The sequence below is a fragment of the Anarhichas minor genome, unplaced genomic scaffold, assembly GCF_050575085.1.
Source record: "Anarhichas minor isolate MPS153535 unplaced genomic scaffold, ASM5057508v1 ptg000096l, whole genome shotgun sequence".
In the NCBI taxonomy this organism is placed as follows: domain Eukaryota; kingdom Metazoa; phylum Chordata; class Actinopteri; order Perciformes; family Anarhichadidae; genus Anarhichas; species Anarhichas minor.
Window position 1 is genome coordinate 83059 of NW_027466542.1, and position 63917 is coordinate 146975.

The following is a 63917-nucleotide window of genomic DNA, read 5'->3' on the forward strand; positions in this document are numbered from 1 at the left end:
ACAGGTGGGGGGTGCGAAGCTGGGAGATGAAGGAGACGGAGGGCCTCTTGTTTACTGAAAGGAGTCATTAAAATATTTTCTCTTTGTCTCTTTATTGGCATTTTGTTATGATCTGTTAACACCGGTGTTCATCATTCACCTTATTTGTGTAGAAAAGGGACCGCATCCATTGTGCATCACGGGGCCCGATGCTGTGATCACATTAGCCTTCTCGCTGCTGTCCTGTCTAGAAAGAAGCGCGCGCTGCGACAGCTTCTGCTGTTTTATTAATGACAACTCATGGCTTTAAAGCGCAATCACCTCGTCTATAGGATGGGCCATTAGCCTTTTGTTTCATACCTCTTTCTTCTTCGCTCCATCTTTGTGAAAGGAGAGGTAAACAAATCCGTCTGACTGGAGCCCTTGGAGAGAGAGGAAGCCGAGAGGGTTTGTCATGATGACAGCTGTTTTGGATCAGTGAGAACTCCTCAGTCGCTTTGCGTTTAACGAATAAGACTGGCAATATATTTTTCTTATTGTCAAAAAAATCCCACGAGGAGATCAATACTTTCTGACTTCCTGTCTGTGGCTCTCAGCCTCATGCCATTGGTTTGAAGACCACATTCTTTAAATATCGATCGTGTGTCATTTTGGGCTATTTGTGACGCTCGGAAAGATGTCTTCACTGTTTTACAGCTTTTGTAATAATTGTGAATTGGAAAAAGAGTATTTGGACCATGTGGTCATGTGATCCTTTAATACCAAGTGTGGCCACAAAGCCAAAATCGCCTCACAGCCCATGTGCTGTTCTGGGGGCTTATCGGCAAGATGGTGCTTTTAGGACTGATTCAATGTAAACTACGGTTCCCATGGACATTGTAATGAGAAAATTGTGCTCAGTGTTATTTGAAAAACAATGGAGCTCTATGACAGAGAGGAATATGTCAGGTTTCGATACAAAGACGATACTTATTGACACATTCATAGTTGCTTCTTTGTTGACCATAACAAATATGCAAAATATCACCAGTTATATCCTTTATAGCTTCGAAAGGCCACCGTTTAGAAGGTAATGGTTAAAAAACGTCTTTAATTGTAAATGGAGTCTGGCCTGGCGGCACAAACTCACACAAATGGGATACAGCTATTTTATAAAAGGCTTGTGCACCATGGTGTCAGTGTGTTATGCCCAGGCTCACCTGTGTTTCCCTCTCTCCTGTTCCTGCTGTGTGCCTCTAATCAATGAGATAAACCCCCCTACGACTTGTGCCCTACATCAGCGCTCAACCGCGTGTCTGCAGAACTTGCTATAAACGCTCTGTAAGCACTTTACCGGAAACGCTTGTTCTTTTGGTCTTTTTCTGCTTTCATGTTGTTTTGTTTTTCTCCCCCCCCCCCCCCCCTCACTCATCTCCCATCCCCTCACTCCCCTCTTCCTTAAAAAAAAACCTGCATTCTGACACTCATTAAAAGAGAAAAGAGGGGGAAAACATCAAGAGATGGAAGCGAGGCACTCTCATGCTTGCCTCTCTCCAACCTGCGGTCACGTACAGCCGTCACGGAGCGGGGTGCGCTTGTTATTTAGATCAGACTCCCTCTGTTTTTCTACTCACCAGCCATCTCATATAAAGACGATCAATTATGGATCAAATGAGGGGCTTCTTTCTAATTCGACTCCCTTCGTGCAGTCTGTCCTCCCTCCCTGCACTCCAGAGTGTGAAAACACCAGAGGCAGGGCGTCCACCGGGTCACAGGAAGTGTCCGTCTGCGCACATGCAGCAGCAGCTCGAGTGTTCAGGGTCTGTGACGCACTACAACGCTGGTGACAAGCAGAGATGGGCAAAAATACATCAAACTGTATTTTGATACAAAATACAAAATACCCCTCAAATAAATGTATTAAAATAAAATACAAAATACTGGTGCCAGAAAATGTAACAAAATACAAAACATGTATTTTGTATTTAAAATATAGGAAATACTTTTTTCTGGATTTTCCGTTTTCTCACAATTTGGTATAGCAGAGCATTCAGGTTTGGGCTATATAATATAATATAATTATATATAATGTACACAAAGCTCTGGTGAACCCCACAAAAAAAGGAAGAACAGTCACAGACATGTCAGTGTAACTAAGCACATCTGTGCTTGTTGATGGTCCTTCTTGAACATCATCTTGCTGAGACATGTCCACCTGGCCAACTGTAAAATGTGTGAAATAATAAAACTAAGAATACTTTCATAATATGCCTTTTAAATAAAATAAATTGGATATTTAATGTTTTTTAGTTGTTTTTTTCACAAATGGACATCTACTGTCATAGCCTGGCTAACTGTGAACTATATTATCTGCCAGTAATTGATATGGCATTATGACATTCACATTGAGAAGACACAGCATAACTTGTAATACAGTGCAAGAGTAGATGGTCAGACGTCTCTTGATAAGGTTATCATGAACATACAAGCTCCCAATCCCCCTCTTCCTATAGCTAGCTACTCCACTGATACGTTAACTTGCTAAACACTGGCTATGCACTAGCCTAGACAGCATGCTAGCGTCATTAGCGATCGCTAGCTTAATATTATAACCATCACCATGTATATACAATAGGCTATGTAGCCAGACCCAGACATAAGTTATACATCAAGCTAGTTGTCATCTGTCACACTCAGATAAAATATTTAACTTGACAGACAATCGTTGAACTTGAAGATCTGAAGACTGAACTCGTGAACTGTTTTTTGATTCGTGGAGAAAGTATTTTGAGTATTTTAAATACAAAATGACTCCACTCTAAAGTATTTTGTTACAAATTACGTTCGATTTTTTATCGGCCCTATCAAATACAAATGACAAAATACTCAAAAGTAATTGAAATACATTTTTCAAATACAAGTAATAGAAATACTGCCCATCTCTGGTGACAAGCAACTACATTTACCCAAGTACTGTGCTGAAGACGTACAGCTTTAAAGTACCAGTAAATCATTTGTATTTTTCCATTATGTGACAAGTATTTTACACCTAGAATGAAATAAATGTGGCTAAATCTTCCATTGTTATTGTCTTCTCCTCCTTTTCTCTTTCTACCCGCCCTTTTTCTTCTTTCCTTCATTGTTTCCTTACTTCTTTCCCATACTTCTTTTCTTCTTTCTCTCCTCCATTTTTTATGTATTTCTATCCTTACACGTCTTTCCTATTCATTTCTTCAATTATTTCCTCAATCACATTTTTTCATCAGTTACCTTGTTGTCCTCACACTTCCCCTCTTTATGTCCTTCTTCCCCTCTTTCTTTTTTCCCTCTGTCCTTACCAACTTACACATTTTCCGCATAACTTTCTTTCATTTGTTGATTTCTTCCTTCTTTCTTTTATCTGTATCTTCTAATTGTCTTTGTACCTTTCCCCTCCTTTTTACTTATTTTCCTCTATCCTTCCTTTCTTCTACCTTCTGCCCTTACGCCTGTTCCTCTAATGCTTCCTTTTCTGCCATCCTTCCTTCTTTCCCTCTTTTCCAATATCCAATATTGTGCAGTTGATTAAAATTTACTTTTCCTTCATTTTGAACACAGAACTTAAATGAGTACAAAAAAAAGAAACATTTCTTTAGGACAAGGTGGAAAATCGGGACTCTGCACTGTGTGATTCTGACTGCGTGTTTGTGTGTGTGTAGGTGTGGGTGTGAGTGTGTCACTTATCTCCCTCTCAGCTCTCCAGCTGTTTCAGTAAAACAGAAGATAACACTATAACGTCATACCTCCCCCTTCCGTCTTTACCTCCCTCCTCCTCTTATCCCCTCCATCACTCTCATTCATAATTTATCCGGAGGCTGATTTTTTGCCGACACAATCCCAGCGTAGCAGTGCAAACACTCTCTCCAGTTTCACTCGGGCTGCGTGCTGCGTGGCCACTTCCTCCTGCAACAGGAAGCAGGTGTCGATAAGTACAGGAAGTGAAAACTGGCACCAGCCTCAGGTGAGTCTGTCCTCTTAGGTGTTAGATATCCCTTACCACCTATCCCTCTGACACACACACACATACACACACTCACACACTGCATGTAAACACTGCTGTACATGTAATCCTGCTCAGGAATAGATAATATATTATATATATCACCTGAGCAGTCTATATTTTTATGTCTTTTATAATTAATTCTTAAGTTTGTTCACTTTTTTATGCCTGCCAGAACTCCAATTTAGTTTTTCCTAATGTTTGACTCAAGAATATAAAAGCATGCTTATTAAGAAAAGGTTTTATGGACATTTTCTTCCTGTTAACATATAACTTTCATGTTCTGAAAAGTGTTTTATTTTGTTGAAGTTTGTGTGTCATAAATAATGAGAAATAATATGAACGCATGTTGTAACAACAAGGACATTTGGCTATAGACCATTTTTTTTCATTGTAAAGAAAACTTGTGTGAAATAGATCTTAATACCAATGAGACTTCCTAAATATGAAGAAGTAGAAGAAGAATTTTTTTTATTTTGGATTAATGTTTTATGTTTCACATGTTTAATATTTAATTTGCATTTTTTTCATAGTTAACTGTGTTTCTGTGAATCATTTTGTGCATCCGTGCGTGAAAATTGTCAAGTTAACTTCAAAGAATATTGCAGCTTTAAAATAAAACACATTCAAAGCAGCAACGATTATCACAAGAATTGAATGTTTGTATCTAAGTCCATGCTGTATGTATTCACAGAGACACAATGCATGCAGCAGAGGAGGCCTGCAGTGACACACAGGTGAGAGTGTCCTCCGCGGTGTTAAATATCCCTTACCTGTGGGCTTCACCGGGGCTGCAGGACACAAATCAATTGTTTCTTTTAACAGGTGGAAGAGGTCTCTGTTAACCCCCAGTGTCATGGGCAAACTGTGAAGCAAGGAGACTGGAGAGCAAGTAAGACTAACTACATATTTTAAAACATTTTTAGTCCACTGAAAACATATTATGTATTGCTGATTACTTTCTAGGGCAGGTTGAGTCTGGGTGTGCATATGAGATAAAACATAAACACATTAATAGCATCTAGCAAATCAACTATAAGCACTTATAGCAACCTGAAAACCACTTGTACAAAAGGTCGCTGATTTAGTTTTTGTTTGCTTCAAAGAGGAATTTTTGGATCTTTAATTAATATATTTCATTTTAAAATAATGGGCATAGCTTGTCCTCTTGTAAGAAAATTTTTATTTTTCTTCTGCCACATAATAAACTATTGCAGACTACATCTCCTGTATGGGCAACAACAGCCGTAACAATGATGCTGTAATCAGTGAGCAGAAATCAATTCTGTTGATATCTTTATTTGATGGTGTTTGGAACAGGTTTATTGTCTTTTTTTAATCTAATTGTACGTATATGATTCCATCAGGTTAGAAGTTACTTTAGCAATGTGCATTAATAGTATTAAATGAATATTAGTATTGTCATTGAAGACATTTACATCCCGTCTTTGGGGACTGAATGTGTTGTTGTAGAGAATAAAGAAAAGAAGGCTCACAGATATAAAAATATATATAAATTATTTTACAGTTTACACAGTGGCACTGTGATTAAACAAGTCAGCCCCATATCATTTGCCTCCATTTAGTGGTATCATAACAGATGATAGTCAGTTTTTCAATTATGCTAATTTTAATAACACTAAACAATGAGATTATGTTCAATTCTGCTGCTTATTTTTCAATGTGAGCTGTTTTGAGTTTAAATGAAAGGTGACCTGAAAGGTGGGTCAAAAAATATAAAAACATCGCTCCAAGTATGAATTCATATTGCAGTTTACTGATTGGCTTCTGGGCACATCACTTCATCAAGCAATTTATATCTGTGATAACTCTGCTGCTCATATTGTGGCCTATTACTTGGAATCTACAGTAGCTCAGCTTTTTGATTGTGTGAACTTGAGGTCAGCCAGTGAGTGAGCTAGGAGAGAGCAGTTCTGACCAATAACAGAGAGGAGACGACCACAAACAAACCCACCTGTTCAGTCACTGATTGTGTTCAGTGATGGAGACTAAAACTGTGTGTTTAGCCTTTCTTTTGGGGAAAATGTGAGCGTTTTTGAACATGCTGAGCTTATGGACTTGAAGTGAATTATGCTGCATTGTTTTGAGAAGCTCGCCATGCATTTCCTTTTTCTTCCTTACCGTTGAATCTTGTTGAATCCGTTGTTACAAGACCAGAATCGAAGTTCACTGTTTCTTGCGCTCACCCCAACGTAGACACACACGCTTACAAAATAGAGAGATGCTTTGTAGTCGACAGTAGTCACAGCTCCTTGGCAGTAACATTGAGCTCAGACACAGTGTCTTGACTTTGACTGTCGCCCTGCAGCAGTCAGAGCAGGATGGTTTCATTCTCAACAGTCGATTGGACACCGACTCCCCATTTCTCCTTGACCTCCCCAACACTCTGACAGGGAAAATGTGTGTGTGTGTGTGTGTGTGTGTGTGTGTGTGTGTGTGTGTGTGTGTGCGTGTGTGTGTGTGTGTGACAGTCAATCCATGTTAAGTTTAAATCAGACAAGATGGATTTTTGTGTTGTGTGATATTCCTCTGTGGCTGCAGCCCCTCCTGGGGGAGAGGAGACTGTGAAAACAGGGCTGGATCCCTGAGAGGGTTGTTAGTGTGCAGGTTCAATTAAAGAGTCGGCTGGAGAGACTCGGAATTGGTGAAGAGTCTAAGTGATTACGAGCTTCCTCCTTAATGAGACGCAAGAGTCCTTGTATTTATTTACAGTAGAGGTCAGACAGTAGTCAGGACTGAGAGAGACGAAAGGACGATGTGAAATGATTTTTTATCAGACAGAGAGTGTATACTGCATGCTTGCAGCTTAATTGTATTGCTCATGTCATTTCATTTTATTCACTTTTTATTTATTATATATTTTATTTGCTTTTGTAGTTCAAATTTTATCAATTGAAAAATGTATTATCCAATATGTAATCAAGAGTCTGTATTTATCAGTCTGTCATTCACTAATCACATAAGTGTACGATATACCTAAACATACTCTATCCCTTAATATCCAAAATATCAAGGACACAACTGATTTGAATGAAGCTAATATTATTGTTCTTGGTAAAACCGGACTCTAAAAATCTATTAGTCATCATCATGCTCTTTTTTTTCTTTCCATTGTGGAAGTTATTCAGGATAAAACATGGAAAACTTTTTCATCCCTAACATCTGTTCCATTTGATATTGGTTCCTAGTCTTCTAGTCCAAACTGCCCAAAGCGCTCATGAGATGAATCTGCTCTCCTCCCGGTGAGCCGGGACAACACTTTACTGCCCAGCTAAACAACAAATGCCATTTTACTGAAAACAGTTCACTAACCATTCTACTCCTATATTCTTTCTATGATCCTGCATATCTCTGCACAGTAAATATTCTCTCAGACTGTGCCCTCCTGAATAAAGTAGTCTCAGTCCGAAATACAGATTTGTATCTCCTCCTCTGACCGGGGCCACTAGTCCTAAAAATAAAAGTCAAACAAGTCCTCAAACTCACAGACCTTAGATGACCCATTCTCTGCTTCCCCAGCCTGCAAAAGCTCTCTCTCTCTCTCTCTCTCTCTCTCTCTCTCTCTCTCTCTCTCTCTCTCTCTCTCTCTCTGGTTGTGGTGGCATTCCCAGGAGACAGTTTTCCGGACGGTTTTCCGTGAGCAGGATGGGATGAACTCCACATCTCTCACCCGTAAAGAGACAGAGCAAAAAGCAGCTGCCTCAGCACCTGCCGGCCCGCAGTGAAAATCAAAATATCAATAAGCTCTTATAGCATTAAGGAAAATGCCTAAATCTGACACTTTCTCTCCCTCCATCGCCTCCTCACTCCCTTTGCCAATATCACTCAACCACTTACACTTGGCATGGGCCCACTGGAGAGTTTTACATGTACATTAAGAGAGGCTTTCTGCCTCTATTTGTCCTCCTCCGCCTCTTCCTCCTCTCCACTATATCTATTAAAGTAAATATACACTGGCCGGCCGGTGACACATAGTCCATCCTCATTCATTTTTGAGCAGGTGATTGACAAGACTTGAGTTATCGCTTAGAGGAAATAGCCACAGAATAGGATTTCCCTGCCAGTCTTATAATAAAGTTAATGTTGTATTACATGAGGGAAATCATAGAAAAACAACCTGGCTTGTTGTTCCTGTAGAATAAGGTGGGAATCAGTCATGTTTAGTTAATCCATAAAGCACCGGCCGACCTCATGAAAAAGTGCCTTGCCGAGGGAAAAAGGACAAAGATATGATACACATAAAAGGGCTGGAAAAGTGGGCCGAATAAGCAAAAAGAGATATCACAGAGCGAGAGGAGTTTAAGTAGGGAATAAGGTGTGGAAGGGAAGAATGGCCTAGGGCAGGAAGTGGATAAAGAGAGGGATGAGGGACAGAGAGAGAGAGGTGGTAAAGCTGAATGATTGCTCTGTGAGAATTATTATTGATGATTCAGGCAGTGTGAATTATTAATGGGGAACGAAAAGCATCTTTGAACGTGTCTCTGACATTCAATACTGACAGAGATCAATGAGCTGGCGTGGACACGAAGAGGAGAGATGAAGAGAGGAAGGAGGAGGCAAGTTAGGAAGAGAGGAAAAATTAAAAGGAAAAAAAGGAGGAGGAGAGAGGAGAGAAAGGTGTGTTTGGACAAGTGGAGTCCTTCAGATGGGGGCTTGTCAGAAAGGCTTAGAAGGGAGGAAGCATGACGAGACGGCCAACTGCGAGGAGTCATGTGACAGTGTTGAAGGTGATTGGCTGTGACATTGTCTTGGGTCTAATGCTCCTCCTCAGACGCAGGAAATAGCAGAGCAGCTCCTCCCTCCCCCCACGTCTTGGAAACTGTCTCTTCTTCCTGTCTGCCACACCGCTTTCCTGCTATGTGTGTGTGTAAGTAAGTAAATATGTGTGTGTGAAACAGTCCTTCCTTGACCGGCGTTATAGAGCGAGGTTTGTCTCACAACATCTCACACACTTGGTAAATAATGGTCCTCTGTAATACCATACATTCAGATACGATCGAGAGACCTTTCATTTACACATATTAGCCACATATATGCGTCTTCATTGGCCATATCTTCAATCTGATTGCAATCCGTCTTAGTTTTTCTGGGCTACATTAGCTTTGCCTTTACTCCAGTACAGGTGGTGATGCAGTTAAAGCTGTTTGGTAGCTGCCAAAAACACCAGAAGAAGAAAAACTAATGCACTTAAGTAGTTCAGTCACATCACTAAGAGCAACTATCATTAAACAAAATTAAATTCGTGGATGAATAAAAATGTTGAACTGCTAGTGAGATAAAAGATTCTTCAAGGAAAAAAATCAACTTCACCTCTTGTTTCTGTGCATCTACTGTACAGTTCGGTAATGTAAAAAACCTCCACTTTGTGTGTGTGTGCCTGTGTGTCTGTGTGTGTGTGTGTGTGTGTGTGTGTGTAGGGGCCAGCGGGTCATGCAGGAAAGACTGATCCTAAAGGACAGACTGCCAGGGCCACTCAGCCGCTCCCCCAAAACACAAACACACACACACACACACACACACACTCATGCCATTCGTTCGGACTGACATGACATGGACATCACCAGGGCTGACACTAAAAGGGGACAGAGCTCAGCTTCTATCGTCACGGTAACAGGCTGATGAGGAGACAGACAAGCTCCAACCGCCACACCTGATCATGTAGCAGGACCGGAGTTTCTCTGAAACAATCAGGAGCTGCGCACCGAGCATTCGCTTTCTCTCACTGTCATACACACATACCGACATGCATTCAGCTTGATGGGCCTACGTGGACTTTGCTTCATGTGTCTTTGTTTGTTTGTGTGTGTGCGTGTGTGTTTGTGTGTTTGTGTCTGTGTGTGTGTGTGTGTGTATGTGTGTGTTTCCAGTGAAATCCGATGGCCATATTCAGCCATTTTCTAAGGTTGAATAAAATATTGCACATAATCAGGAAGTCTGGCACACAAAATTGCACACATGCATGAATGGAGGCAGAGAGGGAGGGTGTAAAGGGCCTATGACGTCTAACATGTTGAACCTTTATCCAATCACAATAAACCATTGTGTAGCCTAATTCTATTGAAATCCATGTCATTTGACAGTCAGCCCGACATCTTACCCACCAAATTATCATAATGACCAGAACAATATGTTTGCACTTCTCAACGGTCGGGCTCCGCCCAGTCTGCCCTGGGAATTCTGGGACGACAGCGCTGACTGGCCCTTCTTCATAGATGTAGCCTCTTATTTTGCTCTCATAGTGCACCAGATTAATGCATTTAAATTTAAAATCTACAACATTTTCAGGAACGTAGACTCCTGAAAATAAGGTTCCTTATACCATGGTTAGTGACTGAAGAGTGGTTGATGGGTCCCGACTGTGGTCCAAGCAGGAGTTGGTATCTACCGACAACATACCAACTCTTTGGTAAAGAAGAGTTTATTGTAATTCTTGAGTGTACACAGAATTGATTTTATGCATTTATTTAAGTTTGGCGCATGGGGTCAAAACACTTTATTTTCTCGTTTAGGACTAAATGATGATGATGTGCATGTATGTAAATGCTACCGTGCGTGACCAAAGAGAACATGTATGACTGAGAGTTCATAGCTGCCACTGTGTTCATATTGACGTGTTTTGTTGAAGTCTGATGTTAAGCTTATATCGCAGCCTGAAAGTGGCTGTTATGCATTTATCTCATTTTGTTTGTGCAGTAGTTTTTCCAGCTCTCCCTCTCTGTTTATCCAGGTTTTGCACAGTTCCCATCACCAGGCAAGCCTGAACGCTGACATGCCTGTTTTTTATGATCTGAGAGCAATGTGAGCAAAATCCAATTTTTTTGCATCCAGATACAGTATGTCATTTAATGCATCCGCGTATGATAAGAACTGCGTTGAGACGGTAACTGTAACCAAAGAATGTAGACTTCACAGACATGTCTATTTGTAGTTGTTGAGTCAGATGAAATGTTTGTATATGTAGTCGTTTGCAGTTGCTAACAAAGGTGTTTTTTTGGTTTTTTTTTGTCATTGACACTCTAATTGTTGGGATGTTGAGTCACTTTATTGTTTGTATAATTAGCTTTTATAACTATGAAATAATATAACAACAGCTGGCTGCTGATCACTAATGCACCACAAGTTAAAAGAGGACTTTGCAGGTGAGCCCAAATGACAATCTGATTGTAATTAAACTAATCTGCAGAAGGAAGCAATGAGATTACTGTGATGAAGTCTGGTGCATGCGTAGCAGCTTATTTGCATGTTTTGTTATTTTTCACTCCTCGTCTACCAAAAGCTTTCTACCTTTTTTAAACCGTATCTTCCTGCAGCGGTAAACACTACTTTTCGGTTCATGGGGAACAAATCTGCATGAAACCAGTTGAATCCCATCTTTTACTTTAAAATCACACACATGTATTGTGTGTGATTTGACAGTTCTTTATGAATACCTATTTGACATTTGCAAATGATGACTCATACATAACGCACATACTTACATAAACTCACAGAAGTACGTATCCCACTGCTGTCCATGACTGGCTATACTTACATGTACATATCCTCAGAGCCTGGTCATGTCGTCACCTCAGCTGATGTTAAAGCAGTAGTTTTTGCTCTACCTTCCTGTGACTGGAAACTATAATACCTCCTGCCCTGGTTCCTCCCTCAGCTCCCCCTGGTCCTGCTCCTCCTGCTGTCTGTCACCTCTGAGCTTTAATACAAAGGGACATGTACGATTGACCTGGCACTAAAGCACTAACAGACTGTCTGGGCCCTTTATACGGCCAGTAAAGGGAGACGGACTATTAACCTCCATCACCTCCTTCCCCCCTCACCCTCGCACCCCTGTCACTCTCCTCTCAGTCCCCCCTTCCACTCCACCATCACTACCTGGAATTAGCAGCGGGTGACGGGGTGGCGTGAGGGTCGGCTTGGGCGAAAGAGAGGGGTTAGGAGCAGGGTCGGTGGCTTTATGTGACATGTCACCCTGGTGGTTTTATAGGCATGTACAGCAGAAATGATCGCTCCGACTCAAAGTACTCAGTTATTGGATTGATACAGCCACTGATACAGGAGTGCAATCATGTTGTAGCCGGTGATATGCGGCGTCTTCAGTGATGAAAACCATAAGGTCACTATATATTGTTTTGGACGCGTGTGTGAAATGGTGGCGATGCTGGAAAACACACAAAAAAACAAATGTGGACTGCTACATCATTTTCACTGTATCTGAAATCCTTCCCTCTTTACTACCTCATGTGCATTGATTAGTTTCCAAAATGTTTGGACTGTTGTCATTTTACATGTGAAACTTCTGACCAGGTGTGTAACGATTTTTTAATTTTTTTAAATGTTGGCGAAGATTTCTTTTATCAGGTTTCATAGTTGAGAATGCAGTTGGACCTGATTAATATAGATATGTAGAAATGCCACTGCCCTAGAAAAATGACAGAATCAGTCGTTTCAGCAAGTGCCCCAAAACAACATGGCTTCCAGTGACAAAGCCCTCTAGCAGCCGGAGTTATTATAGAGCAACAAAGCCATGTTTTATTATTTGTTTGCATGGTTCTCCATCCATTTATTCAGGGTTTTCCTATTAATATGTCGCTTGTGTGTATGTACAGGATAGTATGATTTTGGACAGAGCCTTATTATTCTTGAGACAAATGATCAAAGTCTTATGTTTATACAGTAGTATCTATCACATGTGTTCGCTGTCATCTCACGTCAAACACATATTTGAGACGCGTCGCCATGGCTACTATCCTCTGTGTTTGACTGACTGCCTCCAGTTATGGGGAGACAAATCGTGCCTCATTTGGAAACAATTCTCCTCACGCATCATTTGCCCTGTTCATGGGGCGTTCGCTAAGAGGAACACAGAGAAGTACAATCAACAGAAAAGAGTCATGGAGGCAAACAGGGATCTCAGACAGCAGTCGAGAGTGGCAGAGGAGTCCCCATAAAGCCAAGGTTAATTCCTCTGCCTCTGCATCCATCACTGAACATCTGAGTGAGGGGGGTGAGGGAGGTGATGGCCCACTTTGAGCCATATCTTTATATATATATATATATATATATATATATATATATATATGTGTGTGTGTGTGTGTGTGTGTGTGTGTGTGGAAAGAAAGAGGGGGATGAAGAGAAATACAATTGAGAGAGAGATGGGGGGAGAAGGGTCTGCATCGCCCCATTGTCTCCCCAAGCACCCATAAAGGGCGTAGGAGGCGAGGGATCATAAGCCTCATTTGCCAGGAGTTATGGCTGCCAACAGAAGGCGAGTCGGCGAAGGCAGGCAGGCGGGCTGGACCAATAACAGCTTCGGATGTAGTTGTCACGGTAACCGGCAGGTACCGATGCCGACGGGGTCAGGAGAGATCCTGGGTGGACCACGCAGTGCTGTCTGCATGAGCAGTAGAGACATCACTGTCACTGGTGATCAATGGTCAGCAGCGAGAGAGAGGAGAGGCTGTTAGCCACCCACCAAGAGAGACAGGGAGAGTGACGGGGAGATATTTTACTGAGGAAGTGATGATGACAAGCACAAAAGGAGGTAGATGGGAAGAAGAGGAATTTGGCCAATTTAGGCTTCTTAGCTATTAGAGTGGTCAAGATTTTGTCGGTGGTCTGATGGATTCTCTCGGACAAAACGTAGCCCCCTCATTCATTTCAGTAAGCCCACTGTGTCGGGATAGAGCGAGGACTGTGATGCAGAGGAAAACAAAGAATCATGCGGCTAAAATCTCATCTTCTCGCTTACCCGAACAGTTGGTTTAGGTCTTTTCCGGGATTGAGTCATACTGAATCAGCTTTAAGTTATAACTGATTGTGTGTTGTTTTTGTGTCAGACTGTGATGTTGTCATCCAGTTGGACAAATACACACCTATTAGTTATCCACCTCCTTGTTCCTGCAGACATTTGCAGGTGGATGTTATTAAAACCATGCTATGCTCATTTTGCTCACTCTCTCTCTCTCTCTCTCCTCCTTCTTTTCCTTCTGTCTCTCACCCGCTCTGTATGTCTCATACGGTCATTTGCCTGTTCAAGATGAGATTGTGAGCTATAATGGAGGAGGTGTGGAGTGCTGAGACAAGGAGAAATGGCCCACCATACAGATAGAAGATTTGATGGTTAGTCGATAGCTCTTCCCCTTCGTCAGAGAGAGGAGGAGAGCATGGAGATGGGCATGCATGGACCTTGATATTATATAGGAAATGCATTATTTTTTGAAGATTACCTGAAACGGTCTCAGAAAATCATTTTAGCATGAACTAACCTTGAACATTTCCATACTTATGTAAATGATCTCCATCAGTGGTAATCAATGGATGGAATAGCCTTGAGGGTCTTAAATGTTACTGAGAACATTTTCGATTTAAACGACATTTCGTTGTCAAGTTGGTTATAACGGCCTTGTACGACAAGATGAGGGGTCAAATTGCTTCCAACCTTTTTTTTTTTCCTTTCATAATGATCATTCAAAAAGGGTTTGTTCAATTGAATATGTCTCCTCTATGTTATATTTAAGTACTGTTACTCATTCTTCTTGCAGTCGATCAGTTTGATCCTGGACTGGAGAGTAGAAAGGTTCTTTGTCCTATTACTATCACAGCTAGCCTTTGTTAACCACATTTGCCCGTGTGGTTTGCTGATGTGAAAGCTGTCAGTCTAACTCAACTTGAAGCCCTCAATCTCTTGCGAATCTTGGCACAGACCTTTGACACGGTTTCTGAATTCCAAACTCAGTTTCTTGGTGTGCTGCAGTCTGGATTTACGATTTACATTGTTTCAGATGTTGAAAACATCTTGATACTGAACACATTCAGCCTCGCGACATGTTGGTAAACCAACCTCTGAAAAGGCTATCTCATGTGTGTACAAGTTAGTGAATTCATTTTAGTTGCAGCTGGAGGGATGAAAGATTCTTGTGAGCTGTCAGTCCACATCTGGACTGTGGTGTCATGTTGTTAGGTTTATCTTATGTCTCTCCTGATACGCCTGCTTTCTGGGTGCAAGAAGGACGTATTGACATAAAACACGTGAGGGACAAGCTCCTCACCAACACTGACAGGATGCATGAATGACACCTGACACACGGCTGAACTCAAGAGTGCTGTCTGCTGCTAACAGCTGCCTGAGAGGACTCTGATTGACCAAACCTGACACAAACACAAGTGAACACACACATACACACACCCACACACATGCAAGCATGATGACACAATCAAGGGCAAAGGGTACATGTGGCTCAATAACACAATTGCACAGCTGTGTCGAGCTCAATCTCACACGAATGCCATTTTTGTTGCTACATTTTTGTCCCTAAATAGCTAGCTAGCTAGGAAGATGACGTCTGCATTCTTAATGTTGTCTTCAAAGCTCTGGTTGGTTGATGGTTTCTCCAACAACTGGAAATAACTGTCAACGAGCACAACAACAGTCATTTCTGTGCCTCTGAATACATTGGAATAATGGTGCAATGTGTCAGATGTGGGCAGAATTTTAGTTTATAACATTAACTTACATTATTAACTGAATTTGATAATGGTGTTGTAACCTATAGATGTCAAAAAAGTCTATTTATTGTGTTGCAGAGATATCAACTGAATTGAGCATGCTAACCAGCTAGCCCCGGGCTGCCCTGTCTTGCAATACCACTACAATAACACCACTCAAAAGGCGATAGTGAGTCGCTGTAGCGTCCAGTCTTCCCTCAGTTCAGAGGACGAAGAAGGAGAGCTGCACCGATGGCTTGTCAATAAAACATCCATAGTCCATGTTTGATAGTTTGTTTATTGGATTAGATCTAAGTGGGAGAAATGAGGAAACAACTCGCACCCTCCGCCTCCTCCTCCCCGTCGCTGGGAGGCTGCTTCACTGGGAGTAGACTGTGGCAGCTGCGGAAATGTACCTCCAGTTAGCAGTTAACTTGAATTCAGCCAGTGCAAATTGCAGCACTGGAGGTCTGATCCTCGACACACAGGTTAAACCCAGCGCTGGGCTTTGTGCTGGCTCAATTGGAATTGCTGCAGCTGCTGACTGGGGGTCCGCCTCAGCAGGTGGCTAGACTTAAACACCTTTAAACACTTTTTGACAATACTTGTGTACTATTTACTGAAGTAAAATGTTGTAGTCTGTAGTCTTATTTAGGCGAACTACTCTTTATATTGTGATATTTATTATTTGAATGAAATAAAAGACCTAATGGCAATTCGCTAAATGTTGTTGACGCACAGACTCGCTGCTCACACACATGAACAAAACCTCTCAGCCGAGATCTGATTCCACCCTCGACCAGTCCCACCTCTGAAGGCCAGAGAGCCCACTGTGTTGTGCGTGCAGAGTTGTTAGTAAGGTCCTATGTGAGAATGTGTCTAAAATGCATGTGAATGTGTGCAGTGAGCTGAGTGAATATGCATCGCCGCACCCACTTCAATGCATGAAGCCGATCTGCTGCTCATTTATATTTATCTGCAGCACATATGTATGCGTCCGGACACACAGCTGTTCGAGTGTGTGTAATCAAACACTCACAGTTTTTTTTTTTTTTACTTACAGCAGCGTGTTGTGTTGTTTCAAATGTTTGCAAACAGTTTGAGTGAATGTACTTAGGGTTGATGTTCTGTATGAAGCAGCAGCTCTGCCACTTAGGTGTGTGCGGCTCAAGTGAAACAGACAGTAGCAGTAAGAAGCCGTCAAAGCTTTCAGTGTCAGGCTATTGGGCAGATGATGCACACACACACACACACACACACACACACACACACACACACACTTAGCTCATGTCATTGAGGATATTGACGTGGTGATCATGTGGAATCAAGGATTATCTTAACCTTCGCCCTGCTGCTCCCCAGACTCCACAAACATACAGGAGGCTCCATCTCAGTGAGACCTATGGAGGATCAAATCTGACTTATTAGTAACTATGAACATTCATGAACAAATTGATACAAAGATCAAAGGAATCCGGTTATTCAAATTTAACTTTACAAATGTGTGATAAATGAAATCCACATCCAATTTTGATTTGAACGATCATATATGAATATGAACATATTATGAACAGGTTTTGCTGTTCACAGTTTGTACACATTGTGAGGTATTGTTTTTACAACTATTATTCACATGGGAATGTCTCTGTAATAGTCCTTTACAAACAGTGACCTTCAGGTAAAAAGAAAAAGACAAAGACCAAAGTTACTCAGCAGAAACATCTGTTTTGTTAAGTATTATGTTGCATTAAGACCCGTCTTTTCAAGTAGTTGCGGTACAATGTGGTTTGTTTGTGGTGAGCAAGCAAAGCAGACCAACACAGTAGTTTTGTTGCCCACACCTAACCAGATAGTTTTATTGCAAAGGTAAACTTAAAAACTAAGTAAACCGACGTTGGAAGTGAAATGTGTCCATGTAAGAAATTGTATTTTTCTTGTGAACACGGAATCTTATTTTGAAAAGATACTATGCATGTAATGAGCGGAAACTTGACACACCGTCCCTGAGTCCAAAACTGATGCTAGATTGCACCTAGAGTGTCATAGTTTGAAGCGTAGGGCCACCGACCAAGCTTCAGTATTTCACGAGTTGGAAGTGAAAATGTGTCAGATATTGCTAATTTGCTATTTACACATTTGCAATGTATATATTATACATAGATACATGCATAGATACATACATACATACACATACATACATACATATGTACAAACATACATAAAAACAAACAAACATACATACATACATGCATATATACATACATAAATCCAAACATACATACATACATACATACATATATATATCGCAAGTTATCTTCATTGCGATCTGTAATGGGTCAAACGATTTTAATTCCGAAAATAAATTGTCACATCATGGCCTCCGTACTTTTTCCTCTCACCACATACTTACTGAATTCTTTAAGAGAACACATTTATTACTTCACACATAACTGAACCAAAACATGGCATAAATTGGTCCACTTGACTCTTTCCTTGGCTCTTTCTATAACCCTGCTTATTACTCCTCCCTCGCTCCAAACACCCTTACATTATGTCAATCCCTCCCACACTCTCGTCCTGTCCCACCATATCTCCCCCTCCTCATCTCTCTCTCTGTCTCACTCCGCCTCTGACACCCTGATCAATTCCCCATCAAATCCTAATGCTGCGGTTTAACTCAAGTGTGGCATCTTAATTAGAACGATAACTGCACACTGTCAGGGTCATCGACTGCGCCGGCCGCCAACCAATGCTTCTCATCGACAGACTGCCAGCGCTCAGAGAGACTCTGAAAGCAGGGGACAGATAGACAGAGGGGGGACAGAGACAGAGAGAAGGGAACAGACAGACGGAGGGTAGGGGGTGAGTAAAAAGAAGACCGTTTATATGTTTAAAGGAGAGAGAGTGGGGTTTATTTTAGGGAGAGGACAGACTGAAGGTGACTAAAACAGAAGAGGGTGTCTGGAGGGAATAAAACAACCTGAAGATGTTTCATTGTTCCGTCAACCTCGTGTCCTCAGCAGCACATGACCGTCCCTGTCAACCTCTACAGCTTTGGGACTGAATGACGGCCAGCAGAGCCTCATATAATATCTAAATGAATGTGTGTTTTGTTTTTTACGTGAAAGAAAAGCAAATAACAGGGAAGAATTAAGGAATAAAGGAAAGAGTAGCAGAAGGGAAGGAAAGGAAACAAGGAAGAGAAAGAAACTAAATTGGAAAAAAAATGAAGAAAATACAAAATTAATGAAAATAAAAGACAGGGCAGAATTAAGGGTAAAATAAACAAGCAATGCAGGAAAGGAAACAAGGAAGAACATTTAAGGACACAAGGAAATGACAGGAAAGAAGGAAGAAGGAAAGGAAAGAAAATACAGAGAAAGGGGAAGGAAGAAGAGGAGAGGAATTAGGGAAGAGGCGCAAAGGGAAAGGGGAGGGACAAAAGGAGAAAAAAAAGAGCGGGAGTGAAAAAAAGAAGAAAGGAAGGGTATGATATTTGAACCCTGTTGTATTTTTATCACTGTAAAAACACTTCATATCTTTGTTCTTATAAGTCATTTATGAATAAGGCGCACAGGTATTGATAAGAAAGACAGAAATGAAATGTCAACGACAGATGCAGTCACAGGTCCTCCACATACACAGAGACACACACAAACTCACTCACAGGGGATTCCCTCTTGTTCAACCTGTCAAGTGGCGATTTGTCCTCTCTTTCTTTTTTTTCAGAGAGGACAGGAAGAAGAAGCGGAGAGAGAAAGAGAGAAAAAAGAGGGAGACATGAGGAGCGAGTTTCCCTTTTTATGTGACAAATAAAGAAATCAATAAATCATTGTGGGCCTTTGACAGGTTGTGGTGAGGAGGGGCCGTTCGTTCCTCATGGACTATTTATGAAGCTGTCGCCGCCGTCTCCCCCGCTCTTTCTCTCCCCCCCTCTCTCTCTCTCTCTCTCTCTCTCTCTCTCTCTCTCTCTCTCACACACACTCTCTCTCTTTCTCCCTCTGTCTCCGTCTCTGTGTGTCGGCTGGTTGGAGGCTGGTTGGTGAGCAAGAGTACTGTCTAAAATATTTAAATGTTTGCGTGCGCTTCACACCGGAACTGTGGCCCCACGGAGGGGCCTGCGGCTACGTGAGGGGGGAGGAGGAGGAGGAGAGTCAAAGATTCAGTTCATGTTCATGTTCAGATTCATGTTTGGTATTGTGAGACTCATAGTCATAACCGCCAGCGCTCATCCTGATTCATGCAGCTCATACAGATAACGTTGTTTCTTGAACTTGCTGAATCACAATTTTCCTCCTCACTTTCTTTTTGTGTAGTTTCAAAGTCAAACATATGTCGGCCTTCATCTACTGTTACTTGGTTCAGCTCCTCAGCTGGACTATGTGATGTTTATGCCGCATCCACACAATATTGTTCAGACCGCTGAGATCAGCTGAGCTGCAAATAAAAAAAATGTTGTCAGCCTTTGACTTGTAAATCTGATATCAGGTTTTTCACCCACTTGGTGAAAAGACCTACATAAGCATCAACATACATACATGTCAGCAAAGCCACCATCCGCTGCTGTCCGTAAAGTCCAATTTTAACTATTGTGTCTGGTTTCACTTGTTGAAAAATATACACAAATATAACACAATCCTAATATAAAATATTGATCAAGTGACCGCAAGACATGCAGTTCTTCTCGCTCTACTGCGTCTGTTGCTCTGAGCCTCTAATAATGACGCAGCTGGGTTTACATTGGAGTTAGTTAAAAGCTTGGTGTGCCTCATACAGACGCTATAGCGTGCCTTGTGCTTCGTTATCAAGACGCAGAGGGCAACTGCCCAAGAGTCAGGATTTTGTTTTTACGTTTTTTAAGATTTACATCTTCACTAGGAACCAATGGGCTTGGAGCTGAGAGACATGGGAGCCACAGACTGGAAGCCAGACACCAACTAACTTGATTTTGGCATTTTCTTGGATTTGTTGACACTTGTAAAATATAGAATAACTACGGCTTTACCCTTTAAGATAAACTTGTGTGCGTTTGAACAATGCTTTCCTGCGTAATGACAGACCCCGCGTTGGGTTGAAGCTCCTTCTCTCAGAGCTCCGCTGAGTCCCTCTGTGTCTCTAAGGCCTCGAATGGGCATTAGTCGATTAATGAATTAGAGTTTAGATCCAGAGGAGGTCTCTGACAAAGACTACAGTGTCCTTAACCTGCTGTAATCCAGCTATTATATGCAGATTATCCTGATTATGACACCAGTACAGGCTCACCGGGCCCTGAGCTTCAATTACAAAGAAGGGTTGGTTGAAAAATGTGTCAGTTTTTACTTTGGGATAATCCCTAAATGAGAGTCATTACCCTGTAAAACCTGCACTGGATGTGTTCACTGTCTGCCGTGCCACACTTGTATTTTTTTGTCATTTGAATTGAGTCCTGAGATGAGTAGTTGAAAATCAATTTAAGACGTGACATGGGACACAGGGAGATTGCTGTTTTCACAGCCTCAGTTCATAGAGCTTGTTCTGAAGCTGTCCTGGGTCTTTGCCAACATTCATGCTCTGGAGACTCCAACACCAAGTAAGCTTCCCAGCCTTTCCATACTAAAGAGAATGAGTTATTATCGGTGTTTAATATCTGTGGCCACTTCAGCTAGCTGGTTTTGCCATTTTGATATAGCTTTGCTCATCATTGTGTGTTTTTGCTGTAAAATCAATACAGCCTACAAGTTCACTTTTGAAACAAAAATTTGGTTTGTCGTAGGTTCTCTTATATGCAGGATTATTATTATTTTTTTCATTTTTACATATTTTTTTTATTTTCATAGGGCTAATATAAAGCTTTAATACCTAATAGCGCATGCCAAAGTATTATCATAATTATCCCTATTTATCCTAAGCAGGCTTGCAAAGCCGGTCCCTATATGGGCCTTTATACATTTTCCATTTCACTTGATACATTGCTGTTACTGTGGTGTACTTTTGGCTACATTCACTCTGTGGCCCAACGTATGCAGACATCCCCGTCCAGAAACACCTTATGATGCCAATGAAGGGGAACCTTAAAGCTACAGCATGCAATGACATTTCAGACAACAGTGTGCTTCAAGCGATGAGTTTAAAGTTTGTGTTTATCCCTTTTCAACATGACAATGCCTCTGTGCACAAAGCAAGCTCCATTAACAAGTGGTTTTCCCAGTTTGGTGTGGAAGAACTTGACTGGAACCAGACCTCAACTACATCAAACCGTTCTTGTGTCTGAATTGGTGCAAATCCCTGCAGCCATCAGGTTCTAAAAATCAACCAACTCTTCTGGTTTCAGCAGACGAGTTGGTTTATTAGAAGGCTGTTACAGCAGCACATTAATGCCCATGGTGTTGAATTTGGATGTTCAGATGGGTGTAATTGGTGTCCAGTATATTCCCTTTCAAAAGTCATAAAAAGCTTCTGTAAAATATCATGTCTTTCTTTCTTACTTCTGTGTTGTGTAACATCTGAAGCCTAATGTGTGCAGTATGTACAGTATATATATATATATATATATATACTGTATATATGTGTGTGTGTGTGTGTGTGTGTGTGTGTGTGTGAGAGAGTAAGAGAGAGTGCAAATAGATGAAGCAGTCTGAGAGCTTGCGGCGATGCTGAGATTTAGACTCATTCTGTCTACGGCTCCATCAGATAACGAGCTGAATCGGCACGCGCTGAGGATATGCACAGAGTAGGACACTCACACTTTCACACACACACACACACACACACTGACACAGAGAAAGTTAAAGTGAGCATACATCTGACATTCATAGAGATACAGGAGGGAGGCAAGGACTGACACTAGGCGTTATAATGAGCAGGAGTCCCTTTACAGACTCTTCATCCTCATCCCTCCATTGTTTTTTTTTCCTACACTTTGCTCTCCTCTGTTATGGTTCTCTCTCATCCGATCTCCTCTCTCTAATGCAGGGGTGCCCAACATGGGGGTGGGGAGCCCACAAAAGGTCACAAGATAAATGTGAGGGGTCATAAGATGAGTAAATGTGCTCTGTCGAGTTTTCTTCCCAAACCAAACAAACGTTTTGTTCCAAAACACATTGTGTGTATCCACGGGGCCTAAAGCCGAGGTTATACTATACACGTCCGCAAGTACGCAAAGGTTGGCTAGGGGTCCGAATGACATACAATCATCAGGGGGTGTACGTGTACGCTCTGTGCGGACATCCACGTACCGCCCATTTGTTGTGACTGCGCAGACTTGTCTGGACTCACGACCACCACACTAAAAGTTGTAGCGTATAGCGATCAATTACGCATGTGTGGAATCGGTCTTCCAAGCGGACAGTACAAACAGAATGCGTCCGTAGTGTCCGCAGCTGTCCATGTACACGTCTGTTTGGGAGTATATATATATAACACTTGGTAATTCTTTTTTACACATGGGCTACTCTCCATTTCAGCTGGAGGTGTTCAGGTGTTAAAACTGGTGGCAGGTGATGTGTCCTGTGCTGTCATTCTTGCTCGTGACAAGAAATACATTATACATTACATTATGCATACATTTAGCCTTTAAAATCAAATCGTATTGGTGTGTTTATGTTCTCCTGAAAACCAACTTGTAAATGTTCATCATCCGCAACAGTGACATTGGTATTGTTTTCCCCTTGTGAGGCTGTGTGTGTAGGTCATCTTGGCAAATGTGGTCCCGTAGCAGGAACTAACAAAGAGGTCTGTGGACAGACTTTGTCACAGTGATAGCGTCACAACTGTGCAAGATGCAGTCACAAAATAACCACGAGTAAAGTGTTCCCTTTTATTCTGAGCACTTTAAGGACTTTTTGTTAATGTTTGCTTAAAATTTGAGATTGAAAATTCTCCTTTTGTGGTGTGGTGAAGTTTTTTGTTTTTTTTTACTTATTTTAAAAAAGGGAGGATTTGTACTTCATCAAGATCTAAAAAACATTCAAATGAGCACCCATACGCCTTAAAGGTGGTGAGCTGGTTCAAAATCCTCCATATAAACTCTCATCCTCCATCACTGCTCCTCATCCTCTCTCCTTCGTTTTCCTCCTTCTTGCCCCGTCTTGTTTTCTGCCTCTCTGTTAGCGCTGCTGCTGGATCGCTTTCAGAGTCCTGCTGTCAGTGCTAACCACACTGTGACCCCGCTGACCCCTCTTATATCCGCCGCCTTATCTCCACCAACCCACCACAGCACCCTGCACCTCAGCCCTCACCACATACTCTGCTGCTACCTCTCCCCGTGGAGGAGGAGGTGGAGGAGGAGGAGGAGGCGGCGGTGGTTAGTGACGCACTGAGCTTCAGGCCTGTCCCTGCTCATTTCAGGTTAGCCCGTCTGCATTAGCACCAGCCAAAGTGACAGCTGTCAGCGCCACTGAGCGCGCTCCAGATGCTCCCCCTCCATCCGTCCTTGGAGCGTGGCCAGGACGAAGGAGAGGAGAGGTAAGAGGAGGAGAGGGGAGGAAAAAACATAGAGATGTTAGGAAACAAGATTGAGAAGACGAGAATAACGATGAGCAGAAAAAAAACAATGATTTGTAATAAAGGGAGAGAAGGGGAAACAAAAAGAAGAGAAAACTAATTCTAAGGAAAGTAAATCAGAACAGGAGAAAAGAGGAAGAAGGAAGAAAATATGAGAAAGAAGTAAAGAAAAGAGAGAAAAAGAGGAAAGTAGGGAAGAAAGACAAGATAAGACACTGGAGAAAATTTGATTTGAAGGTAGAAGAAAGTCAAGGAAAAAAAGAAGGAAGTGAGGGAAGGAGACAAACAAGGAGATGTGAGGAAAGAAAACGGATATGTTTAAAAAAGAAACAATTAAGGGAGAGGATAGGAGAGAATAAAGGGGAGTGACATAAAAAAAAGGAAAAGGAAAAGAGAAAATAAAAACAAGAGAGATGAAGAGGGTGAGGAGAGAAAAGTAAGATTCAAGCGAGGAGGATGAAGCAGGCAAGGAGAGAAAATAGGAGAAAATAAGGCAAAGAACAAGAGGAAAGAAAGGAGGAGAAGACATGAAAGAGAGGAGGAGAAAGGAAAGGCAGTAGGGCATTGAAGAGAAAATGAGACGTAAAGTAAGTGCTGAAACAAAAGGGGAATAACAAGTGATAACAAAGTGACAGTGAGCCTGTTTTAACCATAATAATGAGCAGGGACGTAGAAGCAAGTCACCTCTAATCAATACTTTGTGTAGCAAAATAACCGTACAGTGTGTTTGTTGTTGTTTTTTTACGACAGTCGTGACCTCTCTGTGGAGCCAGGCTGTTGTTATGTGGACCTGCTGGTCCGCTTTGGCCCCTCTGTGGCCTCAGAGCCCAGGCCGGGTTTTGTATGCGAGCAGCACCGCCTGCTGGCCAGAGGAAGAGCTGCAGACCGGCGGCAGCATCAGCAGTCTGCCGCAGTGCTCTCTCTCTGTCTCTCTCTCTCTCTGTCTCTCTATGTCTCTCTCTCTCTCTCTCTCTCTCTCTCTCTCTGTCTCTCTCTCTCTCTCTCTGTCTGTCTCTCTCTCTCTCTCTCTGTCTCTCTCTCTGCTCGGTGCAGATCGGTGAACATCACATCGCTCCGTTTCCACCAAGCGCGGAGGAACGACGAGAAAACAAAGTGTGTAGGTGAGATAAACGAACTGTGGCTGCCTCTTTACTGTCAGCGTGAGCCTTCACTTTGGGTTCGAATCTTTTTATTTGTTTATGTTGGATCTTCGTGAGTTTGAAAAGATGTGCGGGAGTTTGACAAATGAATCGAAGAGAACATGAATGAAACTTGTTTAGTCTTTGTGGTTTAAAAAAAACACACAAGTGCTGTTTTGCATCAACAACATGTATAGTTTGCATGTAAAATAGTAAACAATTCTGTGTGATCTTGACTTGACTTTAGGCTCACATGTGTGTAAATTCCGGACTATATTTTGTAAAAAACAAATTGTGATATTTTAATAATATTAACTGTATTGATTCATTATGGTTTAACTTGACCACTTTCTAAATGTTAAAACACAACAACTTATAAATATGGTCTATTAGTATGTTATTACAGTGTTTAAGTAGGTCAATAATAATAGTTCTAAAGTAATATAATTTCAATTTTGAAAGCTTTAAATCTAATGAATGAATTGTTTTTAATCCAACTTGACTTGATGTTTAATTTCACTTTTAAAGCGAATAAGTGGATAGTGTCCACGTCCAACCGTAGTCTGGTACAGATCAGGTGCAGGACCAAACTGCACACACAGAATACATTTTTTTGACCTGACAAAGACCTTTATGGTGTAAATGTTGTATCATTTGACAAAGAAATTCAGTGTGCAGCAGGCTACTTCTCTTTTTCCATAATCTCTCTTTTTTCCTCCCCCATCCTCCAGCATCTTTTATTCTTCTCTCTGGTTCTCTGTGTGCTGCTGGTTCAGTGTTTGAATCTTTTTTTTTGCCTAAATGCAAAATGATGAATTAGGTCTGAGCCAGAAATAAAAAGCTCCTGTACTACCAGGCAGAGAGGATCGATAAGTGGAATAAAAATCAAATTTATGTTCTGGGGATTTGAAAATGATTTCAAGATGCAAAGATCGTGTGTGTTTGCAGGATGGTCACTGTGTAATACAGTGTCAGAGGTTGAGTTAATTATCAACATGAAGACCCGAAACCTGGAGATAAAGCTGCAAAATGTTCAGATTTCATTCAACCTTCTACAGCTCATGAAAGTGTTCGGCATGAAGTGAGTGATGCCCGTCACAGGATGCCTTAATAACTCTGTGCATGAATAAATAACACACACATACATACACACACAGATACATACAGAGCTATCGGCTGAGCAGCAGAGTGGGTGTCTTGATTCCTAGACAGACACACTCATGCACTTTTAATGGGATCCCTCTCTAAAACGATGGGATTCCTCTGCCAAGCTCGACCCTTTTTCACTGAGTGTGTATGTGAGTGAGTGCTTAACCGTGTGTGTGTGTGTGTGAGTGTGTGTGAGTGTGCAGGAGGTGTGGAAAAGGGTCATCCACTGGCCCAGGGGTGCGATTTCAGCTTGCCGGAGGGAGGGTAAGTGAGTGGTCCCAAGACCCCGAAAGACCCCAAGGCTTGAAATCAAACCTCATAACACACGTTCCACACTCAGACTGACACCAACGTGGCAGAAGGAGACTGCACGTTCAATTTCACTGAGCTGCTACTCCACAAAGCAAAATAGTTTTTCTCTTGGTGGGAAAATCATGCATTTTGAGCTGTTCCACATTTATTTAACCTCCGAGACTCTTCTTTTCCCGCTCAAATTTCCCTTCATGGTTCCTTGAATTAAGGGAAATCCTTGGTTTTCTACACTGTATATCAACATCACATATTCCATATACTCTGATTCAGCTTCACAGTGATTATACCACTGTGTTTTCATTCTATCAAATAGACAAGATATGTTGTGCATCATTTTATACTAATTGCCCCGAAAGAAGAGGTTAAACCCCACTGATCAGCTGGAGGTTCAGTCATTACAAATGCTTTTGCAGCCATAAACATTGTCCAAACCCACAGGACTTTATTTTGAATCCAAGTATCAAATATCAAATATGTCAGGCTGAATTTTGGGAAAATTTGTATACAATAACGGACATTTTAGCACTTCCTATCATTACATATGAGCTTCATCAGCAGATGGAGTTTGCCCAGCTGTCATGTTGATGTGGATGTGATTTCTATTTTTCTCAGATATAAATTCACAGTTGCAGCAAGCTTTTTGAGTTTAGAAATATTGGGTTTGACCGATTCTAAGGTGAATATGAAGATTTTAGGAGGTTAACCAAAATATGTCAGAAGGCATATATTGAATCTGGATATTAATAGCTGGTTCCTATAGCTGCAGAAAACATTTAATCCTTGCTATTCGGATATATTTTACTTTTTTACCTCCTAAACTCTTGATAACCCCATCTAGGCTTTCTCCAATCCCTGAAAAATCCCCTTGTTTCCACGCAGGAAACACCACACATATATTCTCTATACCTGAAGGGTCCAACTGGAGGTCTCGTGTTGTTTTACACACATTTCACTAAAATTGAGCTCGACATATTTAATGTCTTTGTGGAATCTCTGTACTAGAACTTGAAAAAAAGTTGTTATTTTATAATGGTGGGATATTGTTTTCTTTATATAAACAAACAAGAGCTGTAGGAGCATGTTCTTTATCAAGGAATCTATGATTTACTGTTTTTCCTCCAAATAATCTAATCATTTCATATACATAAAATGCAGAAAATAATACAAAATATTAGTGGAAATATAGAGATATCGAGGTCACGCGTCTAACTTTTCCCAAAAAACACACCCCTTATGCATATTTGAAAAGCTACCAACCAACCTCTGTGCAGTTCTTGTGGTATTATCTGGGACCAGATAATCTTCAATCAATCAATTACATTTAAATCAATTGTCACAAATGCTGTAAATCAATTTTCCATTATATGAGCTGAGTTTGTGATGATGTACTCCGATTCTAAAAGGTTCAATGTGTTTATTTCTGCTCTGTATTTGGTTAACATCCTTTTATTATTTACTAACCAGATTTGCACCAAATATTTCAGCTTCATCTATTGTTGTGAAGCAAAAAAGGTTGCATTGTGTGTGTGTGTGTGTGTGTGTGTGTGTGTGTGTGTGATTTTGTGAGTGTGTGTGTGTGAAATACTTTGGGGGAAGCAGATTAAATAAAAAATGAAATGATAAAGCAGCTGTTCCATATTTATTACATGGAAGGCACTTAAAGGCTGAACACAGGAAATCTGTGCGTGTGTGTCGGCTGTTGCGTTACATGTCTGAGCATGCAGGGGCAGTGTACCAAATGTTTGTGGTTTTTGCTTTTGCTTTATTTATTTATTCATTTATTTATTTGTTCTCTGGTGAGCGGGATTACCTCTGAATTATGGAGCAGTCCCCTTTCTCTCCTTAAGTAAAAAATAACATCTGTCCGGCAAATGGAGAGCTTAGTGTTTTTCTATAATTAATGGTAAAAGCCTCCAGAGCCGCACATAAAATATACATCCTCCATGCAGGACCCCCATGACAAAGAGAGTGAGAGAATGCAGAGAGAGAGAGAGAGAGAGAGAGAGAGACAGAGAGAGAGAGAGAGAGAGAGAGAGAGTGTTGAGGAGGAGGAGGAGGAGGAGGGCAGCTGGTCAGTGAGAGAAAAGAAAGGAAGAACCGAAGCAGAGAGTAGATTAAAGAAAGCTGTCAGTGTCTGGAGATGTGTTCATAGTCACAGGCAAATCTGTAGAATACATTTAGCAAAATAACAACATTAATTCATTCTTGTGAAATTCCCACATAACAGTTTATTCGTTTAGTAGGAATTTGTCTTGATTTTATTTCTTACTGCAACTATTATCTCTGGGTTTAAATATTTAGATTCTCCTTTTTTTAATATTCAGTTTTTAAAGACAAATTTAAAGTCAAATTCTTGCAAAACAATTATTATAGCATGTTAAGTTGACTTTATATCTGTAGATCAGATAGACAGATGAGTAAAGGCATCAATAACAGCAGAATCCAACACATCCTGTGTTACCAACATTAAAGTCACTCTGAGAATTTAAACTGAAATGAAATGATCACAGCGTCAGAGCTGAGGTATAAAAGAGTTCAAATCAATGAAAGGCCAGTGGATCATTTTAAGTAGTGACATCTGTTTGCTATGGAGTCTAACTGAAACTTAAGACTTCCCATTTGTTACTCCCTTTGTGTTTTGATGCACTGGACAGGTACAGCTGACATCCTGAATATCCGGGTCATGACACCTGAATGTTGCTTTTATGAAAAGTAACAACACAGTATTACTATTCAAGTGTTTACAGAGACCAACTAGAACCATGCACTCAGTAGAGTGCAGATCTCTGCCAGGTCAGTCAGGGGGCATATGGGAACAGGGAGTGCAGGACAGGCTGTGTGTGTGTGTGTGTGTGTGTGTGTGTGTGTGTGTGTGTGTGTGTGTGTGTGTGTCCAGCGTGTATGCATGACAGTCGTGAAATATAAGGGAGACAATACACAGGTTACATTACCACAGGACTCTGCTGCTAACAGCTAAGTAGCTCTCTTTACAGGAGTCAGCAGTCAATGAGGTTATAAAACAGTCAATAAAATTGTTTTTTTCAAAAATTGTAAATCACCAAAACAACAAAAGGTCCTTAAGCACATGCACAGCCAATTCTGAGCACAAAAAGAATAAAGCTGATGGGTCCAGTGTGCAAAAATTAGCTGCGGACAAACACATGTACACACTTGTACACAACCGAACGTATAATCTCTGGCGGAGAAAATAGAATTGGTGGATGGAAGCAAAAAAAACAAAGTTATTTGATCATTGAACTGGTACACCAACTTAAATGTGGTAACACTGTGCTAAAACCACCACCTCTTGCAAAATACTTACACCGTTAGTACACTGTTTTCACCAGCAGGTCAACATGTATTATAGGAACAGAAACTCACCCGATACATCTAGCGATGGTGATTGAAAAGGCAGGGTGGTTGTCTCCTGTCATCATGTGAACCTTAATTTAAGTCCATACATTCACACACACACACACACACACACACACACACACACACACACACACACACACACACACACACCACACCATCATTCTGTGCTGATCAACATAATTATGTGATGTCATATAGACTTTAGTACAGCATCCCAGTTACAATCTAGGCCTACATTTAGATATTGTTTGTCCTTTGCAAAAAAAAACCTTACATGATAATTTATGATTCTGCAGTTCCATAATTACAAAAAAAAACTAACATGCAGCTACATCATTGTAATTAGAAACTCACACTGAGCCTACATTGAAAAACAAAACAATAATAAATACAGAAAAACTAAACAAAAAAATGCTGTTCAAAATGTATCTTTGTGTACCACATGCAATGGTATTATCTGTGCTGAGTTGTTGAACAGCTGCCATGTATGCACACATTAACACATGCACATCAGCCACCATCATCATCTGCTGGGACCCAGATGTACGGGGAACAGCTCCCAGCTGCTTCGTTTATTGATTAGTGATTGAAAACGATTGGTTGTGGAAAGTAAACACAGAAGCACTCAGACGGTCATCAGGGAAACACAAAAGTCATAAAATTTACAGCCAGCGTCGTGTCTGTTAGTGCACACACACACACACACACACACACACACACACACACACACACACACACATACAGACAGAGGAAAAGATGAGTACATCAGTAAGTGACTCTGGAGAGTTGGAGCAGATTGTTTACTGTAGCCTACTTATCTGCTCATTTATTTATTTGTCAATCTGAGCAGTGTTTGTGGAGGTAGATTACTGCAGTGATTCACCGTGTTCAGATATCAGTGAGCAGCAGCTTTCATGCATGTGTAAATATTCAGACTGAGTTCTCAATGAAGAGACATACTGACCTCCAGTGGTCTCAACATATCAGGACTACATTCAGCTGCTGTAGATTTAAAGTTGCTAATTATTCACTTCTATGTCATGCATATATTGAAAAATATTCTGAAAATCACTCAAAGTGTCATTAAATATATGAGAGAAAGGCTAAAAGACGTGTGTTTTGTGTGCTTTTGTTCTGGGTCTGTTTTTCCTGTTTCCCTCGGGATAAATAAAGACGGTTTACTTACTATCGTATCTTCGCTCATCAGAACCCTTCAGTCCATTATAGGCTAACTATATTTTGTTTTCATGAGAAAAATAAAACCATTCAAACTGGGGTTACAGTAGGCCTACTAATTATTTGTCGCTTTCGTCGGAACCAATGTTTTGAAGCCGTTCCCCGCCGGAACAGTATAGATGCTGGACGGAGGCGATGGAAAGATGGCGGCGGCCATTGTACAAATGGCATGTTTGTACCGAGGGATGTTAGCGGTCAGGGCCACCGGCATCAGAACGCTGATCCCCGGGCTGGTCCCGGCGCAGTTCCGGGCCTTCTCGGTGCGGAAGGAGCCAGAACTGGAGGAGAACCCGTACTTCAGCAAGTACCAGGACAAAATCCAGAAGCTGCGCAGGTCAGTAGCTAGCTACCAGCGACTCGGCGTCACACCCGCTATGTCCGAATCTTCTTTAGCTAAATCTAATATTTAAAAGTAATTTGACTATTGACAAGTGTGAATACTAGTTAGACTATCAGAAATAATTTAATCGAAATTATGATGAGATAATGACGTATTTGGTTCACATTTGCAACATAAAGCAGTGTATCTGCTCATTAAATTATAACATTTACATCTGACTCGCCTGTATTCACTTATTACTTCTCTTTTTATGGTTTCACACAAAGTGTAACATGTGCAGAAGCTTGGGGATTAATCGGAACGTCAGTTGTACTATGATAGTTGACCCTATTCACAGGTCTATGAGAGGATGGTTGGGTTATTTTGAGGTCTCACATTTAAAAGCTAACCCTAACCCCGTTATAATAACTAGTTTAATTAGGCTCCTCCCCTTGACATGCACACCTGAGCAGTGAGTAGGTGAACTACTTTTCAATTTTCATTAATGTTATTCCTATGATCTAAGACGGTCCAAATATGTTAGTAAACATGACCAACTCTCTCCCAAATCCAAGTACTAGAGTGCTAAAACTAATTAAGAAATTTGGAACAGCTCCATAGACTGAATTGGGGAAGATGTTATAGATGACACAGAGCATCCAGGGGAGTGTTTAAGTATTGTACATTTTCTGTTTCAGAACTGAGAACAATACTTCTACAACTACTCATTTGGGTGTAAAAAATAACAAAAATATTTTGTTGTAGTTCAACAAAATGAGTCTCCCATTCATTGTCTATGTAGAGGCATACTACTTGACTTAATACCTAAGACTTGATGAGATCACAAGGTAAAAACTAAAAAAGTAAAGTGTTTTTTGGCTTTGAGAGCTCATGTTGACAAATATTGTTTGAACGTTCCGACGCCATAAAAATAGTATTTTGGAATACTTAGTTTAGGTGGTGTTTAAGATACACAAGTGATGGGTTAAAATGGCTTTGCCAATAGTGCTTTTCACTCTAACTAAATCTTTGGATTCTTTCCTTGATGAATCATTAGCGGCTCTAAAGTACCAGTAAACAGTGACACATGTAGGTCAAGTTCCTCGTGTCTGACCAAAAAAAATTCCCAGAGAACACAAAATCATTCCATCTGAGAAGACGTGAACAGAAAAGATTTGGGTTTCTGCTCGATAAACGACTTAAATAATTCAATTGTTTAAAATCAGGAACTTTCTAAGAACTCACCTGTTTGTGTGTACCTGAGATCTGGGAGTCAGCTTCTGAACAGCAACAACCAAAATGAAATGATCACTTTCCTGCTATCTAGGTTTACTAATTGATTTCCCCTTTGGGCTGAATATTTCAGCACCACGGTTTTTGAATATAGATATGAATGCTTTTGAGAATTAGAATTTTCTAATCGAGGAAAGCAACACATTTTGCGTGCTTTTGAACACTTTACCTTGATGCAAAGACAGAAATACACACTGAATAATGAATTTCATAGTATTATCTATCTTAAACCAGATTGAAAATAATTTTACAAGATAATGTATTTTCTCAAAATAATGGTCAGCAGACACATCTTGTTGCTCGGTAAAACATGACTGTTAGTATGACGCTTCACCGCGCTGAGGACTCTTCTCTTAGTTAGTAACTTTAAAGCAGCATGAGGAATGCTGGGAGTCACTAGCTAAAGTAGGAGAATGCAAGGCATCTCGCCTCATGAAGATGAAAGATGATTTAGCCTTTTTGAAAGTTGCTGGTGTTTCACTGATCTGATGTCTGACTTGTTCTCAGCGCCAAACCACAGGAGTACAAGGCCCGACTTGAGAACCGGCACGAGGCCAAGAAGGATGTGCTGGAACATTCGAAGCAGGCGGAGTTCATCGGGCTCATGGAGCAGGAGGTGCAGTACGAACCGGGCTCAGTACAGAGCAGAGAACACCATGACGGTACTCTGGAAGTATCGAACATATTAACGTCAGAAATTTAAAAGCGTGTTTAAGCAGTCGTCTGATAGATTGTGAGATCACCGAATCAATGAAAGTCTTCAAACTTTTACCCCAAAAAGTCGGCAAACTTTTACCTAAAACTTTTCCCCTTGAGCTGGTAACGGCGTGCATAATGTCCTCAGTAGTTGGACAAAACAATACTCCTGTGAGCATGTTTATTATCTACATAATGAAGGATCAGAATACATTTCTTCATATTCCTGTGACGAGTTATGAATGTGATGCCACTTCTGTTGTGGGAATCTTTGCAGTTGGAGAAAAAGGACAAGATGGCTGCCAGCGGCGGAGCGTCAGGAGGTTTCACAAAGAACAAGGTGAGCAGATCGAGCAGCCGTAATCTTACATTGTGTTGCTTCTACGTCACTCTACCTTTATTCTGTTTCTATGGCCATATTCAGGACTCATCCGGGTTACCTTTTATATTTTTAATAATAAATGATACTCAATAAATCTCAAAATAATCACAAAAGCCTTGGCACAACTCATCAAGTCACACATTACGTCCTTAAAAGTATATTTTCTGACTACGGTATTTAACTCATGGTGATGAAACACATTTTCACATGTTGAAAAGCTGAAACCAGCAAACTGTAGGCATTTTTTACCGATCAATTGTTTTGGCACGATTTTCGTAGCTTTTTGTTATTCTTTGGTCCCGTTCTGTGGACTCTTGTCTGCAAACCAAACGTTCCCTCACCAAACACTTTAGTTTTCATTTTGCTCAGCGTTCAAACTGTTCTTTACAGAATAGACCAAATGTAAAATGAAACGTTGACAGTGTGATGATGACGATGATGAAGTTTGTTCTGGTAACAGACTTTGTAATGTGTTGTTCTTCAGACACTGGACTCTATCCTCGACCTGGAGCTGATCGGGGGCATGACGGGCGAGGAGATCTCTGAGGTGAGTGTGTGGAGGTCAGACACTTGAGTCCCGTTGAGTCCTTGTGGTGCACCAGTGAACGCTATCTGAAGCTGACCTTTTTGTTTTCACCGTTTTGTGTTCTTCTCTCAGCTTTGGATGAATTATTATTCGAGCAAAGACACGATCAGCGCCGTCATCCCGGTGAGTGTAACACCAGAGAACATGCTGATACAGCAGTCTCAACATTTCACATTTACTGATGTCATGAACTTTTGAATGTCATGTCTTGATAGATATTTTTCCCATGATGAATTCACGAAATTCGGGTTCTTTTCTTGAACAAGAAGTAATTTCACTTTAGTAACTTGTACCTCTTGTTGCAGACGACCAGTTTATTTTGTGTTTCTGCGTTTTAGTCTTTTTTTGTTAACATAATATTTTACATCCATGGTGGAGAGATTCATCTTGAGCTATGGAACAAGTACCCCAATACCCCCCCCCCCCCACCCCGAATATCATTGTCTTTAAACTTTTGCTTGAAAAATCTTTTCTCCTGGATTTATTAATTCAAATAAATCAAATACATTTTTTTAACCATTCAACATATTTCGATGTGCACATAACAGTTTGACGCAGACTGCTATAACATATTGTGCAGTTGCACAATCATGCTTGTAAATGAATAGAACTCAGTGGGTCTAATAACCGGCCTTCTCTTTATTGCAGACACCGATGTACGAGGTGATGTTGAGCAGATCAAAGTCGTGCCATGCGGTAAGATCACTGCTGCTCACACTGACGCATGTTGATGACAGATTATCAGTCTCTCATTATAACCACAAACAAGGGTTCTTTTGTAAGCTTTCACTTTGTCTGCCACACCAAACAAATATGTTTGAAATCAGCCTCTCTCTCCCTCTCTCTCTCTCTCTGGGTTCCGTCTCGTCAGTTCCTCTACGCTTTGCCTCAGAGGGAGGGCTACGAGTTCTTCTTGGGTCAGTGGTCCGGACACGAGCTCCACTTCACCTCCCTCATCAATGTCCAGGTGAACCACTTCACCCGCTGCCGGGAAAGTCTCGCACTCTTTGGGCTTCTAACAGCACTGCGCTCATGTGCTCACTTCATGTGCAACACAAGATGCTTCTTCATCTGTGCTGTAGCTGGAATGTTCAAACAGTTCTGAACACAAATCATATTTTTCATGTACCTGACAGATACATGATGATTGCAGTGTAGCAAAGTCTTTTCAGACTTTCATCCTTATTTATTATCCGCAGCGGTGTATTGGGGCCGTTGAAGGTATACAAATAATAGTAATTACAGAGCCAGGAGAGGGTAATAATATTCCAAGAAAAACTTAATTTATAGAGATTTTTTTTTTACAATAAACTTGACTATGATCTGAGATTATAAAGTCATAAATTTGCAAGAAAAAAATATCTGAAATATTCAGAAATGAAATCCTAAAAAGGGCCTAATGTGCTGTAGTAAGTATCAGTCTAATATCTCCAATAATCCTCTTCTTTTTTTTCTTTTTTTTTTGCACACTGCACTTTAAGTAGTATTAAGTAGATGTGTCTGTTTATTTATTCTAAAGTCTGGAATACAGTAAAGTTGTAGTAGAGATCAAACGCGTGTCTTGACAGGCTTTTCTTTTTTAGTTTTCCAAATCTCCAGTTACCAAGGTTTATGGTTTGATCAGTGGCCTGCAATAACTCATGAAAACTCTTATAGTTCAGGATTATAGGGGATTTCATCATTAAATCAGCATAATATACAATGTATTTTTGACTCATCATTAAGACTCTTAGCTCACGTTACCTGGAGGTGTTAATTGCAGTTTTTCTCTTCCTGTTGGCGTCCAGATGCAGGGCGAGAACGCTCCCAGTCAGCTGATCCTCTACCACTACCCAGACCTGAAGGATGAGAAGGGTGTGGTCCTCATGACCGCCGAGCTGGACCCCAAGTTCATTGTGAGTCCCTTACCTGTATGGACTCCCATGGCTGAAGCCTATGCACTTATTTATGGACCGTAATGGTGTTTTTTGCCTCATCATTTACAGTCAACATACATAATTCCATATTTTTGTGGAAAGCCGTGTTAGAGCAGCTATAGCAGCAGGTTGATCTTCATGGTTTTGGAGTAACTGACCGTAGTGTAAGACTCAAACATTGGATCCACGTTAACCCGTCTAAACTTCTCCTTCCCAGACCGTCCACCAGGCTCAGTGCTTGGCTAACCAGGTGCAGCTGTTCTACGGCACGCAGAGGCAGGAGACGTACCGAGTGGTAGAGACATTTAATCACCGCCCTGCAGACTTCAAGCACATGTTGGTGATAGCGGAGCTGGAACAGAGCGGTTTGGGGTCGGCGGTGGTCCCCGGGGGGATCGTAGAGACGCCAACCAGCTCACCTACAGTCGGATTCCCAGGAACCGTCATTTAAAGTGATGGAGGGACATGTGCTTCTTTGCTCAGCACGTCCCACGAACATACACCCGTTCTTCATACTGGATAGCAGCGGTTATGATTCAGGCAAAAAAATAATTAATTTAAAAGAGGATCAGTAGCTTCTCATGAACTCTGTCTGGGACTAGATCATCTGCTACACACCTTCATTGTGCATATGTATTCATCAGTTCTATGATAAATAAATCCCACTGGACCAGAAGGACGTTATTTGCATCGTAGCTATCCCTGAAAACCCATTGGACGTTTAATAAATCACCTTACAAACCTTAAAATCTTTGTATCTGCCCCACTTTTCTTCTCGTGCTTGAAAAAAAAAAAAGCCTTTGGTGTGTCTTTTTATACAACGGTCTCAACCCAACACAAGACGGTGTTAAGTACGACAGTTTGCTGCACGTCATTCCCAAAGTGAGTGGAGAGAGAACGCGCAAAGCTGAATGAAAATCACTTCAGTCCCGATCAACATTTACTGTCAGTCGCCTGGCTTTTGAAAAGTAGGACAGGTGTTGGACCGTGTTATAAAATTGTCAGTCAAAAATAGATCTATTTGTGCAGGTGGCATTTGGTGAAAGCAGGCTGTCCGGTGCGTCCTGCGAGTTTATTCTGTAATCTACACTGACCCTATAGTGAGGCAAGGGGGAGAGAAATTTGTCAACTGTCACATAATCTTCTAGAGCGAGGAAGACGTCTCCTTCAATTGCCAATTGTACTCATCGCCAGATACATTGCTGAAATATCACTTCACATGTTTAATTAATTTAGCACCACAAGTAGGAGGTTGTCTCTCAGACGCCATGAGAAGTCCGTCATAGGCTCAATGGCCAACGCAGAGTTTGGATGAGACGGTGAGGTGGGTCTCCATCAAGAGGACGTCTTCATCTGGAGAAACCAGCATTCCTTCATAACCAATACTGTCCCCAAGCTTCACTCAACAGGAGTTTATCAGACAGTGCATCACGGTTAATCCGGCTGAACACTAGAGATGTTTTTTATGGATAAGGTGATATTTGGGCCTGTGCATCTGTCCGCTTTTGTTGATGTTTTAATGCCCTCTAGTGGTCATACATTACACAGCTCCGTCACTGCACTTTGGCTTTAAAATCATTTTGGCTGTACATTTTCAGCAGCTCTCTGATTCGTTGTTGGAGAGTTGACTTGGTACAACAGATGGACCAAAACAGCTTGCGGGTGGAGACCAAATGAATGTGGGAACCTCTTCATGTAGTGCTGGGTGTATACAGGAGGTAGAAAGCTGAGCTGTGTTTCAGTAATATGTACACACAACAGGACTGAATCTTACACAGTAATATCCTAATGAAGCCAACAATGTCTGCAAACCACTACTGCTAGTAACCAATAACTAAAAAGTAGCATTGTGAAGGAATAAATAATCTAATACATTATATTTGTGTGTAATAGACATTTACTATGTGTACTGTCATTTTGAGGTAGAGAGGGCAGAGTCAAACTGATGCAGCTGACAGTAGCTCATTATTCACTTTTATTGTATTTATACATGAAAAAAATACTGTGCAAATCCCCAAATGCAGTCATTAAGGGATGGTCAGATATTCAGTCAAAAAAACGCAAATGAGAGGAAAACATATTCCTCTTCACAACAGTCGTGACAAATATTTACTCAGTCGCACAAATACATCGTTCAGAAAGCTGAAGAGGAAAGAGTGAACCAGCTTTTTCTTCGACTAACCGGAAAGTAACTGTGATCACAACATGAATTTAATGATTATGAGGATTAAAAACATCCTGCTCCTTTGCAATCTTTTTGAAATTGCATCACGGCACAATTACGTTGTGATCATGTGAAAACACAACATGAGAAATCATTATTTGTCTCCTCTGGCTGTATGTACTCATCACAATGGACCATCATGGCACATACATTGTTCAGAAAAGAAAAAAAAGACCATTCGTTTTTCAACAGTAATGTGCTACAATTCCCACATGTCTAGTTATATCAGAATTTTACAAACAGTTCAAACAATGTTAATTAAAAGAAGAAAAAAAACAATCCATGAACATCTTCATCTCTAGTTTTCTAATATTGGCTGACTGTAACATACAGTACAGTGGCTGGACACCATTAAGGACACAATAGATACAAGACGATACAAAAATGCAACGCTTTGGACACCACATGCTATTCCTGCAGAGTCTCCCGGTATCGCATTTCATTTAAAAAAAAAACTCCCAACCTCTCACATGTTCATTATTGAGACATCAAGTCAGAAATACATTAACAGATTTGTCCTTTTCAATATTCAGTGCATGAAAGTACCAAAACTACAAAACAATGGACCAAAACCTCTGAAGTGCCTTTAATCTAAAAATATCAACAAAAACATTTCTCCAAGAACAGACCCATCATAGTAGATGTACAATGTACAATGTACAGGATCAGTAATTAACCGATTCAAATCTGGAGCACTTAAGTGGTTGAACAGGACTGTTACAGTATTCTGTAACCTCACAGACCTCAGAGGAAAAATATAAGACAAGAAATATGGAACTTGCTTTTACAACTTTACACTACACATATGTACGGTAAGGTTAACGTAAAGGATGTAAGAAGAATTAAGTGAAGGAGCTTTCAGTAAGATGTTGCCAGCTGCGTCGCAACATCGGCAAGCTGGGTGCAATAAGACCTAAACGCTACGTTTGCTTTCAAGTGAGAATCCTAATTTGCTCGTCATCACCTGTTTTCTATTTTGTGTTAGTCTCAGTAGCTTGCTGAAAAAACTTCAATGTAGTTCAGTAATATTGGAAATGATTCTTTGACTGTCTGTGGCTTGCTGTCTCAAAATAATTCTAAAGCAGCCTACATCTAACAGTGTCTTTGCGTTCTGTCTCAACGCACCTTTTGTCTCCCAGGCAGCACACAGAGGAGTACAGCATACTCCTCAGACTCTGCAAAATGATCATGGCATCAATAGCCAGGTCTTCACTCTTGAAAGGTAAAATGTATTAAACTACATGTTAGTAGGTGTTCTAACCTGGTATGTTTGCTTCCACATATTTGCTAATCAACGAAGTTGGACATTTGACTGATGTAGCAATAAAAAGAAGCCAGGAACAATGTTACTGGACAAACCGTGTGCTTTTTTTGTTGTTGTTGTTTTTGTCTCCTGCTGATGTTTCCTGGTACAGCGCTATTGTCCCTCTGAATGCGGTCCTGATCGTACCTTGTGCTCCACTGCTGTGATTCCCTGAGTGGCTCCTCTGCAGTCATGTCTCAGTACATGGCCTCAGTGTCTCGGATGCTTCCAAACGACAAACTGAAAGTGCTTCCTAGTCTCTTAGTGACCCCGCCGCCTTCCCTCGTCTTCTTCCTGTTCCAGTTCAACAAGGAGGCGGAGCTCTGACCCTTAGCTCCGCTCAGCAGACGCTGCCGAGTGTTTTCCTTATCGCTGCTGTGGGACAGCAACATGGCCCTCCTCTCCAGCTGCTCACACACACACACACACACACACACACACACACACACACACACAGGTAACGTCTTGGTCACTGCACAGGTAAGCACGCATACATTGAAACAGCAGCCACGGACATCTCAAACACACACACACACACACCCCCCCCCCACGTACTTACCTGTGTATCATGGGAGTGTAATGTGACCACACTGAGCTCCACTCCTCTCTCGCTACAGCTCTTTAGCATTTGAACCACCTCGCCATGTTTGGCCCATTTACAGTCCTCTCCGTCCACTGCTACTATGTAGTCTCCTTCCCTTAGTCCGGCCTCCTATGCGACACACAGACATGAGGAAACGAGTAAAAGTCATGAATTGCGAATTCTGCAACCAATAATCATCCACACCTGCAGATCAACTATTGTTAAAAGTGAATGGTGAAGCTGCTGCTGGACTGGCCCCACCTCTTCACTCAGGGTGCACTGTTAAAAGCCTTACATTAGTTTGTAAAGACATTTATTTGTGTCTCCTTTATATCCTCTAGTGGTCAGAAATGAGTTAGTTGTACATTTTTAATACACATTAATTACTGAAATTGTTGTTATGCTGGTTATAAGGTAGATTTAACATAAGGCTCAACAAATTTAAAAAACAGGAGCAGATTTAATTTAATTAGGTTTTAACAGATTTTTGATTTTTTTTTCTAGCAAAAATAAGAAAATGGTAAGAACGGAGTTGCAAATTATGAATTAATCCCTAAAAAAATAAATAAAACAGTGTATTGCTTTTTCCCCTTAAAAATCAGATGTATACTACAGTACAGTAATACAGTATCTGTGAGTGATATTCTTAACTGTTTCTAACCAGCTCGTGTTTAACAGGCTGTGGAAGACATGAGCAGTTCTGCTGTAACTGATGCACATAAAGCTCAGCAGAGTTTCTCTTACTTCTGCACAGCCTCCAGGCACCACTCCAGCCACCAGGACGGGTGAGTCTCCTCTGAGCGTGAGACCCAGTCCACCCTCTCTCTTCTGCAGACAGATCACACGTACCGGACCCCAGCGAGCCCGTGCACAAAACACAGACAGAGGTCCCTGCAGCACAGAAAAGACTCATCTTCAACTAAGGTTACCAGCAGGTGCTGCGGTTTTTTCTCAATGGCTTTCCTAATATCCGACTGTTCCTATAATGAATGCGTCTTACCAGTCTTTGGAATATATCAGTAACTTTGACTTTAGAGAAGTTGGTTGGAGTGATGTCTGGTTTCTGATGGGTTTGAGCTGTAGAACAACAGAACAAACCACAATCACTTGCTGGTATTTAACCAAAGAATCAGATCATCGACTTCAAAGCGATGCTTACACTGGATCTCTGGGGCCTCTGCGGTTTCATCAAAGTCGTCCTCTCTGTCCAGCTCAGAGTACTTGTCCAAAGAGCGTTTGTGTGTGAGCGACAGCACGTCCTGCAGGATGTCCATCTTCCTCAAGATCTTACACAGACTGTGGACACGCATGGCTTCTTCATGTCTGATTACTGCCCGCCGCAGGTGAGCCTTACCTGCACACATGGTCTTAAAAGATGAGTGAATACTACTTTTACCTAGTGACATACTTGGTAGATAAAATTACCCAAATCTTTGGAAAATAACCCTGATGTTTTCATAAATGTAAACTTAATGACAGAAAGCCTCCGCTGCATCTCTGTCTGTCTCTCTCTCTCTGTTTCACATATTGGCTGGACTCTGCTATATATCTGGACTAAATATACAAATATATATTCCATGAACTCACCAAGCTTTCTTCTTTGTTCAGGGTCTCGTAACACCTGGCTGAGTGGTGGCTCTGCAGGACTGCTGACATAGAACTGGAGGAAAGCCTTCTCTGCTCCCTCGTCACACTCCTCCTCCTCCTCCTCCTCTTCAGCAGACACTAAATTTACACAGAGTACACAAATGATTTTGGGTAAGGATAACCAAAGGACTGAATCCTTAGTGAAAGTCAATGAAATTCATTCAAACCTATACCCTATCATTTCTAAAGGTACTTTGTCTTATTTACACTGCATAGGCAGCTAATACTTGCGCCTTAAGGCACAGTAGTCTTTGCAAAGTATCACCAAGTATCACTGAGCAAAGTCCATACTACAAAAGCCGATCCATATTATCTTTGTCCATTTTTATTTATATTTAATGTAATTTGTTTATCTTCGTTTCAGTTTTAAGTCTGACTCTTTGCACACGGCTTCCGTTTGCCACCTCTTCATTCTCACGAAAGTGCAAGTAAAGACCATTCAAATTGTAACAACTGACTGTGTCTGCACAGTTAACAATAACGTGAACACCCGCTACAAATATTAAATGAAATGTTGTGCTGTAGTTTGGTGTGGCTTACACGTGTGATCGCAGAGTGCAACAGCAGCGTAGTAGTGCGAGAGGGCACGGAAGTGTTCGGATTTGACTTGAACCATGGAGGCCCAAGAAAACGGCACGTAGTCCTTCATCAGAGGCTGAGTCATGGTCTGCTGCACTAACAAATAGACGTCCGACACCTACAGGGGCACGCGAGCAACATAACACCGTGAGAATGAATCGTTGACGGCACAAGCGGCAACGACACAACCAGAGACGCGTTGACTCACCCGTGCAGCCTCTTGTGCCAGGCAGAGTTGCGACGTGAAGCGTGTGTCCTGGGTGGTGAGTGTGACTCGCTCAAACACACACTCCTGCACCTGGGAAACCATCAGACGCACCAGCATGCAGAGCGACGGGCCGCTCATGTCCAAACTGGGAGCGTTGGAGAAATTCTCTTTAAGGTAATTAAATGCACCTAAAAAAATACACATTCAAAATAATTTTGTTAGTTCATTCATCAGTTACTCAATTTAAAAAAGCTTTGATCGAGCAAAGATGTCAAACCTCCGCTGATCTCTGCTTCTGATATTTGAGGATTTGCTGCTTTTCTCTGTTATATCATTAGAAATTCAACATCTTCAGAATTTGATCTTTTGATCAGACAAGAAAATCAGTTTGAAAATGTCACTGTGGCGCTCTTACAATAGCTACCACTATTTAAAAAAATGTTTTTACATTGAATAGAATAAATCTATTAATTGAAGAAGATAAAGGATATATTAGATGATGAGGAAAACAAATACTTGCTGCCCTAGCGGAGTCTAAAAATGTAAATATTTCAGCAGATAACTTTAACAGACTTTGCTGTTTTTCTGTCCCGTAGAAGTGCCGGGTAAGTGTGTGCTGTTTCATTACCTGCAGCTCTCTGAAAGGCATCTATTGCTCGGTCTATGCCAGCTGTTGCAGAGCGGTCTTGCCGTGCGCCAATCTGTGTGTATAGGGCACCGATGTTGAACAACACACTTCCTTTTTCAAAGGCCAATGTACGCTGACACGACGGGACTCCTGTCAGGGAGTCGTACCTAGAGACAGAGAAGGAGTACATGTACTTACTGCATTGCAAAGACTTTGATGGCAACTATACTTTGCCTTTTCGTTCCATTTTTATGGCCTCATATATTATTACCTTTTAAAAAAAAAAAAACTTTTTTATGGCGTACAATACTACGACTTTTCAATTAGATTTTTTTGACACTTTTTAAAGGACATACTATACTATGGCTTTTTTCAGCATACTGTACATCTGAAAAGGAAAAGTCTGGATTAAGTGCATCTGACTTTTAGAGGATCATAGCCCATTGCCGACAAAGCAGCCAGATTTGCCGGACCAAACACCAGCAAACTGCCCCAGGTAGGAGAGCCGAGACGGAAGCTAAGCTAACCCAGCTAGGACCTAAGGCTACTCCACTACCCAGCCTACTCCTGGCTGTCTAATGACCAGTTGCGGAAAAAAGTGATGGATGAAATAAGACTTCAGGCGAACCCAGTAACGGGAGATTGGTGAATGTTGTACCCAAATCACTACAGAGACCTGGCTCCATCGGTGCATCCCAGATCAAGCAGCACTTGACGGGCAGAGCACAGGACAGAGCACAGGACAGAGCACAGGACAGAGCACAGGACAGAGCACAGGACAGAGCACAGGCCTCCCGTGGGACGAGAAGAGGTGCACTCACTTAACGATCTTTTTCCACAAACTATACTATAAATAATAATTGTTTTCGGCATACTATACTATGACTTTATTATGACTTTTTTCATTATGCTATATAGGGGAAGGAGGCACCTGTACTAACAGGGCGGTCTAGCACCATCAATTACATTTATATAACCACAATAACACTAAATCATATTCTTTCCATTTTTTAGGGTGATGACATTGTAAAATATGACGACAGACATCGAATGCCTCAAAAGAAGCTGCAAATCATTGAAAAAACATCATTCAGTACAGCCCTACATTGAACTTTTAAAAAGGTACACTCCGAACAGATAACGTGCGATTAATTGGCGATCAGCTATGGACAATCATGCGATTAATCACGATCAAATATCAATTGACAGCCCTACAACACATACGTACATACAAACCCCCAAAACGAGCACAAAGTAAAGCAGTCCAGGCCTGGCAGAGCCAATCACAATTCTTCACAAAATATAGCTGAGTAACTAAGTAATCAAACGTCCACTTGTCATCTTCTCTCTACACAACCAGGCCTCAGTACTTGTAATGCAGGACTCGTTAACCTCGAGGCTTTTACATTAAAAAGTGCTCATGTCCTACCAGTGGAAGTGCACACCCAGGTTCCTCTGTAGAGGGAAGAAGCGCTGGTCCAGGTAGGACAGCTGGTTGTAGTACTCCATCAGTAGCTCCAGACCGGCCTGGTTACGACTGGGTGTACGCATGGCCTGATTCAAAACAACAACAACACACAGACATACGCACGTAACTTCAAGGACACTGCATGTTTCCGACATGTACATGTCAGACCTTTCATTTCTTTTCCCACAGTTTGGCACTGATTTTCTACAACCATCCTTAAGAAAAAAACTGATTTAATATTGAACAAGATCAAGATTTGTTTTGTACTTAGTTGTACGAGTGCATTTATTAACCTGTCTGAGCTCCATAAGCTCTTTGATCTCCTTGTCGTAGAGAGAGCTGTCCTCTCCATAGTGCTCACAGATGAAGTCCTGTGAGGGGGAGACAGACCGTTACATAATGACGAATCAGTTTCACAGCTGAGCTATTCTCTAATACCCAGACAGACTGCAGAGGATTTGACTGAGCTTTCGGTGCCCCTCAGCAGCCTTTCAAAAAAACAATATAAATCAAAAGAAATGTGAGATTAGACAAGAAATCAATGGCAGTGTCTTTATTATCGCGTCTTCACACTAGTTTGTCTTTGTAAGTGTAAAAAGGAATTTTGATAGTTAAAATAAATCAAGGGGGTGAAATATGAGAAGTCCTCTTCACCTCGATAGAAACTGTGAAGTCCACCTCTTTGGTTTCTTTTAATCCGAGTGGGATCATGGGAACGTTGATGGCCTCACTGTGAAAACAATAAATAATTACAGCATGTGTTCCGTATGTGTGTAATATTACCCAGGTTACACCAACATGTAAACATCATTGTGTAAACACCAACATTATACACAGTGCAGGTTATAGGCTCAGTGAAGGCAGCACTGCCATCTGCTAGTCTTCAAACACAGCAGGCTCACTGCTCAGTGCTTCATCCTGCTAATAGACAAAGCTAAAGCAAAGTATTAACCCTTACGGCCCTAACACCCCCCCCCCCAAAGTCACCCCCTCCCATTCACAATGAACAGAAACACGCACACAGGCCACGCACCCTCTAATCGGGGGATTTATCCTTCCCGTGACCCTGAGGAAAAACATCTCCTGGCTGTGAAGGACTGCGCACACACACACACACACACACACACACACACACACGTACTTCTATACTTCCCTAGCCCCTTCACAGCTTGACTGAAGCTTATTCTAACAAAATATCCTAACTTAAAGAAGTCCTTCCTCTCAAAGCTTACAACATAAATGTGTCCCCACAAAGACAGACGTACACGTAGAGCACATACACACAATGCAGTGTGAATACAAAAATGTAATGAATGTTTGTTTTCACCAATTATAATTCTCAGACTAATGAGTGACCTGGAATTCATGGGACAAATAATAATTGGGACATGGGTTTTAAATAGGCCATGATTTTGTGTGTGTGTGTACATGCGCAGTGTTTCCTATTAATTACCAAGACTGTGGCGGCCCACCATAGTCTATTTAATCCCGCCACAGTTTCACAATTAACCGAAAATATTTGTACACTTCTCAACGGGTGGGCTGGCCCTCAACGGGTGGGCTGGCCCTCGCTGATCGCATTTCGTCCGCAGCGGCAGAAAGAGCCCGGGCTGAAAGCGGCTCCAGTCGTATCAGCTTTAGGGCCTATTGGACCCTCGCTGCTTCCCGGGGCCGTGCTCACTGTGCTCTCTCTCTCCCGGTGTGACCGTCAACCAGGGCGGACAGTTTTCAGGGCGTCGGGGGTCTGCAGCAATGTCGCCAACCCACCCGTCTTGAAACACAGACCCTTTCTTCTTTACCATGCTTTTTTGCGGGTGTGACTTTTTGACGTATCATCCCCATTCATATCCATACAACCAATGTGTTTATGATTAAATTGTTTACTAGAGCACAAATACCTCAAAGCTGCACTATAGTACAGTACTTGAGTAGCCTAATGTAGTTTGACATTCCATCTCTTAAGCCCGATTCGCACAGAACTAGTATTACCCATTACTGTGCTGTGTAGCAAGATGAAACTCCTGAATTTGCACCCAAAAATGCTGTCAACTTAAATTTATAAATGCATTTTTTTTTTTTTTTTAAACGTATGCAGAAAACCTTGCAAAAAATAAATAAAAAAATACGACCACAAATCACAGAGATGCCCATTTGCTAGGGACTGATATTCACATGACCTCTGAATTTAGAGAAATATGGTAGGTACTGTATCTTGCAGTGGAATTTTTAATCGTGTGTGCGTGCGTGCTTTCTACCTGTCTGTCTGGTAGACCTCCATGTTGCTGTTGAGCTCCTCCAGCTCCTCTTTGAGCAGCTGCAGGTTAGAGTTGACAAAGCTGAGCTCCAGAGCCACGGTCTCCTTCACCTTGTTGTTGGTTGTCGCCCTGCAGAATTTAACACAAACACACATCAGTTCTCATCCTTCATTAACCGAACATACAACAACCTGTAAAAGACTTCACGCATTTCCAATGCGAGACAAAGACTTGCTTTGACTCCACTCCGAGTTAACTTGCCAAAGAGCACCAACACCACAGACACTTTCACCTCCTAAAATATATACGTTGTATAATCAAATTGTCCTGTACCAAAGAGCATGTGAAAACCTACTTGGCATTAAACCTGGTTTTGATATTTATCTCCGTTCTTCTTCATCTGATTGACACCTGTTGCTCATATGGATCGCTGTCATTTGAGAATAAAAAGCAGAGTGTGCGAGCTGGAAGTCTGAGGCATCACTAGGTTGCCTAGCGACCTATATTCCAATCATTAAATTTCACTGGCTCAATGGAATGACGAGAAGCAGAAATAGGACCAGACCACTATAAACGTTTGTGATGAACAGACTTAGAAGATGCCTGATATTTTGCATAAGAATGCATCGTTCTGGCAGACTTTTCACTAAATCTATCATTTCAAAAAGGCAAGAAATAAAAATAAAAATACAGATCAAGATTGGTCGGGCAGCCCAAATAAAATGTATTTAACTGATACGGTTTTCTTCTTTTCAGTCTCTTAGTTTGATCTGGTATGAAGTGTGTGCTGAATGAGTCATTGGATGCATCACCAGGTGGAAGATTTGGGGAGGAAAGACAAACATTAAGCTGTCAAAGACGGACTATGACAAACTGAGTAATTGCAAGGTGTGGTTATGGTTTGGGTCATAGAAAAATAATACACCTAAGGGCTGAGGATGAATATGTACACTAGTTATAATATATAACTTCACTCTTTCCTACTCTGTACTGTAACTGATACACAACATTGTATTTTATCGTATAAGGCAGACGTTCCGAAAAATACTTCAGATTTTGTGGATAACATTTTTGCTATCGTTTGAATCTGTCATACCAGTCAGTGACTGGTGGAGAGAGAGCTGTGATTCTTTATCACAAATGATATATGTCCAGTTAGTACACACACACACACACACACACACACACACACACACACACACACACACACACACACACACACACACACACACACACACACACACACACACACACACACACACACACACACACACACACACACACACACACACACACACACGATGAAGCCAAGGGCAATCTGATTAGTCAGCTTTAAATGAGCTGCCAAATATCCCCTTCACACACACCCACTTGCACGCACACCATACTGCAGCGTTTAAGGGGGAAAAAAATAACTGAGTGTATGAGCTGAAAGACAAAATCAAGGTGGATTTTTTTTTGAGTAACTTGTGGTATTTTTCTAAAAAACAAACTAGCTGATAAGAAGACCAGGATTGAACAAGCAACTGTCTCTCATCTAAATTCCCACAGAGAAACACAGCCTGCAGCACAACATGACGTCTTCATCAGCCAATCACAAACCCTGAAGAGTTACAACCTCTCTCTCATTTGTAATTAGCATCCCCCCCTCAAACACCTCCCACCCACAAGCACTCATGCCACAACCCAGTTCCACAACAGTTTCAGAGTGTATGAAGTGAAAGTGAGACGTTTTGTGTGTGTGTGTGTGTGTGTGTGTGTGTGTGTGTGTGTGTGTGTGTTGACTATTCCAGTTGACCGGAAAGGGGGAGGATGGAAAAAAAAAAAGGTCCGACAGCGCCAGACAAATAAGTGGGGGATGAGCTTGCCGGGGCTCCGTTGGGAATCTCTGCATGAGCACAGGACAGGAGGCGGACACAAAGCCGGCTGATTACAGGCCGGCAGGCTGTGTGTGTGTGTGTGTGTGTGGGGGGGGGGGGGGGGGGGGGGGTCCTCTTTGTCTCTGTGACCCGTCGTCCTAACAGAAAGGGCAGGAGCGCTTGTTTTATTTCCCCTAAACTGAGTCATCACCTTTTAGGATAACAGCCTAAATCCAGTCAAAAATGGAGTTGGGGAGAAAAATCCAAAAGAAGAGAAGAAATCACTCACCATTGCAGAATTACTCCAATCTGCCTATTAGCGCTGATTGATCATTAAACACTAAATAAATTAACTAACTTATTTATTTAACTTGTATTAAACCAGACAAAATCCACTGAGAAAAAAAAACATATTTTTCAATGGCCAATTGGCCACGAGGGCAGCAAAGTTAAACGTCAAATGCATGTCTATTTCATACAGACAATAAAAGAAAAACATTGCATTCAGTCTTGCATTGTTGCAAGAACAGTTTGTGGTTAAAACTTGTGATGACTTTTGTTTAAAAATGGCTAACAAGAGGAGGGACTCAAGAATAAGTCTAGCCTGAATATCATTCCAGGACCATAAAGAAACCTTTTTTCAAGACTGCACAGGTGGCACCCTAAAGCACAGCAAATGATTGGACCTAAGATTATAGGTATTGTGTACAAACTTCTACATTTGTACATGAGTAACATGGCCTTTGTACATTAAGTCTGTCTCTAAGCAGTAGTTTAAATCCAAATAGCAGTGCATCACTGCATTTAAACAGCTAGAAAGAGGTCATGTTTGGGGGGTTTTGCTTGAAAAATGACTTTAAATCTGATTATCGAAAAAGTCGTCAATTAATTTGCCGTTGCCAGAACGATCAATGAATCAACGAATCATTTCAGCTGAAGTTGTATACATGTGTTAACTGAATACATTTGGATTTTGGACCATTAGTCAGAAAAAAGAAGCGATTTGAAGAGGCCACCTTGGACTCTGGAAATGTGTGTAGACTAAACGAGATGGAAATAATTCAACGCTGCAGCCCTGCTAACTATCATCAATCTATCCCTGATTTTGTGAAACTTAATTAGTTGCAGCCAAACAAGTCCTGGGATAATATTAATAAGAGGCAACCTGGGTTGTCTTTTAATCAAAGACACTGTTGTTTCCCGTGTTGATCTTATTAAATTCTGACATGGCACCACCAAGGAGGAAGAAAGTAGCTCATTGGTTTAATTAAGTGGCTCCTCCTCCTACTCCCAAGTTGAATCTTAATGAGTAAAGGAGTGTGTTTTCAGAGAGTTTGGCACAGTGGATTAATCGTGCTGTAAATGTTCTCAAAGCTACCACAACACAAGGGTAGACCAAATGTATGCACGTATATTAAATGTTTACTTTCAGCCTCTGTTGTAATCTACCTCAGAGTGGATGACAGACATGCAGAGCCTGAGAGGGAGGAGGCAAAGGCAGCGAGACACGGACAGAAGCTGGAGGGGATAGAAATGATGCTAATGTTCTCGGATAGAATACTTTGATGTTCTGCCACTGGCTTTTTTTTTTTTTCATTTCCCTCATTTCTTCACCAATTAAATTCTTGTGCGCTGTGTGAAAGACACACGTTGGGTGATAAGCCTCGTTAGTGTTCAAGCTGAAAAGTATGCAGTGTTCAATTACTATTGTACAATGAGATATTTGTAGGAAAAAAGGGAGATGAGACACACAAGCAGACAGACACATTGAACACAAACGGAGTCATAAAACTCTGTGTGTGTGTGTGTGTGTGTGTGTGTGTGTGTGCGCGTGTGTGTGTGTGTGCGTTCGTTCGTTCATTCATTCATGAGAGTGATCTCTGACCTTTTCCCATCACAGGACACCACCACAAATGTGACTGAGCCAACATGCTAACAAAGAGCCACCAACACAGAGGAGACAAGAATAGCATTTATCATCACATCTTAGAGAGGAAACGCTGACGGAGGAGAAAGTTTGGCCTTTCAAATAAAAGTAAATGCCATGAGCAATGTGTCCAAAAATAAATACTTTAAAACTAATAAAGCAGGCAAACTAAACAACTAAATGAGTAAGAAATGCCATCACAAACCGCCACTTATTTCCACCATAATTGAACTTAATCACGTGACATTGTCTTGACACTAACTCGGTGATGTATTGAAATACCTTATTTTCATAATCTTCCATGCAGGAAAAGTCCCTTCACAGATGAAACTACTGTGAAACTAACTTTGACTTCACAGAGTATTCTAGAGAGGGAAAAGGACCTCACCTGAACAGGTTCTCAGCTCCGGCTCTCATGCGCATCTCCTTGTTGATCTGCTGGTTGATGCGAGCCCGCCGGTGCTGCAGTTTACTGCGCTGAGTCTGGGCGAAAGGATCACATCCCTGCAGAGGAAATGAAGAAATAGAGCCGTCAAGAACTGATAAATTGACGAAGGATGAATTACAGCAGCAGGTCGGACTATTTTAAGCGTTGAAGATGCAACGTCCGTTTGTACTTCAGGTGCCCGGGTAAGACATCCAAAAAGCCAAGTCTCTTATAGGGAAGTTCACAGTTGCGAATAACCAGTTAGTCTGTTAATTAAAGCCGCCGTTCATCACCTTACCAGAGCCCTTTTCCCACTGGACAAAAAAACCCACTAGTACCCACTAACATCTGGCTTTTGTCTTTTCTGCAAAACGGTACAATCAGCATTAATTCGCAGGACAAATGACTCTGCAGTACGGGTATTTATCGGCTCCAGCTCCAACTGGCAGTGATGGAAACATGACTCCCAGGTGGACACACTCATTTTTGGACAACTGCGCAAATCTATGTGACGCGTTGTTGTGGTGAAAATATAATAAATAAAATCAACAGGGATTTGGACAGTTACTATAATTTTGTTAATGTACAAAACACACAACGTATATGCTCTCCTCAAAGCAAACAGGTTCCAGTCAGACAACAGTAGTTTCACCTCGCTGATCAATGAGATTCACTTCATTCATACCAGACAGAAACTAAATAAATCTCATAAAAGAAACGTCTTTAGTAGTCTTTCCATTGTTCCAACAATCACCAACTCTGTTTTGAGAGTTTGAAGAGAGAGACTGAGTTAGTAACAGATGAAAGAAGTAACCACTGTCACATTTTCACAGCGCGTTTGTGACTTAGAACATGACACAGCAGACGTTCTGAACATAAACAGGAATAAATGACAAGGCCACAACGTGGCCTTAACGCCAACTTTAACCATCAGTGAACTACGGCATTATATTTGTACGGCTCATATGGTGGCAGTACAGTACAGCGCGGACAGAAAGCTGACTGAACGACTTTACTTCACAACAAAACGTCTGTGCAGTGTGCCAAGAGATGATGGGTGTGTCAAAGGGCGTGTCAGAGAAGAGGGAGCTCCTTGTGGATGCTAAACATGGCAATAAGTTGGCACGGTAAGGCAGGAGGAGAACCTTCTTCCCAGAAGGATAATATGTTTAGCAGAATATGTCAGAGCTGTGCATCTGTCTGAAGATTTAAAGGCCTCTTAAGGTCTCGCTTCAACAGGCATTTTGCCAACAATGCCAGAACAGCTGATTGTTACATGTCTGCTCGCTAAAATAGCAGTCCATCATACAGCGCACCACTGTTTCACACTGAAAAGGTAAACAGATGTACAGCAGTATGACAGATGGAGCAGCTGTACTGTAAACATGCTGAACCCTCCCTTTCTTTATCCTTGTGCCTCCTTCCATCGCCTTCTTGCAGACAACTTGTGTACATAGATGTTTTTCATTTTTATCACCCTCCCCCCCCCCCCCCCCCCTTTATCTTTCTCGTTCCCTCTCACCCAGTTAAGGTGTTTGTTTAGCATGCGCACGACAAGTAATCCTCAGAGTGCCTGTGTGGATTAGGACCGTGGCCAAGCTCCCACCTCTGCTGAACCACCAGGAGGGCAGCCGGATGGAGGCTGCTCAACATCAGTGCCGACACGGTCTAAAAACCCGTGTCAAAAAAAAACTTCTACGCCCAGGGGACTTTCTCTAAGCACATTGTTTTTCAGCTGCACAGATATGTAAAATTATAAGTCTTCCACTCGAGCAGCAGAAGGTGAAGTGGCTTGTTTAAGGGCACCATGTGAGTAATCATTCATTTTCCCCATGCAAACCAAAGATTCAATACACTGTGGGAAAATACCATGAATGTTGCCTGTTATACTGCACTTATACAATTAGTGATATGATATCAGTGTTGGAACAAATCAGGTTTCACTGCATAAGTTGTGAGATCTCCTCCTCTGCAGTTTCTCATGCCACTTTAATACAAAAGGAGGTGATCGAAATTATATTTCTGTTGCTAAAAACACAATGTGTGAAATGAGATTTAACATTTCAGCTATAATGTACACTACCAAACACACTTTCTCTGTAACTCTACAGACTTCACTGTCAACATGTTTACTGATCAAATAGTCTCGACAGAAAACAGTTAACGGTGAGGTTTGTGGATTATCCAGAGGAAGCAGGCAAGCGTTTCTTGAAAGACACTTTCCTGTTGTGTTTCGCAAATGCTCCTTTTGATTTTTCTTTTAACTCCACAATCAAAATTGCATTCAACTCCACTGTATCGAGGGGCTGGTGTCTCCAAACTGTAGGCAAATACAGCCGATAATACTAGAGGTACGTGAAAGAATATGTGTTGTTGTCTTTTGTTTTGCTCTTAATAATGGGGGGGGGGGGGGGGGGGGGATTTTATAGACTGCCTAAGGATCCAGGTTAAATGGTGTTTATGTTATTTAACCTAATTATCACTCAAGATATTAAAAGATGGAGGGACTACAGAATGGTATCAGGATTTATAACGTCCAAAGTTTACAGTTAGTTTAAAGTTACTGTTGTTTTCATGGAGCCACCTATAGGACCTATGGGGGATCTCAAGGACCCCATCAGACCCTTTCCTCGTGTTTACCTACCCCGACTGTGTGTGTATTTATATAACGCTACGTGCCTGAGTGTGTGTGTTGTGTGTGTGCGTGTGTCCAGGTGTCTCACCTTTCGGATGCTTCCACTGAGGCTGCCATCTGTGGGTAACGTTAAAGGCAAATCGTCGTCCGAGGTAACGTTACCGTCTGACAGGGACATCTCCAACTCACTGCGGACAGTAACGGTGATGTAAATATCATTTAACTCAAAAGTGTCACTTTTTAGACTTAACCTACTTGATATATATTACCCGGTATGTTAAACACAACTCTAAGCTTTTTAAATATTATTGAATAATCAGTACCACACCAAAAATATTTAACTTAGAGGGTAAATTAAGTTAGCTAACGAGTCACGGTTTCACCACTTGCCTTGTTGCAGGTTCCTCCATCGTGAGGCAACGACAAAGGCGGCCAAAAGGTCCCTACATTTCTTCCAACGTTGTGTAATTCCAAGTAAACACAAAGCCTTAACGGTCAGCCGATACTAGAGTTAAAAGAACAACTTTTAACTCCTCAAAACAACCCAGCTTCAACTCATTGCATTACATTAGCACCTCCTCCGCTCTCCTTTTTTTTCTGACTTGTGTGCAGCTGCAAGAGTTTATTCACCGAGGCGGGCCGTGAATGAAAAGGATATCCAATCACGTTGCAGCTTGTGAGAGCGACGGTAGATTTAACCAATCAAGTGGAGGATTAGGGATGATTGACAGCGTAATCTGACCAATAACAAGTCGCTCCAGGCGTCCCACTACTCCGCGGCTCGTTGCTATGGCACCGACCGGGCTGTGGCTGGTGTGTGGGCTCCAAAGAGATTAGAAGCTCCGCCTCCTAAAAACTGAAAACACGACTATAAAGATTATACCTTCATTTTTATTTATTTATTGGTGGTGATTTCTGAATTACTTTTGAGTTCCCTCGCAATTCTTTTTGTTTCTCTAATATATAGGAAGAGTTAGTGTGTCGGTCCAGTTCGGTGATAACACGCCACTTAAAGGAAATGCTCTGCAGATACTCCAAAAAGGAGAGATGATGTGACACTTTACATTACGTATTTATTGCTAATTATTAGGCAGGGTCCTTTCCGTATATGGTTATAATTATTGATTTAAAATATATATATGAATAAAACCACACAGAACACAGTGAATGGGCTATACAATTAACATTTCACTGTGCAACCCTGTGTAGTAAAATGACAAATAAATTAAACAATATAACCTTCCAACCTTGTATATGTTTTTGGTTGTTGTTGTTTTTCCCCAGGCTCTCAGTCTGACAAACAGTGGACATCATTCACACAGTGTCAGGAATAATCCCTGTGCAATAACCCTTGAACACTAAACATCTACTGTGCCTATAAATTGAATATCTTTACAGTTCAAATACAGTCTCTTTAAGATGTTCATATCATAACTGCCAAATGTGAATCAAAGCATGATGTATACTGTCATATTCTCCTGTTGTACTGCATGTATATAAAGCAACATTAATCTATCCGTGTTTATTGTGCTATTGTCTCACTGTTTACACATTTCTTTGATGTTTTACTCACACAGTATGTACACTGTGTACAGTGTTTACATTTTAAATATATATATATATCAATATTTATGTATCTAGCCTACAGTAATCAGATGTTATGTGTACCTTTGTTCAGCTTTGTTTCGTTTTTTTTCTATTTATGTTTATAAATTCGCCACATTGAGATAAATGAAAAGAACTCAAGTCAAAATCGTTGTATGTGTAGGCTACGCATACTCGATGTATGGTCCCAAAACGGTGCATGGTATTTGCACAACAACATCCAGTCCAAGTCAGTATTGGATCCAGGTCACCAAGCATCATCAAGTAGTATGACTTTCTCAGTTGTCTGATTACATTTTTGTACTAAAACGTGTTACTTGCTTACAAATCCGTCGGTACACAGCACACACTCCCAGATCATTTGCTGGAGGATTACTGCTGGAATTGGTTTTGTGCTTGTTCAACAATTTGGTATTTGAAAAAACCTCTACAATGGTTCGTAACGCAGAGCCATACATTGTGAGTCCAACTCCTGGCTGGCCCAGAATCTCACATTTTAGTCCTCCGTGTCTGACTGGATGATTATCACATCATTGTTTCCTTCCTCACAATGACACCAGTTTCTCAGCAATCTTTTCCAAACTTACATAGCATTATTGTCTACTAATTCATCCTGATTCAATTTATTTTAGTTCCATGCATTCGGACACAACTTCATTGTTTAAGGATGGTATAAACATAATAAAATGACCTGAAGTCATTCGGTCTTTCTGTACATTATTGCGGTCGGACAAAGGTTACTGCTCCACAAGTTGCCATTGCAAAACAAAAAATATCTGTTTGTATACAGTATTGAACCTTTATTATTAAATCTACTTTATATCAAGTATATTTAGATTTTTTAGACTTCAATCTTTTATTATGCTAAATTAATTTTACCCATCCTTATGTCTATGTATTCCTTCTTCTGGTCTATAGCAGCGATTGAAATAAAGAAATAACACAATGTAAGAATTCGACATACAAGAAAAAAGTCCTGCATTCTAAATTGCCTCAGACATTTGCCTCGGAAAACTCGTCAAGTGATAAGAAAATGTGAAAATGGCAATGAAATTGTATGTTGTACACAAGAGTATGGTGTTGATGGATAGATTTATTAAACATGATGCTTCAAATTTCCTAAATCAATTTCCAAATGAAGGCACTTAATTTAACTCAGACTTAATAAGACAAATGATCACTGCTTTTGAGTATATTACACATTTGGTTCCATCAAGGTGCTCTCTGCAGGTTCTTTGTCGTTTGGCCACTTGGGGGCACTTTTACCCTTTCAAGTAAATATCACACTGTGTTCCTCTAAACACTTGTACACACACACATTTTGAACATATTTGAAATTTCCCAAATGCTATGAAAGTTGGCAACGTTTTGGGGTCCAATACACAAATTAAAATGATAATTCATGAGGACTAGTTAATAAATTATCAGCTACTAAACTGCAAAATTAAATCAGATATCTTAACTCGTGCTTTTGCCTCCTCTTCTTTAAACTGAAGCAGAATTATCACACTCAGTTTGAACATGTTTGCAGGCGACTGTGGCTAAGTGGAGAGCATGTCGATGTGTCCTTGAGCTCCCGTAGCTGTGCCTACGGTGTGGTAGCATCTGAATTGTAAGTTGCTTTGGATAAAAGTGTCTGCTAAATGACTGTAAAGCAACTGCAGAGTCAAAGCCAGATTTAATGGGTGTGAATCAAAATGCTCCACGATCACACCAACTGAAGCTCACTCACATAAACCTTTCTCCTACAAGGAAAATTGAAACAAAATTATGACATTTACTTAAACTTTTTGCGACTCGGCGTGACATTTTAAAACAATCAATCATTTAGTGTGCTTTGCTTTCTTTTAGCACAAACAATGAGGATCTGTTGCCACGGGGAACATTGTCTCCGTTTAGCTAAAGCTCTCCTCAAAGTCAAGTGACAACGATGAAGATTTGATCAGGCTATAAAGGATTAGAATAAAACAGAATAGAATAGATTGTATGCATCATTTGGTGATCATTTGAATCAGAGTAAAGGGCTTTTAAAACTAATGTCCTCCAAACTGTCTAATTATCTGGAGGCTTTGCCTTAATCTGTCTTGTCATAATCTTATAAATATCGAGTCCCCTAAAAACCACAACTTGTTTCTTGTGTCTGCTTGTTCTTTTGTGTGATACAATGTGTTAATTAGTGAACTTTTGAGGATGCTTCAACGTTGGACAGAGCCAGGCTAGCTTTTCCCCCCTGCTTTCAGTCTTCATGCTAAGCTAGCTATCTTGATTCAAGCTATGTACCGAATGTACAGACATGGGATTAATAGTGAATTAAGTTTACTCCCCAAAAATGTTGAAAAAGTAGTCTTGTAATACTTTTTCAGTGACAGTAAATGGAGTGTCTTACCCACTGAATCGTAAAATGTGAACTTGGTTGACAGAACTGAATAGATTAGAATTATAGAATGATTCAACTGCATCATAATAGTTTTTTAATGTATTTATTTTTATTTGAATGAGTTTGCATGTAAACCTATCTGTACCTGCTTATCCTTCACAGGGCGGCCGGAGCAAATCCCAGCTGACATAGGGCGAGAGGCGTAGTACACCCTGGACAGGTCGACAGGCAAATCCAGGACTGACACACATATAAAGAGACAGAGAACTATTCATGCTCACATTCTCACCGACAAGCAATTTAGTGTCAACATTTAACCTACTCTGCAAAGAAGGGCTGAAGCCAGCCAGCAGGTTCAAACCCAGAACTTGCTTTGAGGCTAAACTGCAGCTTAGGTTAGGTTTGTACTTGTGACAGAGCATTTCTACGGTCTGGTATCAGTAGGCTACTTTTACGATCAGAGTCCTTGATCCACCACTGATCTTCAAAATGTAATAAAAATATATTTGCTGGCTAATAAGCTAGTAATCACCTCTGGCCTTTTCTAAAAAAAAAGTTAAACTTTAGTAGACATGTAAAAAAATGAGCCTGCTGGAGGCTGAGGTCCTGTCTGGTGACTGTAGAGGCTGCATTGAGTAGCAGCACTAGTCAAGCAAGGTGACAACTCTTGGGACGAAGCTGCTGAGGTGACTGGAGGTGTCACTAAGTGAGCAAGGGGAAGGTTTTTGGAACAGATGGTTAGCTGGTGGGCAGGGTCGCTGGCAATTCTTGCTGCTCTTTCATTAGCACCTGTGTCATCCGCCTCTTTAACGGTAAGGGCAGCTGACAAGTAACAACAGAGGTATGGGTAACACGCTGGATTAATTAAATACATTGTCTTCCTGACGTTCTCCTTTGGAGTTAGTTTTTTTCTGCTTGCTTTGATAATGTGAAGGTGAATAAATCAGTTGAAATCATTGCTGAGACGTTGATTTTCAGTCAAAAACTGATTGTAAATATTCTAGTTTTAAATGTTTCAAAAGCCATGCACTCAAGTGATGAATCCTGTCTTTCAGATGGTAATACAATTACCGGCTCTGTTTGTCTTGTGTTGTCCTTTTTGTTTCAGATAAAAAATAAAAACAAAACTAGAGTCTACAGCTCTGTAAGGCTGCACTTATACAGCAGTGCTTTGAGCTAAATGCAGGATTGGAAAGAGTCATAGAAAACTTTACTCGAGTAAAAAAATGTTGTTGTTCTTCAAAGAAAGTTTACAAGATAATCACAACCCTCTGGATAACATAAACTAACATTTACTCTGAGAAGAAGCTGCAGGTGTGTCTGCTGCCGCAGACACCGGAGGGGTGACACTCTGGAAACCATTAGCCTCAGAGACGGTTCAGAAAGGGGATAGGGTTAGGGTTAGGCATTTCAGCCGGGACCGACTAACTCTGCGCCACTAGCATGGTTGAACATATTAAACATTAGTGGAATCCCACCAGGGTTGGCTCGAGATGTGTTGGGATCCTAAGTAGAATTTTATGACACATTATGGCCTTTTTCCATTGATATCATATTACACGTGAGAGCAGTGTGCCGTGCTCATTAATATTTCCACTGCATCCTCACAGCAGTTGGTCACTGCATTGAAGAACATCTGAGACTGGAAGTTGTCGAGGGAGGAAGAGCACACTGCAGCGTGCATCTTCAAGGTCAAGTTTCATCTATGGTTTTTAAGGTTTTATAATAAAGATGCAAGCTGAGCATCAAAGATGTTCTCCTCTGTTCGGTGATACAAGGAAATATTATTTTAATGCTTTACTGGACGCCACCACTGAAATAACATTTTTATACTATTGTCTCTTTGACCTTACTTTGACATTTAAGACTGCCCTTCACTCTTACTGTGATTTTGATTCAAGTAAAGAAAAGCGTGAAAGAACAGGGCTGATAATGACTACTTATAGCTAATTGATCAATACAGATTGTTTTCAGTTCGTCAGTTTTACTGATTTCAATTTAAAATGTATTTACTGTGGAACTAAAAAGATACATCTGCAAACTTATGTATCTTATTACATAGAATTATTACTCAATATACAGGCAAATCATGTAATAATCTCACACCGTATAATGGGAAATAAATGAAAACATCATACAACAATATAAAAATGTGATATATTAAATCAACAAATGTGTCTGGCTGTTTGCTCAAAGTACAGCTCTCTCTCTCTCTATGAAAACTCTATGGACCTTGATTTTTTTTCAGTGTCCACACTCATTTATTATTTGATAGAAGGCATGTGCACTTACCCAGAGGTCAAAGTCAGTATCTGATATGAAAATAATAAATAAGTGATTAAAAACATTTTTGCCCAAGACTATTTATTAGATGACTTGTGATCGACGGCATCCACGTGAACAAAAATGCCATCCGAAACATCTGGGAAATTAGCTCTGCTGCAGAGTTAAACATCATTGTATTATGTTACACTTAAAATAGGTCTCTATTCAAGTATCACTCGGTTTCAACCCAAATATGTGCATGTGTAAATCTGAGACAAAAATATAGTTCATTATAACATAGAACAGGCTGCCAATTTATGTGTAAGTTGTGATTCTATTCTGGTTTCAGTTGCCATAAAGAGTGTTTTCTAACCCGTCCACTCTCCAGTGAAGTTCAGTTTATCTTCCCAAACACACAGTTTACAGAAGCAGTGTATGCAGAGTATAATGATCACAGCATGCACAGACTAATAAGCCACATTCGTTGTAGCTCTGAGTGATGTCACAAACTCATCAGCAGCAGTATACATAGCCCTTAGAAGTGAGGTAAAAAAGGTAAACAAAGGCTTTGACATTAAGCCGTTTCACATGAAATATTAAACATTAAAGATAAACAAAAAATGAACACTTTTTGCTTCAAAGGTGATGCCATGTTCAGACATTTAACCAGAAATGTGGAAAAACCATAACTTAAATGACTATGTTTGATTTGTTCTTTGCAATGGCTTCGATACTTTTATGTTTTGACTTTTTTTGCAATCAGGTGTAACCAGAGCTCTGAAAGGTGACTTAGCATGTGTTCACACCAAGCTAATAACACAACACTACAAAATGCTTTTATTTTATCATCGTGTAGTGAGTGTTTTGGCCCCAGTAATTACATCTTTATTACACAAAAAAAGGTGAACTCGTTAACATTTGTGGCCTTCCTGTGTCATTGGAGGTGCTTGATATGAATTTTACAATAATTACAAAAAACATTTTAAGTGTCTCACAGCATCCAGGGAAATATAAAGTTGTTGATGTGATTTTTTTTTTTTTATGAAGGTGAAGTGTAAGTAGCAATATTACAGTAAGCACTGATCGGCTTGTATTGTATATTCAGAGTGATTACTTACTGTTTGTGGTTACTGTGAACTGAATGCGTCACATTAACAAAGTGGTATTTTCACAAGGGGTCAGGTCAATGAGAAAAAACACAACAAAAAAGTTTCTCTGCCTGCTTGTCCAAAAACAGCTGGAGCCGTCCTATCTAGCAATCTCCACAGAAAGGAGTCCGATCAGATACAAACATCATCATTCGATTCCTCCAATGTTCCAGCACAGGCTGACAATTCAAAGTCCAGTCTGGCCCAACATTACACAGGTATTACAGCCCACCTGCAGGTGATAAAACAGTGGATAGAGCTTCAATTCATGACAGACTTGAAAATCCACTTGAACAAGCAACGCAAGCAAACGCTTTACATCTCTCAATATAGGTCGGAAGGTCACAGGTTAAGTCCCAGAGTGGTTGTCCGGAGGTTGCTGCTGTAACGTCTCATCTATGGTGACTACTGTCTCCTCTGGTCTGTTGGAGCTCAGGCAGTTAGTGTGGTTCAGGGATATGTAGCTCATTTCCACCAGCCGGGGCCTCTCGCCCAACTCACTCACCTCGTTCATGTTGTTGGAGATGCAGTTTATCTCAGTATTGTTGCAGTTAGTAACTCGACGAGAGCTAAACACCCAGTCTGAAGAGAGACAAAGGGATAGTAGTGGTGTTATTCTGGAAGTCAGTGCAAAGTTAACAATATAGGAAGGAAGGAGATTTTAGATTTTATTGTAAGTAAAATTACTCAAGTGCTGTCAAGAGTATAGGTTTGGTTTCAGAAGTGATAAAGTGACGTCTGAAATTGTGTACGCCAGAGACCACCATCAAGATCCGACAGCATGCGTTCATCAGTTTCAACAAATAACTTGTACTAACCTCATGACTTTGCTGAAATTAGCTGATGTTAGCTAGCTATGCGTTCATTTGCTAATGACATTAGCTTAGCTAACCTACACAGGTTAGGACATTAGCCTACAAGTTATTTGCTGCTTGAAGTAACATTAACTAACTTTACAAGTTATGGTTATATCAATAAGCTCGTAGTCTCTTATTTACCTTGGTGTTTTTGGTGTAGATTGTGCGGCATGGACATGATACAATGGAGATGGTGGCAAAAGAAGTACTCAGAAATTCAAGGTAACACTGGGAAAGTAATTGATACACCAAGACCATTTTGATGTTGTAGTTCATCAATCTACTGGGTAGATAATAACACTGCTACTGCATGCATCGTATCATATAAGCAGATCATATCAAATTGCTTATTTTGTTTGACGAACAGTTCAAAGCGCAAAGTTATTCATCCCACTTTAAAACAATGCAGAAACATTCATATTTAGGAAGTCATCGCTCGCTAATGTTTGACACTTTGCTTGAAAAGTGACTCAACCAATTATCAAAGTAGTTGCCAATTAATTCAATTAATTCAAATGACAAATTCTTTCACCGTTAGATTAAGCTATACCAGTTACTTTACGTCTACAATCGCATTCAACTCAAACACAGCAAAAATATTGTGACTGTCTTACTTATCTAAAAACCTAAAAACTCCCCAAAAGAGTCTTTTCATCTTTGACACTTGAAAAACATTTTCCTGCTAATGCTCATCATTTTTTACTTTCTGGTTAAAATCTGAATGTAGAATTTGTATGACAAGCCTTCACAGATGCAGCCTCAGCGAAATGTAGGTGCAAAGCTCGAACATTCAAGCATGGAGTAAAAAAACAAGCTAACTGAGTATTCAGAACATGCGCACAACATGACTGCAAACTTCATCTGACAGAAAGTTATGATGGGTTCAGCTTCTGTAATTCCATTAGAGGCAAAGCACCATAAAATTGTTTCTGGGGGAGAAGTCTGCTGCACAGCAGCCCCATCGTGAGCGGTGGAGCCTGTATGAATTGGGACACATCAATCATTGTGCTGTGAGATGAGGAGCTGAGATTAAGGCTGACAGCCGTGAGTGTGAAGAACAGAAAGAAGCAAGAACGGGATTCCTCAGACCCACAGAACTGAAACATGACCACAAGGGACCACCTCACTTTCAAGTATCCTATCCCCCCCCCCTCTCACTTATAGTTTCAGTTTGAAATCTGATGTTTTTTCATTGCTTAATGTTTCTATGACACTTACTGCTATTACTTGTAGGTTAAAACGACTACTATTACTATTACTACAACTAATAATAGTGGGGAAACTAATGGTAGAGAACTCTGATTTGTAACATCTTGGATATTATTTTCAGAGATTTGATCGTCTGCAAATGTGACATTTCTCGTTAGTTTGCTGGTTTAATGAATATCACAATACAAATGTAAAAAAACGTAACATGATGAAAGAAATGTAATTTCAAACAATATTTATATAATACTATTCTTTCAACACATTAAGACAACACATTGGTGGACAATGTTATAATTACTGATTAATCATTTTTAATAGTTTATGTGT

General features: G+C 40.9%; 2 protein-coding genes across 2 annotated transcripts; one reads left to right on the forward strand and one right to left on the reverse strand.

Annotated features, from left to right (window-relative positions):
* Positions 1-31313: 31313 nt before the first annotated feature.
* On the forward strand, positions 31314-37135 carry atpaf1 (ATP synthase mitochondrial F1 complex assembly factor 1). The gene is made up of 9 exons (XM_076082619.1): positions 31314-31528; positions 33314-33422; positions 33780-33842; positions 34369-34431; positions 34543-34593; positions 35119-35166; positions 35342-35437; positions 36258-36365; positions 36604-37135. The coding sequence occupies exons 1-9, from the start codon at positions 31314-31316 to the stop codon at positions 36835-36837; spliced, it is 987 nt and encodes a 328-aa protein (XP_075938734.1). The 3' UTR covers positions 36838-37135.
* A 1034-nt stretch (positions 37136-38169) lies between these two features.
* On the reverse strand, positions 38170-54307 carry rhpn1 (rhophilin, Rho GTPase binding protein 1). Its single transcript, XM_076082590.1, has 15 exons — positions 54218-54307; positions 51456-51571; positions 47282-47410; positions 45681-45756; positions 45320-45397; positions 44988-45112; positions 43559-43725; positions 42931-43118; positions 42684-42840; positions 42084-42221; positions 41656-41850; positions 41497-41573; positions 41241-41387; positions 40473-40625; positions 38170-40320 (listed from the first exon to the last, which is right to left on the reverse strand). Exons 1-15 carry the CDS (start codon positions 54305-54307, stop codon positions 40111-40113), a joined length of 2046 nt encoding a protein of 681 aa, XP_075938705.1. The 3' UTR covers positions 38170-40110.
* Between the last annotated feature and the right edge of the window lie 9610 nt (positions 54308-63917).

Excerpts from the sequence above, each read along its gene's own strand:
- atpaf1 (XM_076082619.1), top strand. The coding sequence starts at position 31,314 with ATGCTGGACGGAGGCGATGGAAAGATGGCGGCGGCCATTGTACAAATG. Across the intron at positions 33,843-34,368 it reads GAGGTTTCACAAAGAACAAG|ACACTGGACTCTATCCTCGA; the intron begins GTGAGCAGATCG and ends GTTGTTCTTCAG. Across the intron at positions 35,167-35,341 it reads GATCAAAGTCGTGCCATGCG|TTCCTCTACGCTTTGCCTCA; the intron begins GTAAGATCACTG and ends CCGTCTCGTCAG.
- rhpn1 (XM_076082590.1), bottom strand. The coding sequence starts at position 54,307 with ATGTCCCTGTCAGACGGTAACGTTACCTCGGACGACGATTTGCCTTTA. Across the intron at positions 51,572-54,217 it reads TCAGTGGAAGCATCCGAAAG|GGATGTGATCCTTTCGCCCA; the intron begins GTGAGACACCTG and ends TTTCCTCTGCAG. Across the intron at positions 40,321-40,472 it reads TACACTCCCATGATACACAG|CTGGAGAGGAGGGCCATGTT; the intron begins GTAAGTACGTGG and ends GTGTGTGAGCAG.